The 72089-nt window shown below is 35.9% G+C and overlaps 2 pseudogenes; both read left to right on the forward strand.

Moving 5' to 3' along the window:
* The first annotated feature begins 95 nt into the window (after window positions 1-95).
* On the forward strand, window positions 96-831 carry LOC143660603 (farnesyl pyrophosphate synthase pseudogene; annotated as a pseudogene).
* A 40826-nt stretch (window positions 832-41657) lies between these two features.
* Window positions 41658-55221, forward strand: LOC143656375 (WW domain-binding protein 11 pseudogene; annotated as a pseudogene).
* The last annotated feature ends 16868 nt before the right edge of the window (window positions 55222-72089 follow it).

Below are 72089 nucleotides of genomic sequence, written 5' to 3' on the forward strand. Positions count from 1 at the left end.
GCCAAAGAAGTAGGATGCTGATAGTGTCCAGTGGGCCCTGCTGTAGAGTGGTGTGTGGAACTGCTCCAAGCTTTCTTCTGATGACAGATGACATCATGGATTAATCCCTCACCTGATGGCGACAGTCCTGCTGGTGTCAGAAGCCAGGCATAGGTGACATTTATAATGCCTTGTTGTGGAAGTATGCATCTACCATCTGCTGAAGCTGTACTGCCAAGAGTAGCCCTATTATCTGAAACTGATCAAGCTCTTCCTGCAGGTTTTCTATCACACTTTGATCAGGCAGACTCTGGACCTAATCACAGGCCCTCTGGAAAATGTGAATTTGAGCAGATTCACTGAAAAGAGGTACAAATCCATTGTCAAGTACAAGACAACTTCTTACTCCTTCTACCTTCCTGTAGCTGTTGCCATGTATGTAGAGGGTATTGCCAGGGACAAAGAGCATGCCAGCGCCAAGATCCTTCTAGAGATGGGAGAGTTCTTTCAGATTTAGGATGATTACCTTGACCTTTCTGGGGACCCAATGTGACCGGCAAGGTTGGCACTGACATCCAAGACAACAAGTACAGCTGGCTATTGGTTCAGTATCTGCAATGGGCCTCTCCAGAACAGGTCCAGAGCCTACAGGAGAATTACTAGGAGAATGAGACTGAGAATGTGGCCTGGGTGAAGGCATGGTACAAGGAGCTGGAACTGACAACTGTCTTTATACAGTATGAAGAAGCCATTTAAAGCTGTTTTCTGCAGCTCATCAAGCAGCACTCTGAGTCCCTGTCCCTGTTTATCTTCTTGGGACTGGCACACAAGATCTACAAGTGGAAAAAGTGACCCAGAGACTGTGAAGGCAGGGAGGGAAAGCTCTTAAGAAATTAGTCTAATTGTCAAAGGAAAAAATAAAGATACGCCTTTACAATAATAACTTTGAATGACAATGGACAAACCTACCAATTAAAAGATACCCTTTTGCAGAATGGACTAAAAATATAATCCATCTGTATGCTGCTTACAAGAGACACAGCTTAGACACAAGGATGAAAATAGGTTAATAGTGAAAGGATGGGAAAAGATGATCCATGAAAGTTATAACCAAAAGAAAGCAGGAGTAGTTATGCTAATATCAGGCAAAATAGACTTTAAATGTAAAGACATCATAAGAGACAAAGAAGAACATTATATATTAGTAAAAGGGACAATTAACCATGAAGAAATAATCATAAATGTCTACGCTCCCAATCAAGGCGTTCCAAAGTACATGGGACAGACACTGGCAAAACTGAAGGGAGTGATAGATATTTGAGCAATAATAGTTGAAGACTTAAAATACACCTCTCCCCTCTATAGACAGAACAAACAGACAGAGGATCAACAAGGAAACAGAGAATTTGAACATTTGATAAATGGATTAGAACTAATAGTCACATAAAGGTCATTCCACCATAAAACAACAGGATACACATTCTTCTGTAGTGCACATGGAACATTATCCAGGATAGATCACATACTGGGGCACAAAACAGGTCTTTATCAATTTAAAAACATTGAAATTATTTGAAGCACTTTCTCTGATCATAATGGAGTGAAGCTGGAAAACAATAACCACCAAAGAACAAAAGTTTTCACAAATATTTGGAGATTAAATCACATACTCTTAAACAATGAATGGGCCAAAGAAGAAATTGCTAGAGAAATCAGTAGCTATCTGAAGATGAAGGAAAATGAGAATACAACTTATCAGAATTTATGGGATGTGGCAAAGGCTGTGCTGAGAGGAAAATTTATGGCCTATGTTAAAAAACAAGAGGGCAGTGTGATGGTGGCTTAGTGGCAGAGTTTCTGCCTGCCATGCCAGAGACCCAGGTTCAATTCCTGGTGCCTGCCCATGCAAAAAGAAAAAAAACAAAACAAAACAAAAAACAAGAAAGAGCAAAAATCAAGGACTTAACTTCTCACCTGGAGGAACTTGAGAAAGAACAGCAAACTGATCCCAAACAGAAAACAAGAAATATCAAGATTAAGCAAAGTTAAATGAATGGGAGAACAAAAGAACAACAGAAAGAATCAATAAAACCAAAAGTTGGTTCTTCAAAAAAATCAGTAAAATTGATGGGCCACTAGCAAGGCTGACAAAGGAAAAAAGAGAGCCAATGAAAATAAGCAAACAAAAAAAATGAGAGAAGGATTATTACCACAGACCCTGAAGAACCAAACAAACAACAACAACAAAAAAATGTAAGAGGATACTATGAACAACTATACACCAAGAAACCAGACAACTTAGATGAAATGGACAAATTTCTTGAAACACACAAACAAGCCACACTGACTCAAGAATAAATAAGTAGATCTCAACAAACCAATCACAAGTAAAATGATTCAAACAGTCATCAAAAATCTTCCTATAAAGAAAATCCCAGGGCCAGATGGCTTTACAGGGGAATTTTATCAAACATTCCAAAAAGAACTAACACCAATCCTGCTCCAACTATTTCAAACAATTGAGAAAAAACAAACACAACCTAACTCATTTTATGAGGCTAACATAATTTTAATACCCAAACTGGGTAAAGATACCACAAGAAAGGAAAACTACAAACCAACCTCCTTAATAAGTATAAATGCAAAAATTTATGCTCAACATATTAGCAAATTGAATCCAGCAGCACATTAAAAGAAGTGTACACCACAACCAGAGGGTTTATACCAGGAATGCAAGGATGGTTCAACACAAGAACATTAGTTAATGTAATACAGCACATTAACAAATTGAAAGGGTACAATCATATGTTATCTCATTTGATGCTGAAAAAGCATTTGACAGAATTCAAATCCTTTTCTGATAAAAAAATCTTCAAAAGGTAGGAATCCAGGCAACTTCCTCAATATGATAAAAGGCCCATATGAAAAGCCCATAGCCAGCATTGTACTCAATGGTGAGAGGATCAAATCTCTCCCCCTAATATTGGGAATGAGACAAGGATGCCTTCTGTCACCACTATTATTCAACATTGTATTAGAAGTTCTAGCTAGAGCAATCAGGGATGAAAAAGAAATAAAAGGCATCCAAATTAGAAAGAAAGAAGTAAAACTCATTATTTCCAGAGGACATATACTACATTTGGAAAATCCTGATAACCCTACCACAGAGTTAGTTATTTGAGCTAATAAACAAATTCAGCAAGGTGGCAGGTTATTAAATTAATGTGGAAAAATCAGCAATATTTCTATACACAAGCAATGATCTGATCAAGGAGTCAATTCAAGAAAAAATTACATTCAAAATAGCAAGAAAAGAATCAAATATCTAGGAAAGAATGTAACTAGGGATGTAAAGGAGTTGTACACAGAGAATCATATAACATTGGTAAAAGAAATCAAAGAAGATCTAAGTAGCTGGAAAGTTAATCCATGATCATGATAGGAAGTTAAATGTAGTTAAGATGTCAATTCTACCCAAACAGATTTATAGATTCAATGCAGTGCTAATCAAAATTCCATCAACCTACTTTGAATACTTGGAAAAGCTAGTTACCAAATTTATCTGGAAGAGAAAGAGACCCCAAATAACTAAAAGCATCCTAAAAAAGAAGAATGAAGTGGAAGGATTAACACTCCCTGATTTTAAAACTTATTGCAAAGCTACAGGGGTCAAAATAGCATGGAACTGGCACTAGGAGAATGTATTGACCAATGGAATCAAATCAAGGGTGCAGAAATAGGCCATGAAATCTATGGTAAACTGATCTTTGACAAGGCCCCCAAATCCACTGAACTGGGACAAAATAGTCTTTTCAATAAATGGGCATGGGAGAACTATATACCAATAGCCAGAAGAATGAACAAGGACCCTTATCTTATACCCTATAAAAAAATTAACTCAAAATGGATCAAACACCTAAAGAACCAGTACCTAGTAGAAAATGTAAGAAAACATCTTCAAGACATAGTAATAGGAGGGAACTTCCTAAACTTTACACGAAAACAGAAGTCACAAAAGAAAAAAATAGATAAATGGGAACTCTTCAAAATCAAGTGCTTTTTGCCCCAAAGACTTTGTCAAAAAGGTGAAGATGCAGCCAACTCAATGGAAAATTATATTTGGAAATCAAACATCAGATAAAGATTTGATATCCTGTCTACATAAATAAACCATACAACTCAACAGAATATGGGGGACCTAGAGATACACAGAAGCTTAAGATGGGTAAGCAATTTGCTAATGAGGTTGAACGTAATGGTAAGGAAATAGAAGTGAAGGCAGTTCACTAGTGGATCTAAAGGTAATATTACCATATTGAAGATGAACATGATTGAAAGTGTTTGTATAGACTCATGTGTCCCACCAAAAACAACTACAAATATATATAAGTTCTTGCATGAACTACAGCAAAGGTATGAATCTTGTACAAAGAATGCATAATTTGGGGTTACAGGGAGAAAAATGTTATTCCATGCTCTGGGCTGTGTTTAACAGGAAAACATAAACAGTACTGCAGCAATACCAGGGGTACATAATGGTGGGAGGGACAAGATTTAGATGGGGGTTTGGATTTTCCATGTGGTGAGGGTATGTTTATTGGTTATCTTTCTCTTAGGAACAATGAAATTATCTAAATTTGAGATTACTGATGGACTGTTCACTTTGGGCATTATACATGAGGTCCAGTAGATAAGGGTAGCTGAAAGATGCACTAACTGAGAAGTAGATTGGCAAATGATGGTGTAAACATGTGATTGAACATGGTGCTGCCACAAAAAGTAATGAAGGGTGGTGAAGGGTGGTGTAATGGTGGCTCAGTGGCAGAATTCTCGCCTGCCATGCCTAAGACCCAGGTTCAATTCCTGGACCCTGCACATGCCAAAAAAAAAAAAGAAATGAAGTTGTGAGGCATGCCACAATGTGAATGAACCTGTGGGGCATTTGGTGAGGCAAAATATGCCAGAAATAAAATAGCAAATATTGTATGATCTCATTCAGAAAATATGTATAGGAAAACTAGGGCCTAGATTGTAAGCTTTTATAGTAGTCACATTTATTCCAGGGTGATAGTTGTAATTTCTGGATTTTAAGGGGCTGTTTTACATATGTATAACCTGGAATTTAGAGATAAGAATGAAGCTGATCATTTTGGGATTAAGATAATTCAGAATACAAGGGTTAGGAAGATGGCCTAGAATAAGAATGTGAACCTTTAATCCTGTGTAGTTTAATGTAATGCCTGGGTACATCCCAGGGTATAATAAATGAACTATTAAACTTTACCATTGTGGAAACCCTAAATACTGTGCAAAACATTAGGGATACCAAAATCAATAGGCCAAGCCCTTGACCTTGAGGTTTGCTCCTGTGAAGCTTATGTATGTAGTGGAGAAGCTTAGCCTACATATAGGTATGCCTCAGAGTCAGCTCCAGAAGACCTCTTTTGTTCTTTGATGTGGCCTTTCTCTCTCTAGGACCAATTCTGCAAGTGAAGACATTGACCTCCCCCTTACATGGGACATGACGTCCAGAGATAAACATCTCTCTGATCGCATGGGAGATGACTCCTAGGGATGAGCCTGGCCCTGGTACTGTTGAATCAACAATGCCACCCTGACCAAATTGGGGAAAAGAAGTGTAATAAATAAGATACCAGTGGCTGAGAGAGTTCAAATAAATTAGAGGCTATAGTGGAGGTCACTCTTATGCATGCTTCAGTTAGACATCGTTACCTATCATAACTTGCCAAACCCCAACCAAAGCCATTCCTGCCAGTCCTAAAGAATACTGAGAGCATTATATAAGAGTCTACAAAGTTTTAATACACTAGGGTAACTCTCCAAAATATACAACCTCCAGCATACATCCTTGGACCAGATGAGTCCTGAAATACAGAAGGAGCCATCCCTTCCAGAATATCACCTAGTTCCATTCCTCTATCCCTTATTTTTAACAGCCCTTTCCAACATGAAGCAGTTAGAATGGGCATAACCCAGATACCCTTAAAGAGTGGGAAAGATCAAAGGTGATGGTGAAGTTATACAGAAAATGTTGCTTTTATGACATGAGTGCTGAATCTTTATATTGACATTTCTTTTAGCCTCCAGTACCTTAGAGCAGCTAGAAATAAAAACCTAAAATTGTGGAATTGTAACCCATACCAAACTTGAAAATCTGTTCTACAATTCATTACTGATGTAATTTAAAATTTATTGCTTTTATGTTTATATGTTATTCAAAGAGACGGAGGGGTATAGCAGAGAAGATAGGATTTAACAAATAAGCATGACTGCTAAGTAATTATATTGATATTTCTGTTGGTCTCTGGTGTCTTGGAGCAACTAGAAGGAAATGCAAAAAATCATGGAACCAAACTTTAATATCTGTTCTATAACTACTTGTTAAAATGTACTTGGGAATATATTGCTTTTTGTACATATGCTGTATTTCAAAATAAAAAATAACATTAAAAATAAATTTTAAGAAATAATATCAATTATAGTGTTGGTGATACACAGAATGCAAATATATATATATATATATATATATATTTAGATATATATACATACACACACACTCACACACATGCACACATATGTATTTCTTTCATTTACTACTTAAACAAATATATGTCAAAATACTACACTAGCCAGGGTAGGAGATAAGCATGAAAAAAGTAAGATGTTTGTGTCAAGGGCATTGTCATGAAGTAGAGGAAATAAACATAGAGCTACAACATAAACTAGAAATTAACAGTAAATATTTATGATCATTTGGAAGAGAAGAAATTAGTGTTGTCTGGGGTAAATATTTAGAGAACATATAAGGTTCCTATGTATTTTAACCTGCACAAGCTTTGATGAAATATAAAATTTATATTGAGTGGAAATATCAATGTGATCATGGCTCCTATTTGCACAATAATCACTTAAAGAAATAAAATCAGTCATCTTAGTCTTTTTACTCTCACCCAGTATCCAAACATTTTAAGTATCAGTTTCTATATACTCTCACTTCAGTCATTCAATCTTGCTTCTTTAACCATTTTTTATCCTTTTCTGTGTGTCAGCCACTAAGACAGGTACTTGAATGAAAGGAACAATAGTCATAGTCCCACACGCGAGGAGATCCTACAGAATCTCTTTTCCACACCAGAAATGCCTCTCAGATTTCCCTTCCTGCCTATTCTCTGCTTATTGCTTTAGTATATCTCATCACCTCTTGGTAGATGTTGATGGGAGTGGAAATTAGGCTAGAATACTAAAACAAGGCTGTCACTCACAAAGGACATGGAGCAAAATATAAACAAATAATATACATTTAGCTATTATATAAATTAATAACCAGATATGTGTAAAAGGTCTACCTACAATGTATTTATCTCAGAGCTATTTATAATAATGGAATATGTAATCATTTAAATTTCTAACAATTAGGAAATGGCAAAAATACATCAAGGTATATTCATATAAGCAATAGTTTATAATTAATTTAAATGATGGTGCATTGAAATTTCTAGACTTAGAAAGACATCTGTGATTTTTTTTAATTTAGTAATTATTGGAGAGTAATTGAAAAGTTAGTGTGTGTTGTGCATGTGTGTGTGCGTGTGTGAGAGACAGAGAGAGAGAGAAAGAGAGAAATACAAATAATGCCCTGGAGGGACATATATCAAAACAACAAGATTGTTTATTTGTATGTCAAGGAATTATGGTTAGAAATAGAATATTTTTCTGAGATCACTCATAATATCCCAAAATTCTAATATAAATTTTCATTGTATTTATAAGAATCAAAATACTAATATAATTATGCTAAGTGAAATAAATCTGATACAAAAGGACATATTGTATAATTCCACTTATTTGAAACATCCAGGATAAGAAAATTCATGGAGACATAAAGTAGATTAGCAGTTACAGGGTCAGGGAAGTGGGTGAAGGGTGAGCTATTACTTAATAGGTACAGTGCTTCTGTTTGTAGTGATGAAAAAGTTTTCTTGTTTTAATGGAACCGTTTGTAAATGTACTTGTGAGAAAAACACATTTATCAGTGAGAAATATGAGTTTTTGATGTTATTATATAGGACATGAGTTTTGAAATTATTTGATTCTCAAATTATCTCTTCTTAATGATTTGAAGTGTCATTTCCTATTTCTTCCTAATTCAGAAATTACAAAATTGCAAAAAAGATTCTTTCAGATTTCTATGTAGACAGGTATGTTGTCTACGAACAAACACATTTTTCTTGTTTCCTTTCCAATCAATATACTTTTTATTTCCTTTCCTTATCTTACAGAATTAGCTAAGACATAAAGTAGGATGTTGAATAGGAATGAAGAAAAGGGGCTTCTTTGTTTTGTTCCTGATCTTGGGAAGAAAGTATCTAGTTTATCACCATTGAGTATGATATAGCTGTAGGCTTTTTGCAGATGTTCAAGTTGAAGCAGTTTCCCTCTATTTTGCTGAGGATTTTTATCATGAATGGGTGCTGGATTTTGCCAAAGTCTTTTCTGCATTTATGGATGTGACCATATGATTTTTCTTTCTTAGACTATTGATGGAGATGGATTAATCAGCCTTGTATACCTGGAATAAATACTACTTGGCTGTCATTTATGGTTCTTTTTTCATTGCTGGATTTGATTTGTTAAAATTCTGTTAAGGATTTTTGTATCTATGTTGATGAGAGATATTGTTCAACAGTTGTCTTTTCAGGTAATGTCTTTTGTCTGGTTTTAGTATTATAATAATTCTGGTGTCAAAGAATTTGAGATTGCACAGTATGACTATCAGTTCTTTCTTAAACATTTCATGGAATACAGCATTAGGATCATCTCCATCTGCTGTGGTTTTTTTTTTGGGGGGGTGGGGGGAGGACATTTTATTGATTCAATTTCTCTAATAGATATAAGCATAGTCAGGTTATTTATCCTGGAATAAGTATTGGTAGATTGTGTCTTTCAAATAATTGTTTCATTTAATTTAAGAAATTAAATTTGTGGGCACACAACTGTTCCTATTCTTGCTTTATTGTACTTTACTGTCCATGGATCAGTAGTGATGGACATCTCTGATCTCTGGATTAGTACTTTGTGGATTTTTTTTTATCCTTTTTTTTTAGCTTGGCTAGAGCTGTATCCCTTTTTCCACCTAATGTTTGTTTTAATTAATATTCTCTATTGATATACCATTTTCAGTTCCATTGATTTCTGTTTTAATTTTTATTATTTTTCTCTGCCTACATTAGATTTAATTTGCTCTCCTTTTTGATTCTTCTAATGTGGAAGGTTAGTTTATGGAGTTTGGATCTTTTCTACTTTTACTGCCTCACTTAGATATTGTAAGTCCTACCTTAACTTTCATGTACTTCAAAATACGTAAAATTTCTCTCTAGACATTTTATGTGATTCACATGTTATTCAGTTGTGTATTGTTTCATCTCCAAATACGTTGGGATATTCCAGCTATAATCTGTTATTGATTTCTACTTTAATTCCACTGTGGTCAGAAATCATTCTTTGCATGATTTATATACTTTTAAATTTGTTAAAGTGTGTTTTATGGCAGAGAATGTGATCTACCTTGATGAATATTCCATATGAGCTTGGGAAAAATGTGTGTTCTGCTCTTGTGGGAAATATTCTAACTAATGTCTATTAAGTCGTTGCTGATGTTCTGCATGCTGGATTCATCATTGACTGATAGGATTTAAGTTCCTGAATGTAATAGCGGGTGTCTATTTCTCTTGCAGTTCTATAAGTTTTTGTCTCGTGTATATTAAACCTCTTTTGTTAGGTGCATATACATTAAGGTTTAATCTTTTAAATGTCACATTAAAACTTGAAGCAAGTTTAAATTTGAGCTTCAGTCTCACAAAAAGCAATATGTAAAGTCTGCAGCCAGGTATGAGTAGGCTTTCATCTTTGCCCTATACTTGGCCGCACCATGCCCAGGTGTCACAGAGGATGTAAATTATTCTGGAGGAAGCAGTAAACAACTAAGATAAGGAACAAGCAAAATTCTTCAGACACCTGTTACCTGTTACCCAAGATAATTGCCTTTCTTTTTCTCTAATGTGTAGAAAAGCTAATTGAAAAGTTTCTATGCGGAGGCAGATTTGGGAAGTTCTCCTGCCCTCTTGCCAGCATAAATAAACCTCCTTTTCCTCCATATCCCTTTTGGTGTGCCTGTGCTTTAAATCACGCAGAGTAGCAAACACAGATTTGGGAGGGCTTCACCTACAAAGGATTGTTATGTCTTCTTGGAAAATTGACCCCTTTACCTTTATGTAATGAAACTCTATTAATGTTCCCTTATCTGATGTCTGCTTTGTGTGAAATTAATATATCTACACCAGATTCTTAAATTTGTGTCATCATGGTGATTGTTTCTCCATCCTTTTGCTTTTTATCTATCTGTGACTTTATATTTAAAGCAGGTTTCTTACGGAAAAGGTTTAGTTGGGGCTTATTTTTAAAGTGCTCTGCCAGTTTTTCTCTTTTAATTTATGTATTTAGAACAATCACTCTTAAAGTGAATGATGATATACTTGTATTAAATCTACCATACTTTTAACCCTCACTCTTAAAGTGAATGATGATATACTTGTATTAAATCTACCATACTTTTAACCCTCTCTCTTTGCCTCTGATCTTTCTTTTTCTTTTCTTTCTCTCTCTCTCTCTTTTCCTTCTTTCCTCCCTCCCTCCCTCCCTCCCTTCCTTCCTTTCTCTTTTGTCTTTCACCCTTTATCTGCCTTCTCTCTCTTGAACTGAACATTTTATATGATTTCATTTTTTAGGGAAGTTAAAGACATCTGTTAAGCAACCATTCTCCCACCTGCCTCCACCTGACCTACCCCCACCTCCTTCTCTGAAGTCACAAGCACATATAAGCCACCATCCTCCAGCCTTCTGTTACCCACACCTCCTTTTCTATTGTGTACCGTTACACAAAGTGAGGGAGATATTAAGTCTAATGAAAAGTTCCCAACAGACCTGAAACCAGGAAACCAGGAATAAGTGGTCCCAAATGCTTATCAGAATAGGAATTCTCATGACAGGACTTCCCCAAGCCCAAAGTGGATACAAACCATGCTCCAACAATATGGATTGGTCTCTCTTCTCTGATGCAAAGTGCAAAGTGCAGCATGCTGAGCTGCCATCTATCAGCTCTGACCCAGAAACATTTTTGGCTAGAACCAAGACTAGCCCTGATAGGACTTCTTCTGGTCTTTATATGAAACAAGAAGATTTGCCCTTTGTGGACTCTTTATTCTGTACATTAAAGGGGTCATTTGCTGAACATATCTGTTTTGCCTAAACTCGTGTTCCTACAATTCACCATTGTAGTAACTCACTTCACATCCGCCTATGTTTCTCTCTTACCATATCAATTATACTTCTTTAAAAATATTTTTAGTTTCTGCCTTAGCATTTGTAATGCACATTGCTAAATAATCTAAATTCACTTTCAAATAACACTGTCAGTCTGGAGGCAGTGCTAGAACCTTATAATACCAAATTCCCAATTCCTTCCTCCCACCCCTTGTGACAAACATTGCTATCATTGTTTTCACTTTTCCATAGCTAGTAATACCCAGTAAATTGTTGCTATAATTATTTTTAATCAATTGTATCTGTTAGATCTGTTAATAATAGGAAAATTAAAAGATTTTATATTACTGTAACTGAGAATTTAGAATTTAAAGGATGATTTTGATTACTGAATCATTATATAGATATTCCTTTTTATTTTCTGGTATATTGACATAGACAGAGGGAAATTCCTGAAATATCTAAATTGTAATCCAGCTGTCTTGATCTCTGATCATGTATATCCCTTATCTTCTGCCACTTTGATTGTAAAAACTTTTTGACTAACCTTCATTTGTACCCAGTTATCCAGTTTTTCAACTTTAGAGTCTTGCAATCACTAAAGACAGCTCCTAATGTTTATTAATGATGGGTCTTGGGTGAGCACCAAAATAACCCACCCTAAGTCCAAAGTTATCTTGATAACCAAGGCTGGATCTAACAAAAATGGGCCCACCTGATACTCACAGTAGCTTAGACTTTACCTCACTCTACTATTTTCTTACACATCCTCTAACTAAACACGTAATCAATCTGCACATGCCCAATAATTAGATCACCTCCAATTATATCATCTGGGGCCACTGTGCTCATTAAACTAAACCTTGCCCATGTTTTAATGTAATGAAACTATCAGAATTGCTGCAGTTCAGGAAGACAGATTTTGGGCCACTAGGCCATCTGCTGTCCTACCATGTGCCTATTAATAGACTCTCTCTTTAAAACCCAATGTGTCAGGAATTGGTTATTGAGCACATCAGGCAAAAGAATCCATGGCCTTTTCTGGTAATTTACTTCTATTTAGTCCTCTTTGATTCTTTTATTTTTTTATCTTTATGTAGATCTGAATTTGTAACATATCATTTTCCTTCTCTCTGAAGAAAGTATTTTAACATTTCTCACATAACATAGCAAATTCCCTCAAGTTTCATTCATCTGATAATGTCTTCATTTTTCTTTCACTATTAAAGGATAGTTTTGCTGGATACAGAATTCTCAGCTGGTGGTTCCTTTTCCTTTAACATTTCAAATCTTTAATTCCACTTCTCTCTTGCTTTCATGGTTTCTGAAGAGAAATCCTATTGTGCGTTTATCCTTGTTGTTCTAAATGTCAGGCCCTAATATTTATTTTTTTATGGGGTGAGGGGGGTGAGATACTTATTTTGCTTTATGGTCTCTGAGTTCCTTGTTCTAAAATTTGACTTCTCTTATTAATTTCAGAAAATGTTTGGCATTATTTAAAATATTTCTTCCTGTTCCTGCTTACATTGTTCTCCGTCTAGCAGTCTCATTGTGCATATGTTATAACTTTGTAATTGTCCTATAGTTCTTAGGTGATCTCTTTTTGTTTGTTTTGTTTTTTGTCTTGTTTTTTCAGTCCTTTTTATCTTTGCTTTTCAGATATGGAAGCTTCTATTAATGTATCTTCAAGTTCATTTGTTCTTTTCTCAGTCAAGTCCGGTAGTGATGAACTAATTAAAGGCATTCTTCATTTCCTTAAAGTGTTTACAATTTCTAGCATTTCTTCTTGAGTCTTTCTATAAGCTTCGATTTCTTTGCTTAAATTACCTGTCTGGTTTTGCATATTATCCATTTTTTCTCTTACATTAGAGCTCTTAACAAATCAATCGAATTTTTTCAGTTCCTGGTCTGATAATTAGAAATCATTGTGTATCCGAGTCTTAAACTGATGTTTGTTTTCTCTCTTCAGACTGTATCTTTTGCATTCTAGTGTGCCTTGCATTTTTTTTGTTAAAAGTTGGACGTGGCTTGTTGGGCTTGTTGAAGAGTGCTTTTAAAACTATTGCTTTTTTCTTTCTTTGCTTTGTATACATGTTATACTATACAATTTTAAAAGTTAAAAAAAAAGGACTATCTAGGAATAAGCCAAAGACAACAGGGAAACAAAAAATAGGACCGTAGGTAAACTCTAATCCTCTGATGACTACAGCTATAGAAAAGAAAAAACACTAACTCCAGTCAGATAAACATAAAAACTCCCATTAAAGACTTACTTACCTTGAGTTCCAATGTGCCACGTCCAACTTTCAACAAAAAATTATAAGGCACACCAGAATGCAAAAGATACGATTTGAAGAGAGAAAATAACATCAATTTAAGACTTAGATATACAATGATTTTGTAATTTTGTAATCAGACCAGGAACTGAAAAAATTTGATTGATTTGTTAAGGGCTCTAATGTAAAAAAAAAAAAAATGGATAATATGTAAAAACAGCAATTTCAGAGTTTGGTATGAGTTATAATTCCACAATTATAGGTTTTTACTTCTAGCTGCTCTAAGATACTAGAAACTGAAAGAAATGTCAATTTAATGATTCAGTAATCATATTCATTTGTTATACCGTACCTTCTCTATATAACTCCACCATCATCTCTGATCTTTCTAACCCACTCTTTAGGGGTGTTTGACCAATGGCCATTCTAAATTTTTTATATTGGAAGGGACTGTCAACAACATGGGGTAGGGAGATGGAACTAGCTGATGTTCTGGAGAGGCTGTGCCCTCTAAGCCTCAGGACCTATCTCGTCCATGGACCTATTTGGAGGTTGTAGGTTTCTGGAAAGTTCCCCTACTGCATGGAACCTTTGTAGAATCTTAGATATTGCCCTAAATGTTCTTTAGGATTGGCTGGAATGGTTTTGGCTGGGATTTAACAAGTTATGATAGTTACCAATGTCTAACTTGCTTGCATAAGAGTGACCTCCAGAGTAACCTTCTTGACTCTGTTTGAACTCTCTCAGTCACTGATATTTTACTAGTTACACTTCTTTTCACCCATTTGATAAGATGGAATTGTTGATCCCATGGTGCCAGGGCCAGACTCACCCCTGGAATTCATCTCCCATACCACCAGGGAGACTCTCACCCCTAGATTGCATGTCCTATGTAGTCGGGAGGGAAGTAATTTCACTTAAACACTTAGGCTTAGAGAGAGTGAGGCCATATCTGAGCAACAAAAGAGGTCCTCCAGCAGCAACTCTTAGGCGTACCTATAGGTAGGTTAAGCTTTTCTGCTACTTACATAAGCTTCACAAGTGTACGCCTCAAGATCGAGGGTTTGGCCTATTGATTTGGGTGTCCCTGATGTTTGACACAGTGTCAGGGTTTTCCCTGATAGTAAAGTTTAATAGTTCCATATTTTTTCTCCCATCACTCAAAGGACATTGCCAATACTTTTTAATTATCTGCTTAATATATTATAAGATGTATCCAGGCATTACATTAAGCTATGCAGGATTAAAGACCCTCATTCTTATTCTGGGCTCCCTGTGTTTCAATTGTTCAAATGAGCTATCCCAACACGTTAGATTATGTGCTACAGAAAATTTAGCTTGCAGACAAAAGAAACCTTTCTTCCTTTGGTCTCAAAGAGTAGGTGCAGTTCTAAAATATAGATAATGTTTTCCTTACTCCTGTTCTCTGAATTACCTTAATCCCAAACTGATCAGCTTCATTCATATCTCTAAATAACAGATTATAGATGTATAAAATAGCCTCTCAAAATCCAAAAGTAATAATTACCACTCCAAACTAAATATGTCTGTTATAAGAACTTACAATCTAGGCCCCTGTTTTCTTATAAGCATTTTCTAAATGAGACCATACACTAATTGTTCTTTTGTTTCTGGCTTATTTTGCCTTACCAAATGCTCTACACACTCATTCACAATGTTACATGCTTCAGGCCTTCCTTCCTTTTTGTAGCAGCACAATATTCGGCCATGTGTGCACACTATCTTTCACCAATCTATTTCTCAGTCAGTGCATCCTTCAACCATTGCCTTCATCAGGCATCATGCATAATGTCCAAAGTCTATGTCCATCAACACTCTCAATTTTAGATAATTTCATTGTTCCCAAGAAAAAGAAATCCGATAAACACACCCTCACCAAATAGGAAATCTAAACCTTCCCCTAACTCTTGCCCCCCTGCTCCCATTATTTGCCCCTGCTGTTGCTGCAGTAGTGCTGATATTTTCCTGTTAAAACAGTATGCAATAGCAGTTTTCCCCTGGTATGTTGGACTTAAACACTCTTTGTATAAGAATCATACCTTTGAAGTAGTTCTTGCAAGAACTTATTTATATTTCTATATAAATAGAATATAAATGGGTGGGGCACATAGGTCTGGACAACCCCTTTCAATCTTGCTCACCTTCAATATGGTAATATTACTTACAAACCCACTAGAGAACTGCCTTCACTTCTTAGATAATCCCTCTTAAAAAGGATCTGATCCTTACAGATATTTCTGTTCTAATTCCTCTTTTTGTACAGAATTCTTATTAATGTGGTGGTGTGGTATGGGGGAAGGGAGAACAGTCTTTAATCCTATGATTAATTCAGCTTTTTATGGGATATGTGTCATCGGGCTACGTTCTTCTCAAGTCCCTTTTAACTCTTCCCCCTTCCCTGTGCCTTACATGATACAGGAAGTCTAAAAGGAGCAGGAGTTGGGTACTTTCCTTCTCCTAAGTGAAAGAATAATTCCCTGTAATTCCCTCCCTTCATGAGAATTAGTCTCTTCTGAAACCCAAGTGCCTTAGAATCTGGAAAAATAGTTTCCTTTGAGGACAAGTCTTTGTTAAGAAGAACAGAGTATTCTGGTATGTTTCAAAATGATTACTGTCCCCCTGCCCTGTTTGAATAAGGTTTTATTGTTAATTTGTTCTTCTCCCATATTCACAATGAGAATACTGTGGGGATCCTGCAGGCAAAATTCACAAATATGTGATCAACCCCCACCCCCCCCCCGCCCCGCAACCTCCAACTCCGTATGTCTGGACCCTCAGGAAAGTTTCTGTCTCAAGATATTCCTCACGGTGTGCAGCAATTAGTCAATTAGACTCTGAGTTTTCCTACCAGTTGCTGACTCCTGCTGTGCCCTCTGTTCCTCGTAAGCTGTGCTTCTCCATATGCATCTGTCTCTCCAGTTTTGGGGATGGTAGTTTGTTCTGTGACCTCAAATCTCTCATGGATCTAAAAGTTTCTGCTGATTTTCAGTTCATTCAGTAGTTTTTTCTCATTGTGAGTATGGGAGTGACGATGTCCAAGTTCTTTACAGGATGAACCATGAAGTGGAAGTCTAGTAGGTAACTTTTTATTATTTGCTTTTTGTTGCATCAGTGCAATTCCTTTCAGATCCAGCCAAGTTGTTGCAAGTATCAAAACAATTCCTTTATTGCTGTGTAGTATTACATGTTATGGATTTGCCACAATCTGTTCATGAATTTACTCATTGGATGACAGCCTAGATGCCTCCAATTCCTATTACAAATGAACCTGCTATGAACATTTATACACAGGTTTTTATGTGAGCATCTGTTTTAATTTCCCTGGGATAAATGCCCAGGAGTGAAATTTTGGGGTGTCATGATAAACACGTTTTGATAAAATTTACCATACTCTTTTCTAGAGTGACTGCTACATTTGACATTCCCACCAGCAGTGTACGAAAGACCCAGTTTCTCTGCATCTTTGTCAGTTGAGCATTTGACAGAGTATTATTTTTATTTTAGTCTTTGTGAGAGATTTGTGTTTATGTCTCATTGTAGTTGAAATTGTAAATTCCTAATGACTAATGATGTTGAGCATCTCTTATTATACTTATTTAACATCCGTATATTCTTTTCAATGAAATAAGACTTCCTATGTTTGTCTATTCTCTAGTTGGATTGTTTGTGCTTTTCAGTCGAGTTTTGAATTTATTCCTCATATTTAGATAATAGCCCTTTATTGAATAGTGGTTTATAAGTATTTATTTGCCATCTTCTCTACAGGATCATTAATGGAGAAAGCATTTCAAATTTTGATGAAGCCCAGTTTATCAATTTTTCTGGATAATACTTTTAGTGTCAAGAACAAGATCTCTTCAACTAGGCTAGATCCCCAAAATTTTAGTTAGTCTTATAGTTTTCATTTTACATTTAAATTCATGATCAATTTTCAGTTAAATCATTATAGGCATGGTTTGCCATTAGAAGTTCATTTTTATTGGCCTATGCCAATTCAATTGCTCCAACACTTTTTATTGGAAAGGACAGCCTCCCTCTATTGAATTGCTTTGCACTCACAATTGCATCTCATTTGTTTCTCTTCACCAAGTATGCATCGTATTTCAGACACATCTGTTATATTTTAAGTGCACTGGTTCATAGAAAGTAAAGGATTTGGATAAAGGAGATCTCTTTATGCCAAATGAAAATTTGATAAATATCTGTAAATTATTTTTACCACTTGTACTGAAAATAAAGAAGGGACTATCATAGACAAGATCATACAAAAGAAGAAAAAAAACTAAATCAACAAGTACAAAAATTAAACAAACAAGAACTTTAGAAACAGGTGTGTTTTTTTTTTCTGGCAAATGGTTACTCTTTTTATGCAGATAATTACATCCAAAATAATTTTCTATTTTGTTGCGGCAAAGGGAAATCATTGAATTATGATTTCAATTAGATTGTTAACATGGTTTTACAATAATGACTTTGACTGAAGAAATAACCATCCTTTATAAAATAGCTGGAATTTTGTTGGTTGTATTCTATTTCCGCTTTCACTGAAGGAATCATTACTTAAGGCAATTCCACCTTTTATTTGTTGTCATATGGAAAGTAGAAACTCAGTAGACAAGACCTCATATGGACTGATTTTCTTCCATTATTGATTTTTGTCTTCTAAAATATATTGTATGCATTTATTTTTCTTTCCAGTTTGTACACCTGCAAAAATGATTAATCTGAGCATAACCAAGGCTCAATATATGCTCTACCTATATGTCAACAAACAAAGCAATAACAGCCATAATACTAACAGAAAAATTTGGTATTTCAAATGCAACTATGTTTTGCTTACTCAAACTACCACTAAAATAAAGAGCAGAGTAGAGACGTAGGAGAAATCTTTAATTTGGAAAATGATTCTTAGGTATATAATATCTAGCCATTGCTTCAAATTTCATCCTAGCTGAATTTTTATTCCTGCAGGCAGTGTATCCCATGTACAAATGGAGAAAATCACTCCTTTGCAGATTAATAGTCCATACTTTCAGACCAAAATTCACTTTCCCACCTGATGTCCCCTAGATCTTTTGAATCACAAGTAATATAAGTTAATTATGAAAAGAAGTAGCTTTAATTATAACTACATTGGAATTAATGTGATGTTTTAATTGGAATTAACAAAGAATAATAGTCCAATTTAAGGAAAGTATAATTCTAATTTACTTAAATTAAACTCATATTCTTTTTCAGAATCACTTCTTAATACAATTTTTCCAGTTGGTTTTTTGTCAGATTTCATACATCTATGCTACCCTCATCCTAATGATATATTTGTGATGTATGCCAGGACTGCAATGGCCCACACTGTGGTTATAGTGTGTGGTGATATAAGGCAAGGTCGAAGTGGACAGTGGTAGAGCCAGGGTTATAATTGAGGTTGAAAGCTGAGAAACAGACATCTAAGTTTCTAAATCACAGTGTCTAAAGGGACATGACAGATATAAGGACAACTAATTGACGTTGAATGAAAGGGATTTCAGCTGGGGAACTGCATCCAGTGTCCACCCTTTCTAGCTCTGAGGATTTTCTGAATCAAGGTCAAGAGTGAACAATGGTTCTAGGTGATAGGGACTGGGTGGATGTCCCTATTAGAAGCTATATGTCTCGAAGCTGAAGCAGTATGTTTCTTCTAATTAGAACTGACAAAGCAAATTAGAAGTTATAGATGGCACTCCAAAATGAAGTCTGGAAGCATATAGCAGAGTTTCAGAGAAAGATTTCAGCTCAAGAAGAATAAGAAACTCATTACTACATGCCTGATCTTGTCCCTAAATCACTCTGCTCAAAGATTCACCTGTACCTGGCTTCAACAGTAAAATTAACTATTGATACAAATAGGGCTTCTAATATACTTGTTTCCTTGGAGAGGATTACTTGAGGCACTGGCTGAAACATTGTTAGGATGGGGCCACAGTGGCCTTTAATTTAGGTCTCGTTTATCTTTACTACTTAGACAATATCTCTATATGGATTTTATTGGATGCCCAATACATTCAAGGTCTTTCACTCTTGATGTTGGGAATACAAAGAATGTTAACACTGTGGAAATTATTCTGCTTTTCTTTCCCAGTAGTTATTTCTGTGTCTTTTTTGTTTTCTCCCTTTTATGCATTTATCAGTGCTAATTAAAGACTTAAGGATACCCTTCTGCAAACCTCCAAAGCTCTTTCTCTGAACAGTTTTCTCCTTTCTGATATGACTATTCTGCAAATTTTATCTACTTATCTACCTAAGCATTCCCGAATTTTGTTCTTCTAAATTCAGAGAAGCCTAGGAAATCTGCTGGTGTCTCTGTCTCTGTGATTTAGCTTGAAAATTACCTGGAGGCAGTAAGCCAGAGCAATCATCCTACTCAGCTTTTTTTATCTCCTTTTCCTCATAGATCACAATTCCGGACTGTCTATTGAATAGGATGGCATTACATATATTCTTAGAATTTTTGGTTAAGGTCTGAGGTATACTCATCCCCATTATTACTGGTTGAAGTAGAAGGGAAAATGTTGAATTTTTGTAAGAGACCTTTCACTGAAATGTGGCTGGTGAAAATGAAAAAGGAAAAATGATTAGAAAGAACAGTTGCTGAGCTCTAGTTCAAAGCCAGCAAGATTGTAGCTGGTTAATGGAAAATGGATTTGAAGAAAAGGAGCATGAGTTAGAAATTTTCTAAAAGCTAAGCTAAACAACAACAAAAAATTGTTCAAGAGAGAGAAGTGAAAGGTGAAGTTCCTAGACTTTTGTGGGGTAAATTGGGGTTGAGGGAGGTTAGGGTTGAGCCTGTCACTGAAATAGGAAGTTCATTCTTCCAGATGAAGATGAGCCAGAGAGAAAAGAACCGAGGTGTTTAATTTGTAGAGTATTCATGAATAAAAGGCCATTATACATTTTTAAAAGGTCATTATTCATTATTCCTATGAGGAGTTCTTTTGATATTGGAGTTGTTTGGGACATTTTGCTGGATGAGATTAAGACCAGTTTTAAACAATGGACTTCATAATGAAACTTTAAGGCTCGTCTACAAAGGTTGGCTCTTCCTTTAAAGTTTAAAATTTGTTAAGTGCTTCCTGAGAGGACCCATGTATCATTTTCACAATAATGAAAAGCAGATGAAAGTATGTTTCTCATTTCTCCATTAAATTTTTAGGTGAATGAAGTCATGAGGTGAGGCAAAATGATGCTCATTTAAAACAATAAAAACAATAAAAATTCCATTTCTAGTCAAAATAGAACCCAATAATTGTGCATATACATTGCCAGATTATTGTGATTCTTTGGGAAATGAGTAAAGGGAAAGGACTTCATATTTCTGAAGGTTTCCATCATTTGTCTTTTGCTTGGATGCTTATTTCTTATTTTTATGGTTCTGATAAAATGCATTAAGGATATCACTCTTTTTTTTTTTGCATCTTTCATCACAATCACTTTTTTCTTTTTTTGTGAAAAATTATATATATATACAAAAAGCAATAAATTTATTCTTTCTTTTGCCTCTTCAAATTTGCTGTTTTATATCTCTAGTATATTTTTTATTTGACCTATATCATTTTAATCTCTGTGATATCTACTATTTATCATTTATTCTTTCAAATTCTCCTTTATGTCATTAGGCATATCACTGATTTTATTTAGTAGAGTTACATGAACATCTTTGATTAAGTATTCCAAAGTCTGTGTCTCCTCTGGTGTTTCAATTTGGTCATTAGGCTGGGCTATATCTGCCTGCCTCTTGGTCTGCTTAGTGATCTTCTGTTGCTTTTGAGGCATGTAAATATCTTAAAAAGGTTACTTTGGAAGTTGATTTCCTTCAGTAGTCTAAAGCTTTGTATTTGAAGGATGGATGTGGAGCAGAATGTGAGATGTGGGGCAGAGTACAACAGTGCAGTGACAGGTTGCAGTCCAGGTATAGGCATGGTTTGGGGGACACTACGCTGGTGTCTGTGAGCATGGGGTGTGGAGTGTGGGGTTGTGGAGGTGCAGTGCAGGGGCCATGGGGACAGGGTGCAGCTCTGGCAGCCCTTGGAGAGCAAGAGCAGAGTGCAGCATAGCAGACATAGAGGCTGTAATGGGGGCACTGTGTGGTTGTATGGGGGCTGGTGCGCAGGCAGGTGTGGATGGGTGTGTGGACCATGGGGGTCCTGGGTACCAGGGTGTGGCACAGAGTTTGGGGCACAGAGAGGGCAGGGCATAGGTGTGTCCTTGTGCAGGAGGAGGGATTCATGGGGGCTGGCACCTGGAGGTGTGGATGTGTAGAGGCAGGGCACCAGTCATGGGGGCTGTGGGATGTAGGTCAGGGGCGGGTAACATTCGTTGGGCAGGGCCCTGGTGCAGGTGCACAGGTCGAGGGGGTTGGGGCAGGGTTGGATGTGTTTGCAGGGCAGGGACTATGTAGCACAAATGCGCACACGAGCATCTGCCAGGACTGAGAGCAGGACACTTGTGCCTGGGGCAAAGGTGTGCACATTTGCAGGACCGAGGGTTGGGGAGCAGGGGTCATGAAGTTGGGGCACAAATGCATGGGTGCCTGGCAGGGAGTATGTGAACCGGTCGGGTCTCTCTTTCCAATATTTTCTTTAATATTAACCTTGCAACAGTAAGGATTGTGGGAGAGAATTATGCACTCCAATTTAGACATATTCCTAACCACATCTTTTTGGATGTGAATTCATCATAAATAGGAACTCATGAAGATATTATTTTTAGTGAAGATGTGGCCCAACTGAATGAGGTCAAGTCTAAGTCTGGGTTAAACTGGAGACTTCTTAAAGAGCAAGAAACCTGAAACCTGATTCCAAGAAAGCCATGGGGAGGAGCCAGGATCTAGAAATCAACAGAAAATAGGAGAGAAAAGAAAGGACATTATCATGCGATGTGTAGCAGGGAAAGTCAAGGAACCACAGGGACTGCAGCAACCCAACACTGAAATGCTGCCTCCTCCCTAGGAGCTGACAAGCGTTCTAGCTTCCAAAACAGTGAACCTATGAATCCCTGTTGTTTAAGCCAACCCTTTCTGTGATATTTGTCATAGCAGCCTAGAAAACTAAGGCAAAACAGTATGGACTGCCATGTAAAACAGGTCAAAAATAGACTAGAAATAAGATACTTTGTGCTTTCACATACACTATACTATACAATTCTTACAATAGCAAAGGCATCAGCATTGGTGTGGAAATCACTATCCCCATTTTACGTCAGTGTAACTAAAGCTTAGCAATGCTGAGTGCTCACAGCCATAAGAAAAAGTTATGAAGCATTTATATCAAAATCTAGAATTTCTCATTTCAAATTCTGTATTCTGTCCTCTCCTCAGAAATTATTTAATCTCACAGACTAGAGGCAGCAGGGATTCCAGGGTATTGGATAATATCAGTGAAACATCTTTCCTAATTATTTTTAAGATATGAACAGACTATAATCTCCTGTCAGGTCTTTTAACTAAAAGCTTCAGAATGAAAATTAATTCATTTAAAGAATATTCCTAGAAATTTTAGAGAGATGATTAAAGCCGTTACTTGCATAGTACAATTTGCATTTGCTTTGAAAACCAATTAGGTTACATATTTAAAAGGAAACTACCTTTCTGTATATATAATTAAGATGCAAACCTAGAATAGCATTGATGGGTTAATTAAAGCAGTGAGGGTGGTAGTGTATCATGGCACAATTTACCTGAAGAGTCATGAGTAAAATAGATCACAAGCTATAACACAACAGACAGTCATTGAGTTCAAGAAAATTTCCCTGTAGGAAAATACAAAGCTTATTTGAGTCTTTTAAATTAAAGCTTCATTCTTTCTTACAACAGGGCTACCTATAGATAGATTTTAGGGGGGAGAGAAACTTACTACTTGTTTTTCAAGGCTTGGTGCACTCTTGATTGAAGAATTCCACACATAACAACATATAAGTTAACATAGTGAAATCCCCCAATCAAAAAAATGTTCTTTTGCCTGGAAGGTCCTCTAATATATCTATTTTAGGATGATAAGTAGTGGGTTGAAAGCTCACGGAGATAGACCCTGCCTTGTATCTTCCTTTCCATTAAAGAACTAACATCCCTTTTATCTTATCTGACAATTGTCTAAAAGAGCAGTGATAGCAGCATTGACTTTGAAATTCCTTATCCTTGAATTCAAAAAACAGTCTCATCATTTTTTTCATGGTAAATTCCTATAGGACACAAGTCTTCTGCAGATTAGTTTCTGAGTCTGTAAAATTACAAGTAAAATATTGGCTTCAAAGGCATTAGCGGATTCAGGCTTTGTGGGGACTAAAGCTTACAAAAATGGAAGTGCTCATTCGGGACAAGAATACAAAAGTGGAATTAATTTGTGTATTTATTTGGAATTAACAAAGAAATCACAATGAAGTATAAATTTAAAGAGTCTGGGAAATTCCACACAAATAATAAAATGCAGACTCCCTTTATTAACTACCTGATACTTCCCCTGTTGTCCTTTATGCAACAGCTTTATCTATATATTCCTTGATCACCTCTTTATGTGATAACACTTTTATAATATTATTTCCTTTAGTGGGTATGGAAATATAATTGCATTATTCTGCTAGTGTGGTTGATCATTTTGAAATTATTGATGGTAATTTAGAACAGTTACTTTCAGCTTCACAAGCAAGTAATTATCATATCACATAGATTTTAAAGATTACTTTCAATCTTGAGAAACTTCCATTGGGATTCTTTTGTAAATAAAATGTTTCAGATGTACTTATTGTAGTACAGCTGCAGGTCTGTGCCTTAATGACAGAGACATTTCATAAATTTTATTTTACATGATTCCCATTTAAAAAATATACAGTACTTTTGCATATTGATTTTACGCCTGAAGAAGAAGAATCGCATTGTGATTACGTGTTGATGAAAGGGGAATATTCTGCTTGAAAATTTATCCCTTAAAGATTGCAAGAATTTGAAACCAGAAATATACATATAATTTGTGACTTTGTATTTTTCAAGTCACATTTCTCCCCCACTACTTAAACTTTTGGTGTTGAGTGTTATGGCATTATGACCCTAAGCTTTTGTGTCGTGATGAAAGGTGACTCACAGGGAACTCTAAGAGATTCCACCATTCCCAGGGTTTTAAATATATATATAAATGATTGCATTCATGCAACCCAAATTGTCTATATCCCCAAATGAATTCCTTCTTAGCAAGATGCCAAAAATGCCCTTGGCCACTCCAGAGCCACCCAATACAAAGAAAGGTACGACAGAGGTTACATTCTGGAAAGGGTGGCAGTCTTAATGGACTATTATTAAAGTATCTTAAGTATATAAATTTAAAATAACCATAGGACCAGGAAAACCAATTGTTAGAATCTCACCTTTGGAAGATGCTGTGTTAGGGAAGGGCTGTAAAGATTAGGGCTTACTAGGTTCATGGTCAATCTGCTTATGGTTTAATGTTTATGAATGTATAAATTAAAGAATGCAATGAATTGTGTATATTTTTGATATCATGATGAAATCTATGAAATATAACATGAAAGAGAATATCACTTGTAGTTTCATATTTCTTACTCCCTATAATTCTTATACTAATTGGAATAAAGGTTCTGGATGAAGACTCAATAAGACTTTTTTAAAAAAAAATATTATCAAAAAATAAATAATCAAAAGTTGATAGTCTCTTTTTTAAGTCAGGAAGTAGCACTTCAATAAAATACCACAGTATATATTCTAATTATATGTCCCGATTTAACAATTAATTAAAATACACAAACACCTTGATTAAATTTTTTCCTTTTCCTTTTTTTGGCAGTTTCTTTTTGACACAATTTACCATAACATACAGAAATGCGACTTCTATGATTATATTGTAAGATATATAGAAAGTAATTTTACTAAAATATTTGGGATATCATTAAATATTTTATTAATCTTTATAATCCTTTAATAGTGAACACATTTCCTTGAAGGGCCTATTATTATTATTTCATTTTTTTAAAGCCCTAGCTCTGCTAGATCCTTACTGAATAATTATTTTGCATGTGATTCTAGAAGTTCTCTAATATTTTCATCAGCTTCCTAACATCCTATATCTTGGACAGGATTTGGTATATTAATTGAAAATCAATTTTCATTTCATTTCCATTTTTTGGGGATACTTAAAATGTACAGAAATTAAACTGGCCAATCAGTCAGGGACAGACATTGTAAATGAGGGAGAACTGATTTTTAGTGAATATGTTCATGTTGCAATTATCTCTGTTTCATATTTTTGAATAATGAATACTGGGATAATAAATATTCATAGAATTTTAATTTCCCTTTCAACATTTTTAAATGTTTAACTCTACTCTTCTCACATGAAGAAGGGTGAACTTCTGAGAAGTCTGCTGTAATTCCTATCTTCATTTTTCCGTAGGCAAGGTGTGTTTATTTCCCCTTCTGGTTTTCTTCAAGATTTTCTGTTTTCATTTCTCTGATGTCTGAATAAGATATGCTTTGGTGTTAAAAAAAAAAAAAAAAAGCTTTTTTTTTTTTTAACTTTTGTTTTGGTTTGCTCGACTTTTGTGGTTTATTTTTTTGTACTTACCCTTCTTGTTCTTCTCTGAACTCACTGGGTCTGTGATTTGGTGTCCATGTTGAGATTCTCAGTTCCTTAGGCTCTATGATAGGCTAGAAGGATTCACAGGACTCAGGAAAGCTGTTAGATTAACAAATGCACTTTATTAGAGTGGAAAGATACGGATTTCAATAAGCAATGGCAACGGGTGAATACAGGGAAGTCCAGAAGAAACCTTGTACAAGCTTCCAGGTCACCTCTTTCCATACAGTTCTATGGGCTCACTTAAGGCTCCCCAACAATCACGTGTCCATGTACAGTGCTGCTAACCTGCAGCATCGATGTGATTGACTTGAGCTACTCAGACTCCAGCTCCCTCCTGAGCAAAGGCAGGTATTCAGCATAAATCACATTGTTAGCATGAATTATCTGATCCAATTGCTATTGTGCGGCCCAAGGCCTCATGTATACAAATCTATTTTTAGCAGGAAAACTATTCCAAATGGTCAGAACTCATCTTCCAAAAGCCAGCAAGCCTTTCTTAATAATGTGCAGAGTTTCAGGTCTGCTGAATCAGCCCTTTCCTGCACAGCATCATTTATTTTAGAAGGTTCTCAGTTATTATTTCTTTAAATATATTCTGTGTTTTTCTCTTCCTTTTACCTATGGTATTTCAATCTTGCTTATGTTACACCTTTTGAAATTGCCCCATAGTTATTGCATATTCTGTTCTGTTTGCTCCTTTTTGGGGAGGGAAGAGGGGTGTGCATGTTCGGGGAATCAAACCCGGGTCTCTCACGTGGAAGGCAAGCATTCTACCGCTGAACCATCTGCACACCCTTGTTTGCATTTCAATTTGCAAAGTTTCTACTGACATATCTTCAAGTTCACTGATTTTTTTTCCATGGCCATGTTCATTAAGATGTTCTTCATTTCTGTTAATGCTTTTGATTTCCAGTATTTCCTTTTGTCTTACCTTAGGTTTCCATCTCTCTAGTTATATCACTCATTTGCTCTTGTATATTGTCTACTTTTTCTGTTAGAACTCTTAACCTATTCATCTTAATTATTTTAAATTTCTTATCTTATATAATTTCAAAATTTATCTCCACTGGTTTCTTTCTGATGCTTAATTTCTCTCTTCAGTCTGTTGCTTTCTTGACTTTTAGCAAGATCTGTCACTGTTTGCTGAACATCAGCCATGATGTTCAGATAAATAAGGTAAATAGGTAAATAAGTCTTTAGTGTGAAGTTTTATATTAATCTGGCTAGGAGTTTTATATTTAATGTTTGATGTATCTGTAAGTGCTAGAAGCTTCAAATACCTCTTGTGTCTTTATCTGTGCCTCCTGTTTTGCCTTTAGGCTTCCCTATGAACTGCTACTCAGATAAATTCTGCATAATGCATTGCAGAATACACTTACACTGGAGCCCTGTTGGTGTAGTGATTAAGATGTGGGAGACTGGAAGCATTCTCTAACCCTGTGATTAAATCTTATTAGTTTATCGAGACTTCATCCCTGGGTTTTGACTGCATGAATGTCTTTTAACCCCTCACCCCTTAGGTGAGAAAGAAAAATTAGAGATGGACAGAATTGGAAAAATGCTCTTGCCCTGGGCTCTGGTTAAGTCTTTTCTCCTGGAGAATAACCTTTTTTATGGAGACAATTCTGGGATTAGATCACAAGAGTTAATTTTTCCTTCTTCTTTCTAGATTGATTGAGGGCTCTCTCTTGGCTAGTCACTTTGAGAACCTCTTGGGATTCCTATAGTTTGGAAAGGATGGCAATCCTAAAACTCCAGGAGTTTCTGACTCTCGAGTCTGTTCACACTCAGCCTCCAACAATTTTTAAAAATTACTATTTAAATACTCCAAGATTTTGACTTCAGTGACTTTTGTTTCAGGTAAGCGGATCTAATCTGTGACTGTTTGGATTGCCTGTCCTTTTATAGTTCAGGGGGGAATATTGCTATGTCACCTCAGTTCTCTGATAAGTTCAAGAAAAAAAAATAATTGATTCCTAGTCTGCTTAACTTTTCTTGTTGTACGGATGGAAGTTATCATTTTTAACCCCTTTACTTATTGGAGCTGAAACCAGAAGTTGCATTGTCATTTTGCTTTAAAAAGTGTTACACTGAATTATAAGTGGCTACATAGTAATTATTAATACAAATAATGGTTCTCTTTTGAGCACTTAACCTTACTGAAGCACTGTGCTAAGCACTTATATGCCTTATTTGATAGAAGCAGCATGCATGGTGGTTAAAGGTACATTTTTAGATTTACATCAGGAGTCATCGCATACAATGGGACCTTAGCCAAGTTACTTAACTTCTTTATGCCTCAGTTTTATCCTCTATAAATGGGGATAATAATAAAATCTACCTCATAGAGTTTCTATGAGGTTTTCACTAGGTATCATGTGAAGGGTGCTTAGCACAGTGTCTGGCACATTGTAAATTATATGTGCTTGTATTCGTCTCTTATTTGGTCCTGTGTTAATCCTCAGAGAGAGAGAGAGAGATATTCTATGTTCAGGAAAAGAAATAGAAATTAATTTTCCCTGAATGTATAACACAGATGTTGTGGGTGAATTTCAGGTCTCTCAAACTCCAGCCCTGTCTTGTACAAGGTTTGACTGGTACAACAAGCTTTTATGCCAAAAACCCTGATAGACTCCAGTGGAGTCTCAATAATTTTCACTATCTGATTGAATATTTGATTTTCAGGGGATCACTTACCACATACATATATACAAATGATGTTTTGGAATAGCAGGCTCATGTAGGGCTTTTAGAGATCCAAGCGTTTGCATGTCCCCTATGGGCCACCAAGCAGTTTCCTGGGGAATTACATTACATATTGTTCTGATCTGATTTAAATACTTTTGTCTTGTAGTTTCCTTTCCCATTCTTTATTATCTCTTATTTGGGTGAGACACCTTGTTCCTGTATGCAAATCAGTCAAATATCTTTTTAAAAATCTCCTGGTACTGGTACCAGGTGAACCAGGCAACCACCAGCTGATGGGTAAATCATTTAAACTGTCACTATTTATTACATAAGTAGCTTCCAGTTTCACATGCCATTGTCGTTATTGACATAATATGTCTTTTCTCCAAGATTTTTGCTGGCTGGGTGATTTGGGGGGTTGTTCTGCCTTCCATTACATAGCAGAAGCTGAAAATATATAGTCGTTATTCTCAGGCAAACCCCATATTAAGAGAATAAAACTGCCAAACTCTTCTGATAAGGATTCCCATAAGGTGAACCTTAGAGAGCCCATAAATCCAGAATTACATTGCCTTTGATGCAGTTTCCCTTTAAGGAATCCACCACCTTCCTCAGTCTGCTATGTGTTAACCTCCTCAGATATACTGCACCCCAAAAGAATTTCACTGAACTTCAGTATAATCCTGACATTCTAACAGGTCTTTCATTCTAATTTATATTCAGTCTGCCTTCCTGTGCATTCACTACATCAGAGTTCTGCCCCAACCTATTACTGCTTCAAAATGTGTTTCATAGTAACTTTCAGGAGACACAGTATTTAAAGTTTTATCTTCCTGAAATTTTCCGTCTAGAAAGTGTATGTGTGAGAATGTATGTGCATGCACTCCGACACACATGAGCACTGAACAGAATATTTTGGCTGAGCAGAGAAGATGAAGCTTTTAATCTCCTGGTGGATAGAGATAGGTGTCCCAATTTATCAGTTTGAATCAGGGATTCTGTTAAAATTGATGTGTGCCACTAGGAAGCACTTCTTCCCCCATCTGAATTCATTCATCTCTATAGAGGGGTTGGGAACTCGCCCAGAAAATCACAGGTCTTAAACCCACCCTTAGTTAGTTAAATTTAAAATATTTTATAAAAAGAGATAAAAACTTCTGCAGCAGATGAAGACAGATGGGTTCTATGGATGGAGCTGATTAAGGTCATTTTGTAGGAAAGGATAGTGTGTCTTCCTGAGAGATAATTCATCATATTATAAGGGAATGGCAAGTTTGCAGAGTGAACTGTACTCAGCATTAGAATGAAAGTGTCATAGGGAGATGTCATTCTGAGCTGGTTACTTTGTGTGTGTGTGTGTGCATGCATGTGTGTGTGTGTGCATACGAGTGTGTGTGTGCATACGTGTGTGTGGTAAATGAAAAGAGCAGTTGCACAGTGGAGTATTTCCCATACAAGTGGTGTTGAGAATACTGGTGGTGACAACGGCTGTAAGTTTCCCTCAGTATTTAAATGTTTGAGTTATCATTTAGGAATACTTCTAAAATGTGAAGACATGTATTTTGGGGAAAATACTATGAAGTGTTTGCTGATCAATCAGAAAAGACCCTTGGAGCCATTAGAGATTAGCGCGTTTATGAAGAAGTAACCTGAGTTTTTACCCTGGGGTTATGGAACCAATTCTTGCCAATTACGCTCTGGTAATATTTGGAACTATAATAAAAAATATTCTTGACAATAAAAACTGGGTTAAGTGTTATAGATGTCACATTTATATTTGCTCTAAATGACATCTAGCAACATAGACAAATCCACTGGGTATCTTCTCTTATATGAGTTCACTGTCATATAAGCAGTGGCAAACAAACAAGTCATTCTTTACTCATTGGTGCCCAGAAGTACTTCTTTTTGCTAAAAGAGATTATAATTCACAAAAGGGCATAGACTTTGTTCTATACTGTGTTGTCAACTTATCAGTTTTGGAGTCAGACAGACTTGAATTTAACTGTGTTTATTAGCTCTGAAACAGTGGACAAGTTACTTGATGTGCCTGTTTCTTTTATCTGTAAAGTTGGATAATATTTTTTAGAATACAGGGTTGTCATGAAGATTAAAGAATGAACTTTGCAGATACTGGTGCAATCTCATTGAGTGGGTGAAACTGGGAGTCTCAGAGACCAAAGTAGCTAGAGTTCACAAGGCAGAATTACAAAAAAGGAGAGAACCGCCTAAAGGCAAAACTCTGGAGAACTGCATGGTGCCCTTCTAAAGTCTTCAGATGATTACTGATATGCACACACATGTAAAGAAACCTACCCAAGGTATGGTGAGAATGACCAGAAAGAAGAGGGAACAATACTAGAGATCACACAGGGCCAGGGATGGCCTATGACCCAGCTATGGCCATTGATTAGAGCACTTTGAAAGGTTTGCTTATGTGGGGGGGGGGGGGATTATTTCTAGACTGAATGCTGCTTAGTCATGTCTAACAAAGCTTAAAAAGAAAATTTGAAAGGATATAACTATTTCTAGGTACCATAACAACGTCTTAGGAAAAAAAAAAACAAAGATCTTTATTGGAATAAAAATACTCAGCATTAAAAAATTAAATGTCACAGTTAACATCTAATAAAAATTACTAGATATAAAAAGAAATAGGAAAATTTACTATATCAAAATGACCCAGAAACAAAAAGTTGGAAGGATTAATAAACAGGAAATTAAGATATATTATAACTATGTTTCATATATTCAAGCAGGTATAAGAAAGACTGAGCATTATAGAGTCATGTTGATATTTTAAAAACAAAAATAAAACCATTTCTAGAAATGTAAAATACAATGTATGGGATAAAAACTGTGCTAAATGTAATTAAACAGAGACTAACATGGAGCACTCACATTGAGAATGGTAACTTTGAAGACCTAAAAGCAGAAAATGTACAAAATGAAGCACAGAAAATATATTTTAAAATTTAAAAACTGTATCAGTGAGATGTGGGACAACTGTAAGTGGAAAAATACAGGTGTAATTGGATTTCTTGGAGGGGAAGACCTGAGAAGAGAGGGTAAGAAAAAGCCACTTGAATAAACAATGAACAAAATTTTCCAAATTTAACAAAAAGTATACATAGTAAAAATATCAGCAAACCCAAGTACAGGACGTATGAAGAAAATTACACCAAGGCATAACATAATCAATACTTAAAACAAGTAATAAAACTTTGTGCACCAAAGGAAATTATTGAGGAAATGAAAAGACAATCTATGGAGTTTCAAAGCATATATCAGATAAGGGTTTAACATTCAGAATATATAAAGAAAGTTTACAATTCTACTACAAAAAGACAATAATCCAATTTCAAAACGGTCAAAGGACTTGAATAGACAGTTCTCCAAACAAGATATACAAATGAATAAGCACACAAAAACACACTCAGGATCATTAGCCATTAGAGAAATGCAAACTAAAGCTACAAAAAAACCCGCTACACTAAGGCAAATTACAATCACATGTACAAATACGGCTAATATTTAAAAAACATAAAAGAACAAGTGTGAGAGAGGATTCAGAGAAACTGAATTCTAATGTATTGTTAGTGGAAAAGTAAAATAGTATAGCTACTGTGGAAAGCAATATGGCAAGTCATCAAAAAGCTAAATGAAGAATTGCCATTTGATCCAGCCATCCTGCATCTTGGCATAAACTCAAAGGTAATGAAAATGAGTGGCAAATGGATACTGTACACCAATGTTTATAGTAACATTATTCACAGTAGCCAACAACTGGAGACAATGCACATTGATCAAGAAATGACTAGATAAAAAGTGACACATACACCCAATGGACTTTTTATTCAGTCATAAGCAAAAAATGAGGTTATAAGACATGCCATGAGACCAAATTGGACAAAAGTGTATGATATTACTTTTAAGAGATGAGTAGAAATATCAAATTCATAAATGTAGAAAAAATTAGAGGTTATAGTAAAGGGGGATGTAGAGAGGGAAAAAGAGGAGGTGTTTGTGAATTTTTCTAAGTTTAAAATGATAAAAAGAAAAATCATAAAAGCAGGAGGAAGAAAAGAAACACTGTGGACAGTATCTTGATGAAAAATAAGGATGATAGTGGATTGCTTGCCCAAAAACAATTCAAGCGGAAGAACATGGTGTCATAGGGAGTTCTAGGTTTAGTCCATCCTCCAGGGAAGTTATTAAACAGTCAAAAACTGTCTGAAAGTAGTTTGATGGTCTCTGGAGACTAGATGCACACCGTGTATCAGCCAAGAATGAGTAGGAGAATGAGACTAATAAATTACAGTGAAGATCCATAAATAAATTTTTCCATGCTGTGGATGCTAAGGACCATCACGCACAAGCATGGAAAACTGGTTCAGAAGTCAGTCCCTGGGGGGGGAGGGGGGCGGATAGAAGCCCTCTCTTCTAGGATTAGGAGGGAGACTTGGCCAGGTACCAACTGTGGCTTTTGATTAATGAATTTGGACTGCTGGATACTAACTCTGAGAATATATAAATTTACAATGCAACCAAGATAGAAAGAACCCAACAAATTCTGTTTCAGTTTTGCCCCCAGCAAGAGAGGAGCCAGGGCAGATGGAAAATGATAGTGACTTTTGGAAGTGGCTGAGCTCAGTTTGCTGAAGGATGGCTTTACTCCCCAAAAAGAAGCAGACAGGGTCAGGCACGAATTCTTGCTCTTGACCAGTGAACCCAGTCTGCTGGACTCCAGCTGAGAATAGTTAAATTTTTAAGCAGCCTAATAAAGAAAGCAGCTGTTAATCTCTGTTTTAGTCTTGCCCCAGGAAGGAGTGGGAACCGAATTTAGTTAGAGACAAAGTAACTGATCATACAGAGGAAATAGTCCCCTGAAAGGCAGATCTTAACCAAGGAAAGGGTGAAACAGGGGTCAACAGAAGTGAGTTTCAGGGACTGGATAACAGCAATGGTTTCCATCTCCAAAGGGGCAGAGCCCAGCCTCTGTCTGAAACATGCTCTGATAAGGATGGAAGTGGGGCTACTTGAGAATCACTGTGACTTTTTTATTCTTCAGGGAACAGGGATCTGAGAAGTGGCTCATCCCCAAGAAAAGATGAGGGATGCAAGGCACAGGTGGTGACAGTTATTTAGAGAACTCAAACCACAAATCTTGGAAAACAGCAAGGGCTTCAGATAGATTTCTCCCCATAACCACTGTCTCAACCACACTCCTGCAGGAGTGGGGACAGCTGAGAATTAAAGGCAAAGTGTCACCCTAGGCCTGCAGTGACCACTGGACTGAAAAGTGCCATCTGCTAAACAAGACACCAAAAGCACAGAATGAAGAGGCTTCACAGGAAAGATTAGCTCCCTGCTGGTTTTATTCCAGGAAACTTCTCATTCTCAGGAAACCTTGTTACACACAACTCCCTTGTGAGTCCTGGACCTGTCTGTCCATAAGACCAGGGAAAAACTGAAAGGAGTAAATCATTTCTGAGGGAACTGTCTTTCTAGCAACAGCCCTCCAGGTAAGAGTTGCTAGAAGTAATGAAAGGAGTGTTAAAACATTTAGTGGTAAAAACAAAACAGACAAACAAAATAATAGCAGTTCAGTATTCCCTGAGGAAAAGGAGAGAGAGACAAAACATTTTCCTGGGGGTGAAACAACTGCACACACAAAAAAGGCAATTTCAAAATTCATAACATGTATGTTAGGAAAGAATCAGAAAAAACAAGAGCTGAAAAAAGTTCTGATCAGCTATACAGAAGCTAGGCTAGAAGTTTAGAGTAAGCTGAAACAATGTTAAAGAACAAATAGAGCACAAAGCCAATCAAGAAGAAAATGCTAGTAGGAGAGATAAAATGACTTTCAGAATAAACTAATCAAGACAATCAGATGCCAAGATATGAGCAAAAAATCATATCACACTAGGAAGCCTGAAGATATGGCCCAGTCAAAGGAATAAACTAAAACATCAGAGAAGATACAATAGTGGAAAGAACTAATTAAAGATGTTTAAACAAATTTAAGTGAATTCATCAAGTTGAAGGAAAATATTCCAAAGAGATAAAGGATATAAAGAAGACACAGGATGACCATAAAGAAGAACTTGGAACCTTGCTAATACATATCTCAGAACTTATGGGTAAGAAAGTCACAATAGAACAGATGAGAAAACATACAATGGAGACATACAACAGAAGATTTGAAAAGGTGAAAGAAAGAATTAGTGAACTAGAGGACAAGACATCTGAAATCTTGCACACTGAAGAAATTTAAGGAAAATAAATAATGGAAAAATTTGAGCAGGGTCGCAGGGAATTGAACAACAATATGAAGCACATGAATACACATGTTATAGGTATCCTAGAAGGGGAAAGGGACAGAAGGATTGATGGAAAACATAATTGCTGAATATTATCCAACTATTATAAAATATATTAAATTACCCAAATTACTCATAGCACAATGCACACCAAACAGATTCAAATAGACCTACTCCAAGACACTAATTAGATTGCCAGATGCGAAAAACCAACAGAAAATTCTGAAAGCAGCAAGAGGAAAGCAATCCATCATGTGTTAGTTTGGAAACTGCTAGAATACAGTATATCAGAACTGGAACAGCTTTTAAAAAGGGGAATTTAGCAAGTTGCAAGTTTGTTACTCCAAGGAAGTGAAAGTGTACAAATTAAGGCACTAGCAAGAGGTTACCTTCATTCAAGAAAGGTCGATGGGTCAGGAACACCTCTGTCACCTGGGAAGTCAAATATTGGCATCTGTTGGGCCTTTGCTCCTGTATTATTTGCTTTCAGTCTCTGTTACTGTGGGTATTCATAAATTTACTTCTCTGGAGATGGCTTTCATCTCTTGGCTTCTCATAGCTCTCTCCAGGTTCTTGCTTGCTTAGCACTTCATGAGGATGTCTTTTTGGGCTCCAGGCATCTCCAAACATTTGTGTCTCTGTTCTCTGGAAGCAGCTGTTCTCCAAGCATCTACATTTGCTCTCTCTTTTGGCTCTGGGGCTTTTGCCATTTCTTTCTGCTCTAAGCTCTCCCCAAAATGTTTCCCCTTTTAAAGGACTTTAATAAACTAATAAATGCCCATTTGGGATGAGTGGAGTTACATCTTCACCATCAAAAGATCACACCCACAGTTGGGCATGCCGCAGCTCCATGGAGATAATCAAATAAAAAATTTTCAACCTGCAAGATTGGATTAGGATTTAGATAGATGGCTGCTTTCACAAGATTAAATCAGAATTAAAACATGGCTTTTCTTGGGGTACATAACACTTTCAAACTGGCACACATCACATACAAGGGAAGCTTGATAAGAAATAGCATTGATTAGAGTAGAAATAAATAATATTGAGAACATAAAAACAATAGAGGGTGGACCACAGCGACTCAGCAGGCAGAGTTCTCGCCTATTATGCTATAGACCCAGATTCATTTCCTGGTACCTGCTGATGTTAAAAAATAATAATAATAATAATAGAGAAAATCAATAAAACCAGAAGTTGGTTCCTTGAGAAAATCAACAAAATTGATGTACATTTAGTTACACTCACAAAGGAAAAAGAAAGAAAGGTGTTAATAAATAAAATCAGAAGTGAGAAGGGAGACATTACTACTGACCCTGTAAAATAAAAGAAAGAATGAGAGAATACTATGAGAAACTGTTTCCCAACAAACTAGGCAACTTAGACAAAATGGACAAATTCCTAGAAACATATGAATAACCTATGCTGACTCTAGAAGATATAGAAAAGCTTAATGAACCACTCATAAGTAAAGAGATTGAATCAGCCATCAAAAACCTTCCAAAAAAGAAAAGTCTAGAGCCATATGGCTTTGCGGGTGAATTCTACCAAACATTCCAAGAAGAATTAGTACAATTCTGCTCTACACTTTTTAAAAAACTTGAGGAGAAAGGGTGCCTCCTTAACTCAATCTATGAAGCCAACGTCACCTTGAACCAAAGACAAATAAGGACACTACAATCAAAGAAAGTTATTGGTCAATTTCTCTACTGTATATAAATGCAAAAAGCCTCAAGAAAATACTTGAAATCAAATCCTGCAGCATATTAAAATAACTACACATGATGAAAAATTGAATTTTACTCAATGCAAGGTTGGTTCAGCACAAGAAATTCAATTAATGTAATACATCATATCAACAAATCAAAAGGAAAAGCCATATGATCATCTTGATTAATGCAGAAAAGTCATTTGACAAAATTCAGCACTCTTTCTTGATAAAAATATTTCAAAGGATATATATAGAAGGAAGCTTCCTCAGTATGATAAGTGGTGTATACCCTCAGGTAACATTATACTCAATGGTGAAAGACTGAAAGTTTTCCTATAAGTTCTAGAACAAGACAGGATGCCACTGTTATCATTAAATTCCAGCTAAAGTAGTTAGGCAAGAAAAAGAAATAAAAGCATCCAAATTGAAAGGAAGAAGTAATAGTTTCACTGTTTGTGGGTGGCATGATCCAATATAGAGAGAGTCCCAAAAAATCTTCAACAAAGCTACTGGGGTTAATAAGGGTTCAGCAAAGTGGCATGATGCAAATTCAACGTGAAAAAAAAGAGTAGCATTTCAGTACACTGGTAATGAGTAATCTGAGGAGAACAGCAAGAAAAAAATCAATTTACAATAGCAAACAAAAGAATTAAATACCTAGAAATAAATTTAACCAAGGATATAAAGGACCTATACACAGAGATATGCAAAACATTGCCTAGATAAATAAAGAAAGAACTAAATAAATGGAAGGACCTACCATGTTCATGCATTGGATGACTAAATATAATTAAGGTGTCAATTCTACCCAAAACGTTTTAAAGATTCATCGCAATACCAGTCAACATCCAAACAGCTTACTTTTCAGAAATAGAAAAACCAATAATCAAATATATTTGGAATGATAGAGCCCCAAATAGCTAAATCATCTCGAGAAAAAAATATGAAGTTGGAGGTCTCACACTACATGACTTTAAAGCATATTCCCATGTTATGGTTGTTAAAACAGCATAGTATCAATGTAAAGATACATATTGACCAATGGAATCAAATCAAGAGTCAGAAATAAGCCCTCTCATTAAAAGTCAATTGATTTTTGACAAGGCCAAGTCTTCTCAACTGGGACAGAAGAATTTCTTCAATAAATGGTTTTTGGAGAACTGGCTACCATATACAAAGGAATGAATACCTCACACCTTACAAAAATTAACTGAATATGTAACAAAGACTTAACATTAGAACTAAGACCATAAAAGTCATAGAAGAAAATGTAAAGAAATATCTTAAAGATCTTGTGATAGCAGATAGTTTCCTAAATCTTACACCAAAAGTACAAGCAATAAAAGAAAAATAGGTAAATGGGTTGTCCCCCAAATCAAATACTTTTGTGCCTCAAAGAACTTTGTCAAGAAAGTAAAAAGCAGCACACTCAATGAGAGACAATATTCAGAAACCACATATCTGATAAAGGTTTAATATCCAGAATATATAAAGAGATCCTACAATTCAACAGTAAAAAAACAAACAGCCCAATTAAAAATGGGCAAAATACATGTGTAGACATTTTTCTAAAATGGAAATAAAATGGCTCAAAAGCATATGAAAAAATGCTCAGCTTCACTAGCTATTAGTGAAATAAAAAACACAATGAAATACTAACGCACACCTACTACAATAGCCTTTATCAGAAAAACAAAAAAAACTACAAGTTCTGGAGAGGATGTGGAAAAATAAGTGCACTTATTCACTGTTGATGAGAATGTAGATTGGTGCAGTTACTCTGGAAGGCAGTTTGGCAGTTCCTCAGGCAGCTGCGAATAGAATTGCTATATGATCCAGCAATCTCATTACTAGGTATAAATTTGGAAGAACTGAAAGCAGACATTCACACAGTGATGTTTATAGTGGCAATGTTTACATTTGCCAATAGATGGAAACAACTCAAATGTCCATCAACTGATGGATGGGATAAATAAATTGTGCTATATACATATGATGGAATCTTATGCAGTTGTAAGACAAAATAAAGTCACGATGCATGCAGCAATGTAGATGATCCTTGAGATTATTTTGAGCAAAATAAGCCATGAACAAAAGGACAAATACTGTACAGTCACAATATAAACTAATTATAATGAGCACATGCTTAGAGTTAAATTAGAGAGCACAGGTTATCAGGAGATGGAAAGAAGGCAGAGATTGGGCAATCAATGATTAAGGAATACGGAATATTCAATGAGGTTAATGATAAAGGTTTGCAAATGGATACCATAGTACTGTGTGATTGTAGCACAGCACTAAGCGTAATTAACAATGGTGGGTGTGAGTATGGTTGAAAAGGGAAGACTAAAGTCATATATGTTAAGAGAAGTTAAGCTGGAGGATAAAAACTGGGGCTGTATAACTTAGCAAAACCTAGAATGGACAATGATAGTCATTTATTGTACAAATATGAAAAAAATTTTACCTAAATGAGGACAAACATATGTCATGATTGCAAGGTGTTAAAAATGAGATGGTATCTCAATTTGTTGAAGCTTCCAGAGTGCAATATACCAGATATGGATTGACTTTTATAAGGGGATTTATTAAGAAGTTTACAATTCTAAGGCCATGAAAATGTCCAAATTAAGGCATCAACAAGAGGATGCCTTCACTCAAGAAAGGCTGAAAACATCTTGGGTTTCTTTGTCACATGGGAAAGCACATGGTGATGTCCAATGTCCTCTCCCAGCTTCTAGTTTCAAATAGATCTTTTAGCTTCTGGAATCTCCTGTGGCATTTCCTTCTGCATCTCCAAATGTCTGTATTCTCTCCAAAATGTCCCTTCCTTAAAGGACTCCATTAAGTGGATTAAGACCCACTTTGATGTTTCACATCTCCTTGGAAACAGCCTAATCAAAAGGTCCTATTCAGACAATAGGTCTGTCCCCACAAGATTGGATTAGAAGAACATGACTTTTCTGGGGTACATAACTGTTTCAAACCAGCACAGATATATGGAAAAAATACAATTAATGCAAGTAAAGTCTATACTTAACAATGACACTATATTCATATTGCAAAACCAAATGTAAACAAGAAAGGAAAACAAGGAAGGGGTAGGGGATTTTTTTCCTTCCTTTTTTTAGAGAAATGGGAGTGATTTTGGTTGTTAAGTCATAGCTATGTGATTATATCAGAATTCATTTGTTGTACACTTAGGATGGATAGTATGGTATGTGAATAAAAATGTTTTCATAAATAAACAGAAAACTACAAGTGCTGGAGGAAATGTGGAGAGAGAAACATACCCTATTCACTGTTGGTAGGGAAGTAGAATGGTGCAGCCCCTCTGGAGGGCAGTGTGGTGATTTCTGAAAAAGCTCAATATATAAAATTGCCATACTACCTAGCAATCACATTATTAGGTATCTACTTGGAAGAACTGAAGGTGGGGACATGAACAGACATTGTACACCAATGCCTATGGTGCCATTATTCACTATTGCCAATGGATTTAGGTGGCTCAAGCATCCAACGATTGATGAGCAGAAGGGTGAACTGTGGTGTATACATATGAAAGAATACTGTGTGGCTGTATAAAGGAAGTCATGTGGCAAGAAACTAGGTGAATGAAACTTGAGGACATTATGTTGAGTGAAATAATCCAGAATCAAAAGGACAGATACTATATGGCCTCTCTAACATGAACTCACTGTAATGAGCAAACTCTGAGAGTTAAAGTCAAAAGCATAGGTTATAAGGAGATAGGGAGAAAGCAAAGATTGGGCAATCAATGTTTAAGAAGTACAAAACGTTCAATAAGGTTGATTGTAAAGGGTCAGAAAAATGATAGTACAATGTATAGTGAGCATGAGTCTGAGCATGGTTGAAAGAGGAAGGCTAGGGTCATGTTTATCACCAGAAGGAAAACTAGAGGATAAAAATGGGATAGAATGATTTAGAGAAAATTAGAGTGGACAATGATGCTGATTAATTGCACAAATATAAGAAAATTTAATGTGAATGACAACAGACACATCATTATCAAGAAGTGTTGATATTAGGGTGTCATATAAGAAAGATCTAATTAATGTAAACTAAGATCCATAGCTAACAGTAAACTTGTAATATTCTTGCATTAATGGTAACAAAGGCATTAAACCAAGGCTAAATGCCAGTTACAGGATATATAAGGGATATGGGCTTTTTTCTTTGGAAGAAATTAGGATGTTCAAAGAGTAATCATAATGGTGAATAATGGTGAATATATAACTATGTGATTATACCAAGAACCATTTCTTGTACACTTAGGATGGATTGTACTGTGTGTGAATAAAACTTAAAATAATAATAGAAGAGGATAAGCCATATGGAAATGTTTTGGTTTTTCTGTTTTAGTTTTAGTTTTTGATTTTTGAAGTAATGAAAATGTTCTAAAATTTATTGTGGTGATAAAACACAACTATGAGGTGATATTATGAGCCATTGACTGTATACTTTGAATGGTTTCTATGGCGCATGAAAAAATCTCAATAAAATTGCAGTGAAAAAAATAAAAAAAAGCAAACCAAGGGTGGACCACAGTAGCTCAGCAGGTAGAGTTCTTGCCTGACATGCCAGAGACATGGGTTTGTTTTCTGGTGGCTGCCCATGCAAAAAAAAAAAATACAAGGAACAAACAAGCAAAAAGATGTGATACTATTTTATACTTACTAGAATGACCATTAATATAAAAGAGGAAACTACAACTGCTGGAGTAGATGTAGAGAAACAGGTACATTTATTCATCTTCAGTGGGAATGTAGAATGTTTTACAGCCATTCTTGAAGGCAGTTTGGAGGTTACTCAGGCAGCTAACATACAGTTGCTGTATGAACTGGCAATCCTGTTACCAGTTGTTTTGGCTTGCTAAAGCTGTTGGATTGCAGTATACCAGAGGTGGAACAGCTTTCTAAAAACGGAATTCATTAAGTTGCAAGTTACAGTTCTAAAACCATTAAAAATGTCCACATAAAAGCATCCAGGGAAATTGGATTGACTCAAGAAAAGTTGATGGGTTCAGCTGAGAAGGCATGTGGCTGCCATCTGGATTCTAGTTTCAAACAGCTTCCCTGGGGACATTTACTTTCTGCATCCACAAAGGTCTGGGTCTAATGTTGGCTCTGTCAGCATTATGGCTTCTGAAACTTTTTCCAAAATGGTTCCCTCTTAAAGGACTCCAGTAAGCGACCCCACCTTGAATGGGTGGAGACACATCTCCGTTGAAATCACCTAATCAGCAGTTCCCATCCACAATCGGGTTGGTCACATCTCCATGGAAATAACATAATAAAAAATATCCCACCCAGCAATATTGAATGAGTCTTAAAAGTCATGGCTTTTCTTGTGTATACAATACTTTCAAACTAGAGTGCTAGGTATATTTTCAGAAGAAATGTAAGCAGGAACATGACAAGACATTTACACACCTATGTTTGTAGCAGCATTATTCATGATTGCCAATAAATGGAAACAGCTCAGATATCCATTAATGGATGAGTGGTTAAACGAAGTGTGGTATACACATACAATGGAACATTATGCAGCTGCAAGAATAAATAAAGTAATGATTCATGCAAAAACATGGATGTATCTTGAGGTAATTATGTTGAGTGTCCTTTTTGTTTCTGGTTTATGAAATAAAAGGACAAATACTATATGGGCTCACTGAGATGAACTAAATACAATGAGCAAACTCTGAGTGGTTTTTAATGCAAGCGTATAGATTATCAGGAGATAGAAAGACCTTAGAGATTGGGCAATTGATGCATAAGGAGTACAGAATGTTTAATAAGATTGATTGTAAATGTTCAGAAATGGAAAGCACAATGGTGATGGTGGTTAATATAAGAAAGAACTTTAAATAAATATAAGAAAGTTCTTACTTGCACTAGAACAAACTGTTACATCACTATTACAATGTATTAATAACAGGATGGTAGAAGGGGTAAAGTACAATTAATGCAAACTATGGCCTGAAGTTAGTTGTAACATTGTAATGTTCTTTCAGTAATTGTAACAAAGGCACCACACCAAAGTTAAATGTGAAAAATAGGGAGATAGAATGGGTATGAGGTTTTGTTTGCTTGTTTGTTTGTTTTTCAAAAGAAATGAGAATGTTCTCATATTGACTGTGGTTGTGAAGGCAAAATGTGTGATTATACCAAGAACCATTGATTTTACACTTAAGATGGATTGCATGGTATGGGAATATAACTGTTTAAATATAAAATAAAAGTATTTAAAACTAACAAAAAAAATGGGACTGTGAGGCAATACCTCTGGGGCAGTTCCACTTCCTAAATTAAAACTAAAAGTAAAAGAAACCAGAAAAGAGCAGAGTAACAAATTTAAAATATTAAAAACAAACCAAAACAATCACCTGCTAACCTAGAATTCTCAGCCAGTTGTACCAGTTTGAATCTGTTGTATACTGCAGAAAAACCCAGATCTTAAATTCTCATTCAATATTGCTGAGTGAGATGATTTTTATTGTTTCCATGGAGATTTAACCCACCCAGTTGTGGGTGGTAACTTTTGACTGGATGGTTTTCACAGAGATGTGTCTCCACCCATTCAAGGTGGAGTTGCTTACCAGAGCACTGTAAAAGGGACCCATTGTGGAAAAAGCTCAGAAATGACAAAGCCAACAGAAACTTCATAGCAGAGTTGACACAGATGCCAGCCCTTGGAGAACAGAGACACAGATATTTGGAGATGTTTGCAGCTCAGCAGATGTCTCCATGAGATGTTAAACAAGCCAGAACTGGAGATAGCCAAGGGAAACCAATAGATGAAAGCCTGCCCCAGAGAAGCAAAGTGAGGGGCATGCATGAAAAAAGAGGCTAAAAGAAATGGAACCAGGAGCAAGGAAAAAGCAGATGCCAGCCACTTGACTTCCCAGCTAACAGAGGTGTTCCAGGCTCATCAGCCTTTCTTGAATTAAGGTATCTTTCCCTGGATGCCTGAGTTTGGACATTTTTATAGGCTTAGGACTGTAAACTTGTAACTTACTAAATTCTCCCTTTTAAAAACCATTCCAGATCTGGTATATAGAGTTCTGGCAACTTTTAAACTACTGCACCAGTTGACATACCTTTCAAAAGATAAAGGTGAGGCAGACATTTTCACTCATACACAAACTATAATTTCATCACCAGCAGAGTTAAGATAAAATATATGCTCAAGGAAATATTCCAGCCAAAAGAAAAGTATACCTGATAAAAATCTAGGTTTACAAAAAGTAATGAAAAATATGTGGGCTGTGGTAGTTCAGCAGGCAGAGTTCTCACCTGCCCAGGTTCAATTTCTGGGATAATAATTCTGTGCAGAAATATAAAAGACAATTTTCTCATTATTTACATTTATTTAAAATATCGTTTGTCTTTTTTAAAAAAGAAAAACTGGTAACAATGTGTTCTGGAGCTTATACTACATAGATACAATTTTTTTGAAACAATGGAATAAAGACAAGGATAGGAGAAACAGAAGTACATTGTTGACAGGTTCTTATACTATACATGAAATGGTAGGATTTTTTTTTGAATTGGGGGTTTGACATAAACCCTAAAACAACAGCTAAAATAGTACAACAAAAAATTATAGCTAATGGGACAATCAAGGTTATAAAATGAAATCATAAATGATAAGCAAAAAGAGGGAAAAAAAGTTGAAAAGAGGACAGGCAGGACAAATAGATAATAAATGAAAAGATTGCATATAAAAATACAATTGCATCAATATTTGCACTAAATGTAAAATTTAAATGATTTAAAGATTCCCTTTGAAAGCAGATATAGGGAAAGAATAGTCTCTTCAACAAATGATGCTGGGAAAACTGGATGTCCATTTTCCAAAAAAGAGCAACCGCACACTATATATATACAGAATAATACATATATATATCAATCGCACACTATATATATATATATATATATATATATATAAGTTTTTTAAAGATCCATAGACCTACACTACACAGACAGTGAACCCTAAATTAAATCACGGATTTTAATTAATAGTACAGTTATAAAAATGTTCTATATATATATATATACTCACACAGATTAACTAAAAAACGGATCAAAGATCTTAGTACATGAGCTTAGAATTACAGAACTTCTAGAAGAAAATGTAGGGAAACTTCTTTAGGACCTTGTGTTAGGCAATGGTTTCTTAGACTTTATTCCCAAAGCACAAGCAATTAAAAAAAATAGATAAACAAGAACTCATCAAAATTGAAAACTTTTGTTCCTCAAAGGACCATAATACGAAATTAAAATAATAACCTACAGAATGAAAGAAATATTTGGAAACCGCATATCTGATAAAGAATTAATGTCCAGAATACATAAAGAAATATTTTAACTTAAGAAAGGATGAACAATCCAATTAAAAAATGGGTAAAAGAAAAATAGACATTTTTCCAAATAAGATAGCAAATGATCAGAAAGAAGATAAAAAGTTGCTCAGCATCATTAAGCCATCAGGGAAATTAAAATCAAAGCCATGCTGTGATATCATTTCCTACCCATTAGAATGGATGCTATTCAAATAATGGAAAATAACAAGTGTTGGAAAGGATCTGGAGAAATATTGAACACTCATTCATCGCTGGTGGAAATGTAAAATGCTGCAGCTGTTGTGGAACACAGTTTGACAGTTCATCAAGTATAGAAATATCATATGACCTGGCTAACCCACTACTAGGTATATACTCAAAAGAATTGAAAGCTGGTACTTGGACAGATATTTTTGAAATAGTGCTTATAGCAGCATTATTAACAATTGCCAAAATATTGAAGCTACTCTAGTGTCCATCAATTGATGAATGGATAAACAAAATGTAATACATATACAAGGAATATTATTTATCCAAATAACACTTAGTAAAAAGAAATGAAGTTCTGATATATGCAACAGCATAGATGAATCTTGAAGACACCATGTTGAATGAAATAAACCAGACACAAAAAGACAAATTGTATGACCTCATTGTTTTGAAACATTTAGTATAAACAAACTCATAGGATTAGAATCTAGAATATGAGTGTTCTAGTTTGAAAGTTGCCAGAATGTGATATTTCAGAAATAGAATGGCTTTTAAAAAGAGGAATTTATTAAGTTATAATTTCACAGTTCTAAAGCTGTGAAAATGTCCAAATTAAGGCATCCAAGGGAAGATACCTCAGTTCAAGAAGACCAATGACATTCAAAGTTTCTTTCTCAGCTGGAAAGGCACATGGTGAGATCGCTAACTTTCTCTTTAGCAGCTCCCCCGGGGCCTTCCGTTCTGTTGGCGCTGTCATTTCTGGTAGCTCTTATGGCTCCAAAGCTTCTTTCAAAACAGTTCCCTCTTAAAGGGCTCCAATAAGCAACCTTGCCTTGAATGAGTGGAGACATAGCACCATGAATGCTATCTAATCAAAAGTTATCACCCACAATTGAGTGGGTCCTATCTCCATGGAAACAATAAAAAAGATTCTACCCAGCAATACTGAATGAGGATTAAAAGACATGGCTTTTCTGGGGTTCACAGTAGCTTCAGACCAGCACAGTGGGTTACCAGGGGATGGGTGGGGACAGAGAATGGGAAGTTAAAGCTTACATTACACAAAGATCCCATTTGGAATGATGGAAATGTTTTGTAAATATATTTTGCTTATGGTAGCACAAGATTGTCAAAATAATTAATAGCACTGAAATATATATCTGAATGTGATTAAAAGGGGAAATGTTAGATTTTATGTATGGTAACAGAATAAAAAAGTTTTTTAACGATCCATAGACCTACAGTACACAGACAGTGAACCCTAAGTTAAATCATGGATTTTAATTAATAGTACAATTATAAAAATGTTCTATCATCAATTGAAACAAATGTTCCAGACCAATGCACCACTAATGCACCAGCTGGTGGTGTAGTGATAAATGTCAATCCTGCATTTTATGCATGATTGTTCTGTAAACCCAAAACTTCTCTGATTAAAAAAGGAGAGGCAGGGAAGGTTAGGAAAAATGAAACAAAATCTGCTGGACCATTTGCTCTGAATGATATTAAGTTCTCAGCATGTGTGGCATGTGAAAATGAATGTAGTTTCTGACAGAATTGGTGAAATAACTTCATGCAGGTTAGAAGAAAAACCTGGTTTTTATGTTGATAAAACATTTATATGACAGAAAAGTGAAGCATTCCCTAGTATAATACACACCATGATCTGTTGTTTGAACAAAACCCTCAGCTATAAGCAATTGGGGATACAGGGTACAAAATCTTTATCCATGACTTTATGCATATGCTTTGTTTTGCAAAAACCTATTCACTCTTGCTTCTAACAAATTATTGAGATTTTTAAATAGTGCAAAACATGTAAGATTTTATGGAGGAGCATGCACATTAGGTTTGGTCAAGCAGGCTCTTTCGACGCAGAGATGACTCCCCCAACCCTTTATTGGCTCAACCTGCATTGACGGGTCTGGGATGAAGAAGAAAGTGACCAAGTGTTGCAGCCCAGCACAAGCCAAATAAAAGAGAAGTTGCTAGACAGAAGATCACCCACGAATTTAATTAGGAGCTTATGGACAGGAGGAGGATCTTCCCCAATGGTTGCCGGTTGGAAGATGAAAGTTCGCATTCCTCCCAAAGCCAAGAGAGAAAAAGAAAAGGAGAGAGAGAGAGGTGTTTCCAGAAATGGCGTATGAAGTTTAGCAGTTTCATGAGATTTGGCTAAAATGAGTTTCAGCAGACTCTTGTGAGATTTGGTTATGGGGGATGGGGTGGGATTTTGCATTCTTTGACCCTTACTGTCTGTCCGGTTATATGGGGGCTATGTGACTTGCTTTCAAAATGGAGGAAAGCCCTGGGTCCTTACACTAAGTTTTGTCTTGCTTCTGGGTGATGGAACAGTAGCCAATAAGAAGAGAGCTTAAAAAAAAAAAGTGACTGGACAATTATGAGAAAATGATGAGAACTTACAGTTAAGAGATTTCTATGTGGCAGGTTACTTATAACCAGAGAGAGTTACTTGGAGCTATAATTTTATTCATAATTCAGGAAATATTTATAAGGCAGCTAATCCTAACACTACACTTTCTAAAAAGATATGCAAGTACATTTTTTTCAGTTGCTGAATAAACCTAAATCCTTTTTAATGTAATTTTATTGAGATATAGTCACACAACATAGAAATCATCCAAAGCCTGAAATCAGTTGTTCAGAGTATTATCATATGGTTGTATGCATGCACTTTTATAGTCTTTGTTGTTGATATTACTTTATCTTACTCTAAGAAGTTGCTATTATTTTCTGGGGATGATGATATGTTCTGGGTTTTCCTTATTACAGAGGACTTTAGATAGCTCATTTCAGTGGGGGAAAGATACATTTCCATCAATATTGACAGGTACTCACCACTCAATAGGTCAGTTAAGATGTACTCAGTTGAAGAAAGGATTAAAAATAGTTATCTTTATGGGAATTAAGGTAGGCTCCATTCAGGTGATGCTATGTAAGCCAAGCAAATATTGCAAAGATAGTTTAAAATCACCTTATTTTCACGTGTAGCAAATGGTAATTTAATAGGAGACTATTAAGAAAAATAATATTATTATGTAATGCACTGCCAGTGCTTCACTTTTCTTCCCAATAAATGATACCTAATTTATAAATAGGTGTATTTGTTAAATTGCCTGATATTTGAAAGGATAGTTGTAATATGTTGAGTGGTGATGATCACATATCCCAATCCAGTTATCTACTTTTAAATTAATTTACAATTTGTAATTAATTTTGAGTTATATAAATACTTTATATTGTTTCATTTTTTAACAAGTAATTTTAAGAAACTAATGTGTAATTTAAAATGCTTCCTTTGCAGTTTATTTTTAAAAATTTCAGCATATTTATGTAACAATGTAATACTCTCTAAATTTCAAGTTTATTAGTCCTGCTCTAACATCTCTTGCTAGATTGTTAGTACTTTGTTTTGGGTTTTTAGTTTTTTTTTTTTCATCTGCTCAAAATATGTGATCTAATTAGTTATTTGCACATGGTATATATGTGTGAATAACAAAAAGGGAATAAGAAACTAAGGATATACTTTGTAGAAATGACTTCATTATGGCAAGCCTTGTATTTTTTATGGCTCTAGTCAGAAGTGTCACAGCACCACCTAACACTGTTTTCTAACTTGTACAGAGCAAGGGCTGTGACTACTGATGTATAAACTCATCAGTAAAGGGGTTGAAATTGATGTGAATGGATACTTACGTTGAAAATTCTGATTCAGGGTCCTAAAATTAGGCAGTCATGCTGATGAGTCCCTAAAGTTACTAGTGAGATTACAGAAATGGGCAGATGTTGTTAATTTAATAAAATGTAATTTTAATGAAACTGCATTCTTTCAAAGTTATCAGTCAGCATTTTATTCTCACAGGACAGAGAAGATAAGCAGTTTTTCACACCCAAACTTTTGATTAAGGAGATGGAAGGAAATATGTCCTCCTATCTCCTTAATCAATTCAAAGTGAACACAGAGAGGATGTTTTGAAGTGAAATGAAGTGTCTGAAAACCATGGTCACTTGAGTCAAATGCAATCGCATAACTGCACAAACAGAAAAATCTTAGACAGTAAAATTCAATCCTGGACCACCATTTGGTTCCTATTCCAATCTCCCTCACTTAGTACTGTGCAACTTGGGAGCCATACAGAAACAACACAGCCTGGGTCTCTCCCACTGCAGACAGATACTGTATAGTTAGTCATAGCAGTGAACAACGACCACAACAAAGCACAGGGATCTAAGTCCACAGACACCCAGGGTGAAATAGAAGCTGCTAAGGAGAGCAGCATACAAAAGAGCCCCAGGGGCAAAAAAAAAAAAGAGGTAAAGAAAACAGAGAAATCAGCACAGGATACCTGGCAAGAAATGTTGTACCCTCAAGCAATCCAGTTTCAGTCAGCTGAACTACCTAAAGGCAAAACAGACTTTTCTGAAGTACCTCACTTTTCTAGATTGACCCCACCTGGCTCTCCAGGGATACTCTAATAGGGAAGAAAGCATAGGCAGAAAAGCTTCCCAGAAGAAAAATTGGAATGGTTAAACAAAAATTCTGTAAGATAGGATGAATCACAGACTTGAAAAGTGTAAGAAAAATGGGGTCCTGATTGAAGAAGAGAATTTAAAATCTGAGCAGTTAAAAATAGGCTATTTCAAAGGTCTTGAGTAAGTTAAACAAAGTATTAAAGAAGAACCTTAACAGAAAGCTAATGAACAATAAAACACTAGAAAGAAGAAAAAATGGACATTTGGAGTTAATTCATCAAGATAATTAGATGTCTAGATATCAGCAAAAAATTAACAGCCCTACTAAGAAACAGAAAGATAGGATCAGTCAAGGGAACAAATTAAAACTTCAGAAGAAACTCCAAACACTTAACCAAAGATGTTCAAACAATATCTTAATCAATTCAAGGAGATGAAGGAAAATATGTAGAAAGAGATAAAAGATATTAAGAAGATAATGGGTGAGTGTAAAATGAATATGAAAGTATAAAAAGAAAAGTAACAGAAATTATGGGGATGAAAGGCACAATAGTACAGATTAAAAGTACAATAGCAGATTTGAACACACAGAAGAATGGATCAGAAAACTATATGACAGGACAAATGAAATCATAAAGTCAGAAAAACAGAAGAAGGAAAGAATAGAAAAAATGAGCAGTGTCTCAGGGATTTGGCTGACAGCATGAATCACATACACAAATATGCATGTGATTGTGTTTCCCAGAAGTAGAAGAGAAGTAAAATGGGACAGAAAGCATATTTGAGGAAATAAGGCCCAAAACTTCCCAACTCTTTTGAAAAACATATATATACATGCCCAAAAAGCTCAACGTATTCCAAACTGAATAAATCCTAATATGCCTATTCTAAGACATATCCTAATCAAGATGTCAGATGCTAAAGATAAGGAAAGTTTCTGAAAACAGCAAGAGAAATGGGATTCATCACATTCAAGAGACCCTCAACTAAGTTCCAATTTCTTATCAGAAACCATGGACATGAGAGTGCAGTGGAATGATATATTTAAGGTACTGAAGGAGAGAAACTCCAAGCCAAAAAGTCTTTATCTGGTAAAACTGACAGTGAGTTTAAAATATTCACATATAAACAGAAACTGAGTTCATAAACAAGAAATCTGCCCTACATGAAGCACTAAAGGGAATTCTGGAGGTTGAAATGGAAATACAGTGGCTTGGAATAGTTTGGATATAAGAAGATCATCAATAATGGTAACTGAAAGGATAAATCAAAACACAATAGTACTATATTTTCAATATACAGCTTACTCTTTAATTGATATAAGAATCAGAATGCAAGTGAACAAGAAAAAGGCATATTTCCTGATAAAGGTTATGTGAAAAATATAACATGGCAAAGTGTAACAAAAACAATATAAGAGGGGAAGCAAAGGGATATGAGAACAGAGATCACGTATTATTTTTGTATGCTATTAAAGTTAAGTTGGTATCTTTTCAAAATTAGCATGTTATAAATGCATGTTACCACAATAAAGTATTTAAAAAATATACTGAAACAGATGTGGGAAAGGGATCAGTCAGAAACATCACAAAAGATCAACTATAAAGAAAAGGAAGTTACAATAAAGGAAAAGAGAGGCAAAACAAAAGGTATCACATATAAAAATCAAAGGAATAATTGGTTGAAGGATGTATTATCTTTGGAGTGATAACACTGAATGTTAATGTATTAAACTCCCCAATCCAAAGACATGTGTTCGCAGAATGGATAAAAAAGCATGATCCAATTATATGTTGTTTTCAAGAGACTTAGACCTAGATACACAAATAGATTGAAAGATAAAGGATGAGAAAGACACTCCATGTAAATAGTAACCAAAAAAGAGCTGCAGTAGTGATACTATTGTTGAACAAAATAGACTTTATGTCAAAAAATGATATGAGAGAACGAAGGACACTATAATTAATAAAAGGGCAATCATCCAAGAAGAAATAACAAATATAAATATTTATGAACCTTACAACAGTGGCCCAAAATATACGAGGCAAAAACTCCCAAAATTGAAGGGATAAATAATATCTCTACAGTAACAGTTGGAGATGTCAATGCATACTCTCATCAATAGCTAGAACATCTAGATGGAAGATCAATAAGGAAACAGAATTTGCATAATATGATGAAGGACCTAGACCTAACAGACTTACACAGAGCATTGCATCTCAGAAGAACAGGATATACATTCTTCTCTAGTGCTCATGGATCATTCTCTGGGACAGAACACACATTAGGTCACAAAACAAGTCTCTATAAAACTAAAAAGATTGAAATCTTACAAAGCGTCTTCTGTGGTCAATAAAATTGACAAACCTTTAGTTAGCCTCAGAAAGAAACAAAAGAGAAAAGACACAAAGAAATAAAATAAAAAATGACAGGGGAACATTACTACTGACTCCACAGAAATAAAAAGGATCATAAGAGCATACTATGAATAGCTGTATGTCAACAAATTAGAAAACATATGAAATGGACAAATTCCTAGAAAGACATGAACAGCTTACATTGACTCTATAAGAAATAGAAGACCTCAACAGACCAATTACAAGCAAAGAGATTGAATCAGTCACCAAAGACCTTCCCGGAAAATAAAAGCCCATGACCAGAAGCCTTCTCAGGTGAATTCTACCACTTATTCCAAGAAGAATTAACACTAATCTGGTTTAAACTCTTCAAAAAAACAGGTGAGATGGGAACATTACCCGACTCATTCTATGAGATCAACATTATTCTAAAACTAAAGCCTGATAAAGATACTACAAGAAAAGAAAATTACAGACCAATTTATCTTATGAATATAGATGCAAAAATCCATGACAAAGTACTTGCAAATTGAATCCAGCAACACACCAAGGGAATTATATATCATGGCCAAATGAGTTTTATCCCAGATATGTAAGCATGGTTCAACATGAGAAAATCAATTAATGTAATACATCACATCAACAAAATGATCAACTCAAGTGATGCAGAAAAGGCATTTGACAAAATTCAGCATCTTTTCTTATAAAATACTTTAAAAAATAGGAATAGAAGGAAACTTCCTCAACATGATAAATAGTATATCAGGGACATAGTGATATTGGATGAAATGGAGTTTGACCTTGTGCAACAGCCCCAGTTAAATAAGAAGGTGCTGAAAGTCAAAGGTAAAAAAGTTGTGTGAAACTTTTGAATATATTCTATGACTCTGTGAAAAAGAAAATCCAAATATTAGCAAAAAATTGAGAAAACTAGAAGTAGAATATGAACGGAAGAGGGCTCAACTTAGTCATATTTTGGCGCTGTCAAAAAAGCTCAGCATGTGGAAGTTGAGAGTTTTCCTTTGCCGTATTTGCCCCATGCTCCTTCCAATTTCTTGATCCAGGACATTCTACTTCCTGATGCCCAGCCACCTACCACCCTTAAAAAGACTTCAGCCTATGCACCTCTAATCTGGGTATTTTTTATACTTCCTCTTCTTGGACATGGTGTTCCATGTTTGCCCCCTCACAGAAAACCTCCTGGTCATCCCCTTGGTCCACCTCCTCCTCAAGTCTTGCAAATGTATGTTCAAAGTGGGCTTTGCCCTAGACCTTCCTTTTTGGAGGTAAGACAAAGATATGTGTATCGTCCTGAACTTGTTCAGCAAAGCCATGGCTATCCTGTGGACATGGATCAGGATAAGCATGATGAAGCACTGACAATGATGACACTGACAGATCAGATGGAGAAAGTGAGGGAGATGAATTTGTGCATGATGATGATGATGAGAGAGACAACAATGAAGATAAAAAGTCAAATCTGAGTGTATGATTTGCAGATATGCTTAGAAAATCAAGGGGTTAAAAAAGAACATGAAGGAACTGACTCTTCAAGTCATGGTACTCTGAATCACAGGTCGGGAATTCTCAGAGGAGGCATGAGAAGTAAAGGAATTTTCAGAGGATGATGATTCTGAAGTGGAAAAGCAGTCACAAAAACAGCATAAAGAAGAACCGCTTCCTGATGGCACATATACAGCTTCTTCACAGTAGCAGGCTCCTTTCACAGTCTGTTCCTCCTTCTTAAATACAAGCACCTCCCATGCCAGAACCACCTTCTTTGGACCACCACCTGCATTGTTGTACTCCTGGTGTAGGGGCATAGCCTTCAGCCCAGTGGCTTCTGAAACAGGATGCTGAACCTAAGGTCAGGCACGAATCATATTATTGTGCAGCCCAGCAGGGCACAAAGCTTTGCAGGTGCTGTTGCAAGTTAGGACAAAGGGGATACAAACAGCTGCAGGTCTTATATGTAGCAGGATGTGGAAACATTTGGTTAAGGCATCATGGACAAATCACAAGGCAAGTTAGAAATGATAACCATAATTGGTGCTAGCTGAAGACGTTACATGACCTTTATACTGCGCATTCATGAGGGACTTTCCAGCTGGTGTACATGACTGCCTTGCTCAGGGTTAATGGCTGCCAGCTGACTATGGCTCATTTTGATAGCCTATTGCAGGCTCCACAGCACCACCTTTATGGCCACGTACAGGCCTTCCTCCTGGGCCCCTTCCAGGAGCTCCTCCATTCCTGAAACCACCTGGAATGCCAGGACTCCAAGGGCTTTTACACCAACTTTTACCCCCAGGACCACCACCAGGCTGATTCCCTGGCCTTCCCCCAGGTCCATCACCAGGTCTGCCTCCTGGTCCTCCTCCTTGGGGACCTCAACCAAGACTACCCATCCTATACCTCCAGGTATCCCTCTACCTCATCCTGTCACAATGGACTCGCCTTTGGTGCCTCCACTGGGACCTGCCCCATCTGGGCTTTTCCCACCAGCTCTCTTGCCAAACCCAGTGGTTTTAAGGGCCCCACCCAATTTGATTCAACCACCCGAGGCAGATGATATGAATGCAGTCACCATTGCAAAAAAAGCCAGCAACCATCTGTACCACTAATCACAAAGGCTGAGATTACTTGATCTGTGCCCACTGCACTGAGGGCACGTTGGGAGAATAAAGGGGCTACTCCCCAAAGAAAGTCAGAGGATGATTCTGCATCTTGCCAAAACAGTCCCCAAAGTTGGTCCTTCTGTTCCTGACTCAGTACCAGTGAAGGATGATGTATATGTAGCTTTCATGAAAGAGATGAAGAGCTACTATTACAGCTGTTGATGCCATAACAGGTTTCTGTTCACATCAGTGGTTAATGGAGAAAGAGGCTCTTATTTAGGTTAGGTGAAAGAGCTATTTCTGCTGTCCGGGTGTTTTCTAATTTCCGTGCAAAGAATGTCCTAGAATTTAATATTGGTCAGAATTTGCTGCATATAAAGAGGGATGTTTCATTCAAAATAGATTATTGAAGCAGTGCTGTTAACATCCATCTCTTTCACATAACCATTTCCATTCCATTTCTTTCCCTTCTCTGATTCTTTTGAAATGTGATCAGGAGGATCTCAGTTACTTAATTTGTTTTCACTCTCGTCTTTTTTATGCTATTGGCACTGGTGTAGATATTTCTGAGGTTTATTTCACCCTATCTTGGCTTTTGTGTTTGTTTGAATTATTTTAAATATTTTCTTGTAAATATTATCTAATGCTTTACTTGTAGTGAAATGGATCACAATGTCATTTCCTAATACAAAGCAGATTTCTGAGAAGAAAAATGTACATTTCTTTGATTAAAAATATTTCATACTGACTTAAACTTTTAGTGTTTTGTGGAAAAATTAATAAACCTTCTACAACAACAACAAAAAAAGAATTAATACCTATGAATAAATTTAACCAAGAGCGTAAATGACTTATACATTGAATAAATTTAACCAAAGATCTAAAGGACTTATACAAAACTTTGCTAAAAGAAATCAGGGTGCCCAAATAAATGGAAGGACATTCTGTGTTCATGGATTGGAAACTAGATACTGTTAAGATGTGAATTCTACCCCAAATGATTTCAAAATTCAGTGAAATCCTGGTCAATATTCCAATAAAGTATTTTGCAGAAATGGAAAAGCTAATTATAAATTTATTTGGTAGAGTAAGGGGCTCCAAATAGACAAAAACATTTTGAAATAAAAAGAATGAAGTGGGAGGACTCACCTGTCCTGAATATAAAGGATATTTCAAAACTACAGAGTTCAAACTACATGGTCGTGGTACAAGAGTAGATGTATTGACAAATGGAATTGGATTGTGTGTTCTAAGAAATAGAACCTCCCACCTATGGCCAACTGATCTTTAATAAAGCTGGAAGTCCACTCAATGGTGAAAGAATGGTCTCTTCCACAGATGGTATGGGAAAAATGGATATCCATGTGCAAAAGAATGGAAGAGTACCAATATCTCACACCTTATACAAAATTTAACTCAAAATGGATCGAAGATCTAAATATAAAAGCCAGGAATATAGAACTCCTGAAGAAAATGCAGAGAATCATCTTCAAGAGTCTCTGTTAGGCAATGGTTCCTTAGACTTTACACCCAGAGCACAAGCAACAAAAGAAAAAATAGATAAATGAGACCTTCTTAAAACTAAAAACTTTTGAGCCTCAAAGTGCTTTGTCATGATAGTGAAAAGACAATCTATTTAATGGAGTAAAATGTTTGGAAACCAGATATCCAATAATGGTTTAATATCCAGAATATATAAAGAAATCTTACAACTCAAGAACAAAAAGACAAATAACCCAATTAAAAATGGGATAAAACTTGAATAGACATGTCTACAAAGGAGATATACAATGGGCTAAAAAGCACATGAAAAGATATTCAATATCACTAGCTATTAAGGATGAGATATCTTTTCTCACCCACTAGAGTGGCTATTATTAAAAAAAAAATTACAAGTGTTTGAGAGGATGTGGACAAATAGAAACACTCATTCATTGCTGGTGGCAAATGTAAAATGGTACAGCCACTGTGGAATACAGTTTGTAAGTTCCTCAGGAAGCTCAGTATAAAACTACTATATGACTAGAAAATACCACTACGAGGTACATACTCAGAAAAAACTGAAAGCAGAGACTTGAATTGATTATTTGCACAACAATGTTCATAGCAGCATTATTCAAAATTGTCAAAAGATGGAAGCAGCCCAAATGTCCAATAGATGAATAGACAAACAAAATGCAGTATACATACAATGGGATATTACTCAGCTATAAAAAGAAATTAACTCCTGATACATGCAACAACATGAAGGAATCTTGAGGACATTAGGCTGAGTGAAATAAGCCAGATATAAAAGGACAAATATTTTATAATCTCACTGATATGAAGTGATTAAGCAAACTCATAGAATACAGGTAACCAGGGAATAGATTGGGGTAAAGAATAGGGACCTGATATTTAACTTGTACAAAATTTCTATTTAGGTTGATTGTAAAGGGTGGGAAATAGATGACAGTGAATGTAGCATGTTACTGTAAGTGTAATAAACATCGCTGTTTTATGTTTGTGATTGAGATTGAAAGGGGAAGTTTTGGGTTGTGTGTGTTACAGGAATGAAAAAAAGATAAAACACGGGACTGTTTAACACAGTGAATCCTGTTGTGGATGATGATCTAGGGTTAATAATACAAGTATAAGAATGTTCTTTCATCAATTATAACATATGTTTGACATATGTTGGCATTAATAATAGTGTCGTATACAGGAAAAATATACCTAATGTAAACTATGGACTATAGTTAATAGTAGTATTTTAATATTTCATCAGTTGTAACAAAAGTGCCACACTAATACAAAGTGTCAACAATTGAAGTGTATATGGGAACACTGTATTTTGTATAACTTTTCTGTAAACCTATAACTTCTCTAATTAAAAAATAATAGTTTTTTTTAAAAGCATTGTACTGAGTGAAAGACACCAAGCAAAAAGTACTACATATTGTATGGTTCAACTTATATAAAATATAATCATCAATAAATCTATAGAGACAGAAACATTATGTAGGGATGGGGAAAGATAGGGTAAGAGGTGACTTCTGAGTGGCATGAGGTTTTTCTTTTTGGAGTAATGAAAATATTCTAAAATTGACTGTAGTAATGGATGCACAATTCTGTGACTAAACTAAAAGCCACCAATTGTGCACTTTCGGATGAACTGTATGGTATGTGAATATATCTAAATAAAACTGCTTAAAAAGCATTTATTAAATCTTAAGTGGCAGATACTGTGCTAAGCACTAAGCACAAAATACTCATAAGTATTTTACAGTTCCTGTAAATTAACAGCAAGCCAATATTTAACTGGAGAAGAAAAGTGAGTAATAGACAATTTCAGTGCTATCTCTTTGTAAGCAGAGTTTGCTAAGGAAAACTGCACTGAGTTTCATGAGAGCTGAGATTTATGTATGTATGAATGTATGTATGTATGTATGTATGCATGTATGTATGTGTTCTAGTTTGCTAGCTGCCAGAATGTGATATACCAGAAATGAAATGGGTTTTAAAAAGGGGAATTTATTAAGTTGCAAGTTTACAGTCCTAAGGCTGTGAACTTGTCCAAATTAAAACAAGGCTATAGAAATGTCCAGTCTAAGGCATCCAGGGAAAGATACCTTGGTTTAAGAAGGCTGATAATGTTCAGTGTTTCTCTCTCAGCTGTAATGGCACATGGCAAACATGACAGCATCTGCTGGCTTTCTCTCTGGGCCTCTTAATTCTTCAAGCTCCCTGGGAGGCTTTTTCCATCTTTCTCTCCCAAGGTTGCTGGCTGGTGGTCTCCCTACATCATGGTTCTGTGGCAAAAGAAGAAAATATATCTTCTTTTAAAGGATTTCAGTAAACTAATCAAGACCCACACAGAATGGGTGGAGTAACATCACCATCTAATAAAGTTTAATACCCACAGTTGGGTGAGTCACATCTCCATGGAGATAACCCAATCAAGTTTCCAACCTATAGTAATGGATAGGGATTAGAGGAAATGACTGCCTTTACAAATGGGATTACGATTAAAACATGGCTTTTCTAGGGTACATAAATCCTTTCAAACCAGCACAGTATGTATGTATGTCTTATCTGTTCAATTTTGTTTTACCTGATGAATCTGTAATAGCTCAATTTTTCTTATTATGATATAGCTGATATTGAATACATATTTATTGAATGATTGAGTAAGCAAAATTAACAGGTAACGTCAGTTGGGTTAAAGAGAAAAAAATCTTATTCTTTGATGGAAATGGTTTCCAAAATTTTCACCATCAACCCTACTCTATAGATGTATGCATTCTTATATACATGTACGAGGGTGCTAATCTATTAAGAACTCCAGAGAAAAAACAATTAAAATACATGGAAAGATTTAAGTTCCCATGTTTGTTGATGTGCATGCAATAGTTTTGTTTTGTTTTCAGAGAAGAGATATGGGAATAAAAATAGTGTTTTAATTTATATGATACCATGTAAATTTAGGGTGACCCACAAATATTTTAAATAATACAAACAGTGAGGATTAGTGGAATGCATTCTGTAGAGTTTGCAAAATGAGTTAATGACCTGGCATACTTCACTTGGATATGATGGGTCTTGAAAAGCATATGTGAAATTAAAGTTAAAATAAAATTTGTGCATGGGTGGTTCAGTGGTAGAATGCTCTCCATCCATGCAGGAGAACCAGGTTCAATTCCTGGACCGTGCACCCCAACCCCACCGAAAAATAATGGAATTGGTTGGTTCCTTGGGTAAGTTGATTCAGTGCTTCCCTATTTGTTGATAAAGGAAAATCCTTCTTCTAGAAAATACTATTAGTAAAAAGTTTTCTGGTCAAATAGATTAGATTATTTAACCTTTAAGCACACTTAAACAGTTTTCAGATTTATAACATATTTTTCAGAGCTCAATTAAGGAGTTAATACTCACTGAAGACTATATGGAACAACAATGAAATTCAGGTCAGAAATAAGGGAACATTATTAGCAAAAATGTAAAAAAGTTGAAAACTAGATTAGATTTCTTTTATTGTAATCCTTTAAAAAACTATCTGATAAGATTATTCATGATTATTTCCAAGGTCATGTGACTGACAGAATGTTGCCAAGAATTCAGCAAATAGATATCTAAAGAATGTAGGTAAAGAATATAGTTGCTATACATCAGTTAACAGCTCTGTGATGAAGGCCAGAAAATCCTGGGACTCAAAACCTCTCGAAAGGAATCTTAGTATGTGAAGCTTGAAAGATGGCATCGTGTTGGACCCTACTGGCCTCTATCATCTATCCTGGAGATCCTGGTCACTTTCATTTATGTGCCCCAGAATCACAGTGCATTTAGGAAGGGCTTTCAGCCAGGTGAAAGTTGGCTGGCTGAAGTGATGGTAGGTGGGAAACCAACCCTGCTTTCTTCCTAGTAGGGAGCACTCAAAATGTTCAGGGACTTGTAACAGGAAATGACCCTGAGTGCTGCCTGATTGAAAGAATCCAAGATTAATTTTCAGGTCTACCATAACTCTAGCCAGGTTGAAATCTGTTACTAAAAGCATTATAATACTAGAACATATTAGGAAATTTGTTATTGGGCAGCTTTGATTAAAGAATAGTTTTTCAAACATTCAAACATGTCTACATTTTAGTCCAAAGACCAAAAGAGCAATATATTATCTTTCACTTGCATTAGGTACTAGGAGAGCTCATATTTCCTTTATTCCTTATTAGCTAAGCATTTGTAAAATCAAACTGAAAATATAAGACAGTGCAATTGAAACATTTCTAGATAATCAGTGAACTACTTGATCCACATGTGTCTGAAAATAAATAAACCTAGTTAATGCATTATATGTGATGTAGTAGGGTGGGTAAATTTCTGTAAATGTATAAAGTTTGGTTTTTGAAATTCTTAATACATTGCATTGGAAATGACTTTCCTTACAGATTAGAGATAATTTGTATTACTCAAGATCATTAATTTTTAAATTATAGACAATTTTTTGAGGAGTTTTCAGTTTACAGAAAAATAGAGCTGAAAGTAAAGAGAGCTCCCATATAATCCCTCCCCCAGCATGCAGTTTCCCTATTGTTAATACCTTCTATTACTGCGACACATTTGCTACAATTAGTGAACCAATATTGAAACCTTACTAACTAAAGTCCATACTTTACCTTAGGTCTCATTCTTTGTTATGTAGTGTGCTATCAGTTTTGCGAAATGTATAATGCCATCTATCCACCATTATAGCATCCTGCAAAATAGTTTCACTATCCTAAAAACGCCCTGTGTCCCACTGATTCACTTTTCCTTGCATCTCAAATCCCTGATAACCAGTGATGTTTCTACTGTCTCTATAGTTTTGCCTTTTCCAGAATGCAATAGTTGGAATCATGCAGTATTTTGCTCTTTCAGTTTGGCTTCTACTACTTGGCAATATGCATTTAAGGTTCCAACTTGTCTTTTCATGACTTGGTAACTCTTTATTGCCATTCAGCATATGAACTGCAATTCCATTGTATGGATGTACCATAGTTTATTTATCCATATAATAATTGAAGGACATCTAGGAGGCCTCCAATTTTTGGCAATTATGAATAAAGTAAATAATCCATAAAGGTTTCTTCATTGAGCATAATTTTCAGCTCATTTGAGTAAATACATAGTAACATAATTGCAGGATCATATTGTAAGACTGTATTTAACTTGTAAGAGACTGCCAGCCTGTCTTCTGAAGTGTGGCTGTACCATTTTGCATTCACAGCAATGATTGAGAATTTCTATTTTTCCACATTCTCATTGGCATTTGGTGTTGTTAAGCTATCCCATTGATATGTCATAGTATTTCATTTTTGTTTTAATTTTCAGTTCCCTAATGACATATGGTGAACCTTTGTCTATCTTCTTTATTGAGATTTCTGTTCCAAACTTTTTGCTCATTTTGTATTTGGGTTGTTTAATTCCTTATTGTTGAATTTTAAGAATTAGATACATAACATTTTATTAGATATGAAATTTGGAAATATTTTTCCATTTTGTGGCTTGTCTTCTCATTTTCTTAACAGTGTCTTTTGCAAAGCAGAAGGTTTTCTATATTATTTTAATGAAGTCACATTTTGTCTTTCATAGTCCTTTTGATGTTGTATCTAAAAATAATTTCAAAGCCATCAAGGTTTTCTCCTGGAAGTTTTATAGTTCTGTGTTTTCCTTTTAGGTCTATGATCAATTTTGAATTAATTTGGTAGAAGGTGTAAAGTCAGCATCTACAGTGTCTATATTCTTTTTTATTTTTCACATATTTTTTGCATCTGCACATTCAGTTGTTCCAGCACCATTTGTTGGAAATACTATCCTTTCTTCATTGAACTATGTTTGTTCCTTTATCCAATATCATTTTGTTATATTTATGAGGGTCTGTTCTGGGCTCTCTAGTCTGCTCCATTGATCTATTTTTCTATTGCTTTGCCAACATTGCCTCAAATGCAATAATTTTATACGGAGTCTTGAAGTGGGCTGTCAGTTCTCTGACTTTGATTTTTATTAGTATTGTGTTGGATATTTGGGGTCTTTTGTCTTTCCATACAAATTTAGAATACATTAGTCAATATCCACAAAATGACTTGGTAGGATTTTGGTTGTAATTGAGTTAAATCCACATATCAATTTTGAAGATTTGATTATCTTAGCAATATTGAGTCTTCTTATTCATATAAACATGTAATGTCTTTCCTTTATTTCTTAGAAATTTCCTTTATTTCTTATTTCTTGAAAGAAACCTTAGATTTCTTTCAACAGAATATTGCTTTACTTTATAAATCTTATAAATCGTCTTGGTTTTCCAGGGCTACTGGCAAATAGCACACAAAGGATTGGCTTACGCAACAATTTATTATCAGAAGGTTTTGGAAGCTATAACTGTAATATCAAGGTATTGACAGGACTCGCCTTCTCCTGGAGTGTGAAGTATTCTATCAATCCTCCATCACTTAATGATCTTTCTCTCTATGTGTATGTCATCTCATCTGCTTTCCATCAGCTTTGGGCTTCTACTTACTTCTGGCTTTTTCTAAGGGCATATTAATTTCCTTTGCTTATTAGAATGTCAACTGTATGGATTAAGGATCTCCTTGATTCAATTTGGCATCATCTAAATAGGATCATCAAAGATCCTATTTACAAATGAGATTACACCTTAATTAATAACTTCTCAAAGGTCATGTTTATAAATAAGTGCACACCCACAGGATGGGGTATTAGAATCTGAGCCCATATGTATGAGGCACCTAGATTAATTCCCAACCTACATACTTTATGTTTACACCTAAGTATGTCAGCTTTTTTGTGTGTGCTGATGTAAATGGTGCTGCACTTTAAATTTCAAATTCCAATTGTTCATTTATAGGAACATAATTGACTTTTGAATATTAACCTTTATCCTGCACTAAAATCATTTATCATTTCCAACAGTTATTTGTTTATTTTTCTGACATTTTTTACAGAAACAATTGTGCTTTAATGTTTTAATCCTAATCTCGTTTTGTAAAGGCAACCGTTTCTTCTAATCCCTATTCAGTACTGTATGTTTGAAACTGTAATTAGATCATCTCTCTGGAGATGAGACTTAGGGAGTTACATCTTGATGTGATCTTGAGTGATCAAGAGTGGTTGTTAAAATGGATTAGGTGGAGATATGTCTCCACCTTTTTGGGTGGGTCTCGATTAGTTTACTGGAATCCTATAAAAGAGGAATCATTTGGGAGAAAGGGAGATTCAGAGAGTGCAGAGGAGAATAACAGCCATAAGAAGAAGAGTCCACCAGTCAGTGACCTTTGAAGATGAAGAAGGATAATGCCTTCTGGGGAGCTTTATGAAACAGGAAGCCAGGAGAGGAAGCTAGCAGATGATGCCATATTCGTCACCTGCCTTTCCAGATGAGAGAGAAACCCTGATCATGTTCACCATGTGCCTTCCCACTTGAGAGAGAAACCCTGAACTTCATCGGCCTTCTTGAACCAAGGTAACTTTCCATGGATACCTTTGATTGGACATTTCTATAGACTTGTTTTAATTGGGACATTTTCTAGGCCTTAGAACTGTAAACTAGCAACTTACTAAATTCGTCTTTTTAAAAGCCAATCTGTTTCTGGTATGTTGCATTCTGGCAGCTAGCAAACTAGAACAACAACTGTGTAATCTGTGCAAAAAGTCAGTGTTTTTTCTTACTAACCAATCTGTATACCTTTCATTTCATTTCTTACTTATTGCACTAGCTTGGCTATCTGATAAGTTATTGAATAGGAATATTGAGAGGGGATATCCTTGCCTTCTTCCTGATCTTAATGCAAAAGCATCCATTTTCTTTAGCATGGTATGACATTACCTGTAGGATAATAGTTGAAGATACTCTTTATAATGTTAAGGAAGTTATCCTCTATTTCTAGTTTGCTGCAAGTTTTTCTAAGTGTTTGTCAAGTGTTTCATCAGCACATGTATTCATATGATCATATGATTTTTTCATTAGTCTATCTATGTAATGGATTACATTAATTAATCTTCAAATGTTGAAACAGTCTTGCATACCTGGAATAAATATTATTTGATTGTGGCACATAATTCTTTTTATGCATGGTTGGATTCAATTAACTAATATCTTGTTGAAGATTTTTCTTATTTATGTTCATGAGAGATATTGATCTGTAAATTTCCTTTTTCTAATGTCTTTGTCTGGCATTGTTATTAGGATAATTCTGGTCTTACAGCATAATTTAGTAAGTGTTCCATATGTTTTTATTTTTTGAAGACATTGTAGAGAATCAATATCATTTTTTTCTCCAAATGTTTGTAAGAATTCATTATTTAGGAAAATCATATAGATGATTTCTGTATTGAAAGGTTATTTATTGATTACATTTCTGTAGTAGATATAGGCCTATTCAGGTTATCTACCATTTTGTGAGTTTGGTAGCTCGTGTCTTTCAAGGAATTGGCATATTTCATCTAATTTATCATATTTTAGGGCATATAGTTTCATAAGATTCACTTATTATTCTTTTAATGTCTATGGAATCAGTAGTGATGGCCCCTCTTTCATTTCTGATATTAGTAATTGTGTTTTCTCCTTTATTTTGATTATCTTAGCTTGAGTTTTATCCATTTTATTGATCTTTCAAATAATCCAATTTGATTTCATAAAAGCAAAAGATTGATTATTTTTGTGCTTTCAAATTCATTTATCTCTGCTCCAATTTTTATTTTTTGTTTTCTTCTTTTTACTTTGAGCTTAATTTGCTCTTCCTTTTAGTTTCTCAAAGTGGAAGATTCAATTGTTGATTTTTAAGTCTTTCTCCTATTATAATATATGCAGTCAGTGATAAAAATGTCCCTCTAAGTGCTACTTTCACTGCATTCCACACATTTTGCTAAGTAGTGTTTTTATCTTTTTTTCAAGATATTTTTTGAATTTCTATTGAAGTGTCTTATTTGAGCCCTGTGTTATTTAGAAGTGCGTGATTAATCCCCAAGTATCTGGAGATTTTCTAGCTATCTTTCTATATTTTATGATACTTCATATAGAGTGGTGTGGTAGGATGATTTACATCAGAGAGGCATGAAAGAAAAGCATATTGGTACTTACAAATCCTTGAATAGAGAGGAGTGTATGCCTTGCATGGTCATGCATAGAAACAAGTCAGGAGTGTAGGCTTAAGGCAAGTAGGCAGGAATCAAGGGGTGTAAAGGAGACCTATGGAGTCTGACTGTGTGTTTTAAGTTTGGGGCTGTAGCAGTTGGTCAAGAAAGAGTAAAGACAGGAGACTTTGTGTTTGACTTTCATGGGGACTCAAATCCCAGTAGGGTGAGTAGTCACCAAGACCTACCAATAGCATCCCAGATGCTAGGCCATCTTGGCAATGCAAAGCCCCTTAGGCGACAGCTGACATGGAGATGCTGAGGCAGCATAAGGGTGTGAATGAATGTCCTTACTTTATTCTAATTCACTATTCTTTTTGTTGTTGATTTCTCGGTTACTTCCATTATAATTGTGTGTTTTATGACTGAGAATGTGGTCTATCTTAGTGAATGTTCCATTGAGCTGGAAATGAATGTAAATTCTGCTGTTGTTACATGAAGCACTCTACAAATATCTATCAGATTGAGTTGATTGATGTTGCTGTTCGGTTCAACTATATCCTTATTGATTTTCTGCCTGCTGCATCTCACATTCACTAACAGACCATGTTTAAGTATCCAAATATAATGATGGATTTGTCTATTTCTCCTTTGCAGTTCAATCAGGTTTTGCCACTTGAATTTTGACCTCTGTTTTTAGGCACATACACATAAAGAATTGTTTTGTGTTCTGGGAGAATTGACCCCTTTGTCAATATGCAATACCCTCTTTATCTCTGATAACATTCCTTTATCTTATGTTTTTAATAAAGTTATCCCAACTTTCTTTTCATTCATGGTATCATGTTATTTCTTTCTTTATTCCATTCTTTCTTTAAATTTATTTGTCTTTCTATTTAAAATTGGCTTCTTATAGATTGCATGCATTAGGCCTTTTTTTAAAACCCCATTCTTCCAGTCCCTTTTTTTTTTCTTTGCGGTATTTAGATCATTCACATTTAAACTGATTATTGACAAAGTTGGATTGATATGTACCATATGTGCAACTGTAATTATTTCCCATTTGTTGCCCTTGTTCATTCATTCTTCCTTCCTTCCTCCTTCCCTCTGTCTCTTTCCTTCTTTCTTTCTTTCTTTCTTTCTTTCTTTCTTTCTCTCTCTCTCTCTCTTTCTCCATCTCTCTCCTTTTTTAGTCTTTAGTAATTTTTCTGCCTTCTTTGTTTTAACATTTTATATGATTTAGTTTTCTTTCCTCTCTTATCATATTAATTATACTTCTTTAAAAAATTATTTTAGTGATTGCCGTAGGTACATGTTCTGTGAAAATACTGTTTTTCACTTCAAAAAGTGAATGAAATTGAATGGAGCCAGTGTTTCACTCAGCTTTCTAGACTGTATTACACACCGGTTTTGCACAGCACTCATTGAGTATTCTGTGCAAATGCAGTTCCCACTCAACAATGTGCATGGAAGTGAACGGAGCTGGTACTTCACTCAGTTTTCAAAACTATTTACTTTATGCATTAATCTAAGGCCACTTTCAAGTAACAATGTACTACTTCGTGGGTAGCATAAGCACATTACAACAGAGAATTTCCAATTTTTACCTTCTATTGTTTATATTATTCATGTCATACCTTTTATTTATCCATAATTACCAAGTATATAGATATCCAATATATTGTTGCCTTATTATTTTGAACAAAATGTTATCTGTCAGATCAGTAAGAATTAGAAAAATAAAATATTTTATTTCACCTTCATTTATTCCTTCACTAACATTCTCCTTTTCCTAAGGTAGACCTGATTTTCCGACCTATATCATTTTCCTTCTTTCTGAAGAACTTGCTAGGTGGCTCTACTGACAATAAAAGTCCCTCAATTTTTGTTTGTCTGGGTAAATATTTATTTCCCCTCTCACTTTTGAAACATAATTTCACTAGGATACAGAAGTCTTGGTTAGCGTTTCTTTGTTTCTTTCCTTTTTTTCTTAAATCATTAACTATTTCCTCTTACTTCTTCCTCATTTCTGAAGAGAAGCCCATGCAATTCTTAAACTTGCTCCTCTATAGCTAAGGTTCTTCCCTTCCCAGCTTCTTTTAAGATTTTCTGTTTCTTTGATTTTTCATTTGAATATGATATAATGGTGTATTTATATATATATTTGGTGTTTATCATGCTTGATGTCCTGTGAGCTTTGTGGATCATTGGTTTGATATCTTCATTAATTTTGGGAAATTCTCCCCCATTCTACTTCAATATTTTTCTTGTTCCTTTTTCTCTTCTACTTCTGGTATTCTTATTATGTGTATGTTACAACTCTGACAATCATTCCGCAGTTCTTGGATATTGTGTTTATTTTTTTTTTAATTTTCTTTTTTTCTTTTCGCATTTAAGTTTATCCTTTTGGCTCTTTCTTAGAGTTTCTATCTTTCTTCTTACATTATCCACCTGTTTTTACATACTGTCTACTTTTTAGGGCCCTAACATATTAATAATAAATAATTTAAATTCCCAATCTAATAATTGCAAAATATGTCATATCTGAGTCTGGTTTTGATCTTTTTTTGTTGCTTCAGACTCTATTGTTGCCTTTTAACATGACTTGTACTCTTTTTGTTGAAAGCTGGGCATGACATTTTAGGGAAAAGAATCGAGGTAAAGTGTGACAAGAAATTAAAGAATAGAGTATGTATGTGTTTTAGGAGGTAATTGTATCAGGCAGAACTCTCATTTACAAATCACAGAAGCCCATCTGCAAATGAGAAATGTATAAAGTTATATACATTTAGTACCTATGTATGTATGTATGTGTGCATATATATGTATACATACAACTACTCACTTAACATAAGAGCCAAGAGCTGAAATGCAGACCCAGCTGGGTTAAAAAAACATGAAGAATATCTGTCCATAGGATCCTGTTTCATTCCTGGCAATGATTTCCTCTTTGTCAGTTTTATCTCACACTACCTATGGCAATCATAAGACAATCAAAATTCCATAAACTATATTAACAATAATCTCAGAAGAAAGTTACTTTCCAATAATTCCATAGCACTCCCATTATTGGGGTACATCAGTGTTCTAGTTTTCTAGCTGCCAGAGTGCAACACACCAGAGATGGATTGGCTTTTAATAAACAGGGATTTATTTTGTTAGTTCTTCAGAGGAAAGGCAGCTGACTTTCAACTGAGGTTCTTTCTTATGTGGGAAGGCACAGGGTGATCTCTGCTGGCCTTCTTTCCAGGCCTCTGGGTTCCAACAACTTTCCCTGGGGTGATTTCTTTCTGCATCTCCAAAGGCCTGGGCTGAGCTGCGAGTGCCGAGATGAAGTATGCTGAGCTGCTTGGACTGTGCTGTGTTGAGCTCTCTCATTTAAGCACCAGCCAATTAAATCAAATATCATTCATCACAGCAGGGACACCTCCTAGCTGACTGCAGATGTAATGAAGAACAGATGAGGTTCACGTACCATTGGCTCATGTCCACAGCAACAGAACTAGGTACCTTCACCTGGCCAAGTTGACAACTGAATCTAACTACCACATGTCCACCCCTTGTCAATTTGGCAACTAAAAGCATCACCTTAAACAATATTAAGGTGCAAAAAATTCTCTTCTGGTTGTGGACACTATGAATCTCAAAACAAGTTGTCTGGTGCCAATATGCAATGGAGGGACAGTCACAAGATCCATAGGGAGAAATTGGAAGGAAAACCTGCAGGGCAGACACCATTGGATTTCAAAGCCTGAAAGTCATTTATCCTTCAGCTTTAGAAAGTGGCAATTCCATCCTTTCCAAGAGCCTGTGCAGTGGCCCACCTCTTTCCAAATCAACCTTGGGGAACATAAGGAGACGACCTTTTTCTTGGCTCCACTCTCTCCAAGCATCAGGGCCACACCTGGGCTCTCTGCCTTTTCTGGGGCACATGTTCAACTCCTCCATGTGGTGATAGCCAAGCTCTCTCCAGTCCCCAAGGAGCATACTGTACCTTCTCAAAGGCCTGAGGCAGTACAACTCTTCCACTACAATGAGATGGGAGACTCATTCTCTGCCTCCAGGGAAAATTCACCCTCTCCATGTATATGGGTGGGTCCATTCTCCTGGCCTGAGTCTTCCTGGCTTCAGACCCAAACTTCCATGGTTCTCACTCTGCAAACTCCAATTTGTCCCTTTTGTGTCCTCCTTTGTCCATATTGGCAGTGATTTTGTTTACACCACCAGTCTCTTCAAGCACTCCAGGACTTGTCCACCATTCTCTTCACAGTTCCTCCAAAGTCTTCCCCTTATCCATCCAAAAAACTGATCCAATATGACTGGTATTTGCAAACTGCAGCAGCAACCCCCTCTCTGGTACCAAAATGTATTAGTAGGGTTCTCTAGAGAAACAGAATCAACAGGGAACACACGCAAATATAAAATTTATAAAAATGTCTCATGTGACTGTGGGAACGCAGAATCCAAAATCCACAGGGCAGGCTGTGAAGCTGACAATTCCGATGGAGGGTCTGGATGAACTCCACAGAAGAGGCTCTCCAGCTGAAGCTTGAAGGAAGACTGCCTCTTCTGAATCCTCCTTTAAAAGCTTCCAGTGATTAGATTAAGCATCACTCATTGCAGAAGACACTTCCTTTTGGCTGATTACAAATGGAATCAGCTGTGGATCCAGCTGACATGATCATGATTTAATTCTATGAAATGTCCTCATCATAAGACAGGCCAGTACTTGCCCAACCAGACAAACAGGTACCACCACTTGGCCAAGTTGACACATGAGCCTGAACCCGACAAAAATTCAGGGGCCTTCCACCTCAGTGAAATTTCTAGGTGTCCAGTGGTGTGGGGCATGTTGAGATAACCCTTCTAAGGTGAAGAATAAGTTGCTGCATATGACCCCCCTTACAAGCAAAAAATAGGCCCAACACCTAGTTGGTCTCTTTGGATTTGGTGACAACATACTCCTTATTTGTGTGTGCTACTCCGACCTAGTTATCGAGTGACCAGAAAAGCTGCGAATTTAGAGTGGGGACCTAAACAAAAGTAGGCTCTATGACAAGTCCAGGCTGCTGTGCAAGCTGCTCTGCCACTTGGGCCGTATGATCCAGCAGATCCAATGTTGCTGGAAGTGTCAGTGGCAAATAGAGAAGCTGTCTGGAGCCTTTGGCAGGCCCCTATAGGAGAATTACAGTGCAGACCCTTAGGATTTTGGAGCAAAGCCTTACCATCTGCTGAAGATAACTACTCTCCTTTTGAGAAACAGCTTTTGGCCTGTTACTGGGCCTTAGTAGAGACTGAATGTTTAACCACGGGCCACCAAGTTACCATGAGACCTGAGCTGCCTATTATGAGCTGGTTGATGTCTGACCCACCATGGCATAAAGTTGGACATGTGCAGCAGCACTCTATTGTAAAACGGAAATGGTATATATGAGATAGGGCCAGAGCAGGTTCTGAAGGCATAAGTAAGTTACATGAAGAAGTGTCCCAAATGCCCATGGTCTCCACTCCTGCCACATTACCTTCTCTTTCCCAGACAAGAGCTATAGCCTCTTGGGGAGTTCCTTACACTGAATTGACTGAGGAAGAGAAAACTGAGGCCTGATTTACAGATGATTCAGCATGATATGCAGGTACCATGCAAAAGTGGACAGCTGCAGCTTTACAACCCCTTTCTGGGATGTCCTTGAAGGACAGTGGTGAGGAGAAATCCTCAGAGTGGGCAGAACTTTGAGCAGTGCACCTGTTATTTCATTTTGTTTGGAAGGAACACTGGCCAGAGGTGCATTTGTAGACTGACTCATGGGCTGTTGCTAATGGTTTGGCTGGATGGTCAGGGACTTGGAAAAACCATAACTGGAAAATTAGTGACAAAGAGGTCTGGGGAAGATGTGGATTGACCTTTCTGAGTGAGCTAAAAACATGAACATATTTGTGTCCCATGTGAATGCACACCAGAAGGTGACTTCAGCAGAGGAAGGTTTTAATAATCAAGTGCATAAGATGACCCATTCTGTGGATACCAGTTAGCCTTTTCCCCCAGTAACTCCTGTCATTGCCCAATGGGCTCATGAACAAAGTGGTCATGGTGGTTGGGATGGAGGTTATGTATGGGCTCAGCAACATGGACTACCACTCACCAAGGCTGACCTGGCTACAGTCACTGCTGAGTGCTCAATCTGCCAGCAGCAGAGACCTACACTCAGGTCCTGGTATGGCACCATTCCCTGAGGTGACCAGCCAGCTACATGGTGGCAGGTTGATTACACTGGACCACTCCCTTCATGGAAGGGGCAGTGATTTGTTCTAACTGGAATAGACACATACTCTGGATATGGGTTTGCTTTCCCTGCACGCAATGCTTCTGTCAAAACTACCATCTGTGGGCTTACAGAATGCCTTATCCATCATCGTGGTATTCTGCATAGCATTGCTTCGGATCAGGGAACACTTCACAGCAGATGAAGTGTAGGAATGGCCACACGTTC

This window comes from Tamandua tetradactyla, chromosome 2, assembly GCF_023851605.1.
Source record: "Tamandua tetradactyla isolate mTamTet1 chromosome 2, mTamTet1.pri, whole genome shotgun sequence".
Lineage (NCBI taxonomy): Eukaryota > Metazoa > Chordata > Mammalia > Pilosa > Myrmecophagidae > Tamandua > Tamandua tetradactyla.